The sequence below is a fragment of the Daucus carota genome, chromosome 2 (genome assembly GCF_001625215.2).
Source record: "Daucus carota subsp. sativus chromosome 2, DH1 v3.0, whole genome shotgun sequence".
NCBI lineage: Eukaryota > Viridiplantae > Streptophyta > Magnoliopsida > Apiales > Apiaceae > Daucus > Daucus carota.
In genome coordinates this window covers 28917436-28989126 of record NC_030382.2, presented here as the reverse complement: position 1 = coordinate 28989126, position 71691 = coordinate 28917436, and the positions used below count along the sequence as shown (strand labels likewise).

The window sequence follows — 71691 nt, the reverse complement described above, 5'->3', positions numbered from 1 at the left end:
TATTACTTTGCTGGAATGTAAACCCGAATTTATTTCATGGTAGTGTGAAATAGAACATAAACCTTAATACACTAGTCATACTTAACATGTCATTGTATCGCATATCTATTAAGAATTATAATGTCTGTGAAGCATTATAATTAATTAATTATGAATGAAACATGCCAAGCTTTCACGTATGCAATTTAAATAAGTATTTTGGGCTTACTAGTAGCTGCCCAAGTCAAGCTAATATTCTTCCAACTAGCATTTCACAGTGTTGATTGTTGCTTTAGTTATGTTAGTCACTGTGATACTCTGTAGACAGTCACAAACATAACACCTGAGGAACTAGACAGCATTTGGAGCATGTCCACCTTTTTGTGCTGAATATATATGTAAAGAAGCAATAAAACACCATTTAAGTTGTAAAGCGATTTTGGTAGGTAACATAACTTAGACATTCATCAGTATATGCCCTACTTAATTTGTTTATTATAAGTACCAATTTTTTGACATTTTGGATTTCTGCGTAGCCGTTCAATCAGAATTAGTGGATATCGTATGCTTAAAATTTATGTTTATGATGCTAACGAAAAAGAAAATGAAGACTGAAAAAAGAACTGGTTTCATGCTGTCAAAAGATGGAGACAGTAAAATCTTTTCTGTGAATATCCCCTTTTTTTTGTACTTATCCATATTTAAGTTGAATTCCTTCTACAAACTTTTAAAGAGTAGTAGTAAATGCCTGAAGGAAGCACAAGGAAAACCCAGATATTTCCAGTCTGACCATTATGTATTCTGTGGTTATTAGGAAGAACAAGAGCTTGAGAGAATCAGCCCATTTTTTCAACGAAGGCAGAATGGAAGTGGTTGAAAGGCCTTCCTTGGGTGGAATGGAAAAGGCATTTTGTGATAATGTTCTGAGGCGGATTGTTGATTTTTTTGCGGGGCGGTTGATAATCGACTATTTCGGGTAAATATGTTCTGAATTTGCTCTATGTAAATATTATAAATTTTGTCTTGAAGTTTTGGAGTTCCTGGTTTGGGGCATCAAAGCCTTACGTAGTAACAATCAAAAGTGTGGCTAAATCTCTAGTCCCAAAAAGTGCATGTATACAGCAAATTAAAGAATAAGCACCCCTTGGAAGGGGGGAGAAAAAAGTCTTGGCTAAATCTCAAGTGAATAAAGTCATTTGGTTGTGCTAAAATAGATGGAGTTTGCTATAATTTAGCATGAAAAAGTGATTTTCCAATGGTTGGTTTCAAATCTTGTTTCACATTTAAACAACTTCCAAATACATCCCACTTTTGAATATAAATATGACAAACTTTCAAAGACCCCGCACTTTCAAGTACCTTCTTATACATTTCTTCATCATTTTATACTTCAGCAATTATAGCTCCATCTATCTTTTGTTCTAAATATTGAACAAACTATAGCATTGTTCTATTTTAGAACAAGATATTGCACACCAATGGACTTTCCCTAAGAGATTCTACTAAAAACATGGAATATACCTCACTCATTTTTTATAGAAAAATTTGTCTACTAAAATTATAATCTAAATGTTCCCTACTTTCTCTTGAAGTATGCATTACGTATATACTTGTGCCCTCCTAAACTAGACTGCTATCGTAAAAGTATCATATGCCAGTTGGACCTTGATTCTAAATTTTCCAACTGGCCTCCCAGTTCCTTTATCAAGTTCCTGGGAAGTTGTGGTGTAGGAATTTTCAGTGCTGGGGTGTGATATAAGCAAGTTTCTGGGGAGCGTTGAAGTTCTCATTTCGGAAAGATGTTGAGTATGCACACTCTTAATCCAGTTCTGATTAAAATTTTAGATTTTAGTGGCCTTAACATAAACTATGCACTGATTTTCGTTTTAATATGTGCACCTTCAGTGAATTAGCTTCCAGTAAGCTTTATTATCTTCTAATGTCTAGCTGCAGAACTTCTTACTGTGCCGGCAAAAGGAACAATCCTACTCTAGTTTCTCCTCTCTCTGTTAAATCAAGTTCTTTTAAATCTTGCAAAGGATGAATCTGTCCTTAAGCAACATCTGTAAAAGTAATGCATTCTGTTTTCAACAAAAAATACTGAGTCTTTCTAGATAAAATTCATTTGAATGGGCATGCTCAATCTAGCTTTGTGGTGAGTTCTTCGTTTCCCTATTTGTTAACAGGAATGCTCCACGAACAGTCAAAGAAGGAAGAAAACGGAAAAGGACTTGCAGGAGATCGGGTGACACAGTTTGGGGAGCATGGGGCATTCTTCCTAATGAACTTCTGGTGTCAATTTTAGTAAAGTTGAGTATTGTGGACTACCTGTCATTTAGCGGTGTTTGTAAATCTTGGAGGTCTGCATCTATTGCTTTCCGCAAATACTGTATGGAGCGCCAGCAACCCCTAGTTGTTGTTCGGCCAAAGTATTCGAAAAAGTCTTGTGTATTGTACAATATGTTCGATATGAAAAGTTACAAAACAATGCTGCCAGATTTGCCTTGCAAGAAATTATTGGGTTTGTCATGTGGGTACCTGATTACAACCGACGGAAACTTAGGCTTTTGGCTCGTAAATTTAATTACAAAACATGAGCTGCGTTTTCCCGTCCTTCCTGGACATATGGGTGGCATAAACTGCATTGAATTTTCTGCTCTCCTATTTCAGTCCACTCGGCTTTCAGAAACTTTCATGGTTCTTTTCTCTCTGACAGAAAATTATATATTGTTGTCCAAAAGTGGCGGCAGCAGTTGGCAGAGATATGCTGTATCCGACACAGAAGCCAGGATTGCAGATGTGAAGATTTTTGATGGCAAAATCTTTGTTTTGACTTCAGATTTACGTTTTGGAGAATTTAATCCGAAGGCAGGTTCTGTTCCAAAGCTCTCCAAAATCAGCATCCCTTTCCAGGTTTCATCTGATATGTATTTGAAGTTGGTGGCATCAGACAATAAGCTATACATGACTGTATTCAATTGTTGTCCTTATCCTGCAGTGGACCGACATCTGGCATTATTCGAAATTGACCATGAGACAATGGATAGAGCAAAACAGATTCATGACTTGGGTGCAAAATCTTTATTTTTTAGTTGGTTCAGTTCTGCTGTCGTCGATACAACTGGTTGGGGAGCAGGTAACTGTGTCTGTGTTCTTCACTTAGGAGTTTTCAACACATGTTCTTTCTTTAACCTGAATGGAAATCAGCTAGGAACAACTCCGGTTGTTTGGGATGGTCATTCGTCACTTTGTTTTTGGTATTTTCCTAGTGAAATTTGGTCCATCAGTTGTGTCAGTGATGAGTTTGGCGCATGATCACTTCTAAATCTGATATCAGTTTTTCTCATTAAGTCTCTAGTTTGTATCTTCATCTTTCATAATGCAACTTTGTACTAGTTCTATTATGAAAACTTTTATACATTGATGCTGTAATGTTTGCATTAGAGGCACCAGATTTCAAAAGTCATTTTCTTTATTTCTTATTGACACCAAGTTTGTTCATGTATAAGACAAATTCTTAGGTAAAAAATTCCCAATTTGAAGCTGAAGTTTCTGCAGTTTAATATAGTTATATATTTTTGTTAATCAAAGTTTAATTTATAGATGATTACTTCGTTTCTGAATTATTGTGGTGACGAATAGATAAGTTAATTTTCAAGAAGCTGATCTTTCTCATTTGAAAAAATTTTTTTTGTAATTTCTGAATGAAGGGCCTCTAAGTCTGTCCTTTCAAACAAACTCCTCTTGCTCAAATGAGTTCTTTCTGGCCAAACTAATATTGTTCAACTTTACAACCATATCCAGACTTTCTAATGCAGATTGTATCTCTTCACAAGTGCTCTAGATTCACATGCATAGTCTACTATACAGTCTAATTGATTGATTTTCGGGATAATTAATTCAAATGTCCCTGAACTATAGGCTGTTTATTGTCTAGGTCCATATCCTATTTTTCTCAATATTGCGATCCTTAAACTTTCAAACTTTTCTGATTCGCATCCTTCCGTTAAAAATCAACTAACAGACGTTAGTCAATGCTTACGTGGCAGATCAAAAAATAAAATTAAAAAATTAAAATCTGAGCTGTCATCTTTTAAAACCAATTTAAGTTAAGTCAATTTAAGTCCAAAAATAAAACATCCACGCACCTAACATTCGCTAAGCAACGTACTAACACACGAAAATTAGGGTTCTAGAGCGATTGGGGATTTTCTTTATTCACTAAACTAGGGTTCGATTGACAGCGATCCTTCTATCTTATGAGGTATGTACAGACATACAAGATCATATATATACATGTATATACTTTTCTCTTATTGATTGTGTGTATATGTGCAGGGATGGGGATTTACTATGTCAATATTCGAATTTATCATGGGGGAGTGTTTACTTACAAAAATCGCATACGGCTCTATGAAGAAGGTAAAGTAGAACTAGTTTACTGCCAGAGCATAGATACAATTTGTCTTGATTCATGTAAAGATTTGGTAGAGAAGAGGCTTGGGTATAAAAACTATAAGATATATTGGCACAAGGAGGGTGAGTCACTTGATAATTGTCAATTATTGTGGAGTGAAGATATTGTTAATGACATGTGTACTTATGCTACTAAAACTGGTACTTGATAATTTTTTAATTTTATTTTTTTATCTGCCACATAAGCATTGACTAACGTCTGTTAGTTGATTTTTAACGGAAGGATGCGAATCAGAAAAGTTTGAAAGTTTAAGGATCGCAATATTGAGAAAAATAGGATAGGGACCTAGACAATAAACAGACTATAGTTCAGGGACGTTTGAATTAATTATCCCTTGATTTTCTTAATAAGGCGGACAAAAAGATTGGGACGGCTTAAAAGCCCATCATTTAGACTTATAAGTCAGAAGTAACTCATTCGTATTGTTTGTGTATGAACTTCTGACTTAAAAGGCAGAATATGAGAAGCTAAAAAATCTTAACTTTTTCAGTGACTTATTTTTATTTTTGAAATTTCATTTTACAAAGAAGTAAAGGACCACTTTAAAAGATAATTTGTTATTATATTATAAAATTTTATACCCTATAAATATAAAAAAAATCAAAACACATAAATTAAAAGTTAATTTTCATTTATAAATAAATTTTTACTTATAATCAATAAACACATCTTTTAAAGCCTCATTACTTTTAAAGACTCATTATTCTCGTACCTTTATCAGATCACTTCCATGCTTCTGCAGTTTCCACACTACAAAAAAACGCGAATTCCCCAACGGAATTTTCCATTGGGTAAACACAAATTCCCGTTGGCAAAACGAAGTGTCAACGGAATAAACTGTTAGTAATATCATGGTTGGTAAACTGTTACCAACGGAAATATACATTCCTTTGGTAATTTTGCAACGGAAACTTGGTGTGTTGACTTCAGTGAGATGTCCAATATGCCAACAGATTTTCGGTTGGTAATTTGCCAACAGAATTTCCGTTGGTAAATTTGGTTAAGAGATTCGCGTTTTCTTGTAGTAATACATGCAAGTCCCCCCACAATTTATTTTTTACAGAGATTTCTTCTACTTTTTTCTCTTTCTCTGCAAGCTTCTAAGCTCTTGTTTATCTTGTATACTTATTTTAAATGGGCAATGAGCATTGCTTCTCCACTTCTATAACCAAATGTAAATTTACAGCTTCTAAGAATCATCCCAATATTCCAACACCATTGAGGTTGGTCGGGAGTGCTACATGTCTGGAGAAATAACATAAAATAATTTGTATTTCTAGTAATATATGACATAGAGTCTAAGTACTTCAAGCAAATCTCATTTCAAATCTAGAATGCAAGTCGCAGGTATGGTTGTAAATGCTAGATCACACAGTTGGTGATTCTTATTTCACAGAGATCTGGTCCAAAAAAAAAAATCTAGGGATTCCAAGGTAAGCAAAAAATGGTGTACGTGTAGTGAGATGTATGATTACAAGCAACACCTTACCTGGACAAAATGCATGTAAGCCATATCCCTAGTTCTCCTTAACAACCGCAAACCCCATACATTCTCGTCGTTCAGACGAGTTCAAAAAATTACTTGGCCTGTATTGTATAATCACCACTATGTCGTATACAAATTTATCGTTTCAACAACCAAAAATTTAATAAAATGCATAGAGAGCAACTAAGCACCGAGATAGAGAGATTGCCTCTCAAGAGTATGGATATAAACATAGAACAATACAAAGAACACCATTGGACCCTAAGGAATTCTACTATAAACATGGAATATACTTCACTCATTGTCTACTAAAACTTTAATCTAAATGTTCCCTACTTTCTCTTGAAGTATGCATTACGTATATAGTTGTGCCTTTGTAAACTAGACTGCTATATCGTAAAAGTATCATATGCCAGTTGGACCTTGATTCTAAATTCTCCAACTGGCCTCCTAGTTCCTTTATCAAGTTCCTGGGAAGTTAAAAAACATGTTTGGTTGTGGTGTAGGAATTTGCAGTACCAGTGTGTGACATAAGCAAGTTTCTACATTATGTGGAAATTCCAATTTCCTAGGAGGTTCCACTTTCCATATAGCGGTCAACAAAAAAATCTTACAATTTGCTAGGAACTTTAAATTCCTGGAGATTTACATGTTAACCAAACTACCTCTTATAAATCTAGTTATGGTTCATTAGGATGATTGCATTCTTACTGGGGGACGTTGAAGTTCTCATATCGGAAAGATGTTAAGTTTGCACACTCTTAATCCAGTTCTGATTAAACTATGCACTGATTTTCATTTTAATATGTGAACCTTTAGTGAATTAGCTTCCAGTAAGCTTTATTATCTTCTAATGTCTAGCTGCAGAACTTTTTACTGTACTGGCAAAAGGAACAATCCAACTCTAGTTTCTCCTCTATGTGTTAAATCAAGTTCTTTTAAATCTTGCAAAGGATGAATCTGTCCTTAAGAAACATCTGTAAAAGTAATGCATTCTGTTTTCAACAAACCACTGACTCTTTCTAAATAAAATTCATTTGACTGTGCATGATCAATCTAGCTTTGTGGTGAGTTCTTCGTTTCCCTCTTTGTTAACAGGAATGCTCCACGACCAGTAAAACAAGGAAGAGAACGGAAAAGGATATGCAGGAGATCGGGTGACAGTTTGAGGAGCATGGGGCATTCTTCCTGTTGAACTTCTGGTGTCAATTTTGGTAAAATTAAGTATCGTGGACTACCTGTCATTTAGCGGTGTTTGTAAATCTTGGAGGTCTGCGTCTATTGATTTCCGCAAATATTGTATGGAGCACCAGCAACCCCTCTCTTGAAATCTTTATCTGATGCAGAAGTATTAATTTTTGAGGTGGTGCACATAAGCAATCAATTGGGAATATGAGATGTTTCCTAGCAGAAACAGATATTGCCTCTGAGTTGTTAATCTATGTGGTGAGCCAAAGAGAAAGGCGTCTGGATATTTCATAATTTAAATGATATTTCATTTCCCCTCTATATATAATCGCAGAGAAAGGGAACTGCAACCAAGTCAACATAAACTAATTAGCCGAACCATCAAAATTTTCATCCACCTCTACTTTCATTCTATAATCATTCCTGTCGATTTGTTATTACACCATGAAAACCGTATGACTGTTATTTCTCATGTTAAGAAAAGTATCCATCAGTCTTCTGTGTTCAGATATCTTGCTAGTTCAACAGTGCTTGTTATTCCAAAAGGCTTATGGCAATTTATGTTGAGGCTTATTACAGTTATTGCATACCATGACCCTACCTTTGTCATTCCTCTGGCACTGGTGACACATAGTTGATATCGGATTTCCCTGTTAGCATAAACACCCAAATAAATTTGTAAAACTTATAAGCAATACACATAAAGTATTAACGCAGAAACATGGATTATTCTGTAACCTAACAAATCCCTGTCCCTCCATACGCACTCCTGTATTAGGTACTCAAAAGTCTTAGTCTCAACCAATTTTTTTTCTTTTTTTGAGATTTGTGTAACAAAAATTAACGGTTTGACGTAAATTCTTATGTCTTAGATCCGTATATAATGTATCTGATTCAGTTTGCATGCTTTAGTTAGTTTTGTTATTGGCTGCCTAATTTCTGCACACCCTTTCTCATGCTTCTCAGGTATTAATAGAAACATAATGCCAAGCATATAATAATGAGTTATATAACAGAACAGGGAGGCCGAGCATATAACCCAAAGGGCACTAGGAGACTAGACATATTACATTACGGGCACCGGATCTCGGTTTGCCTTGTTAGCAGCAATTAATGAGATGAAGACATCTGAAACCGGTCACGTGGCAGGCGAACAAATCCCAATGAATTGTAATGCAGCTGTTAATGAGTTATATAACAGAACAGGGAGGCAAACATACATTCTCATCTGTCATTACGCCACCCTTTTGCTTAGAACCAGCAGACTTACAAACTCGACTTGTCTGGCCATCTTTACCTTTTTCATTATTGTTCCAACCCCTACTCCCTATCTTCTGAATCTTTTCATCATCTTTTCCCATTGCACCATTCTTGCGTCTCTTTGCTGAAGACAGAGCTTCTTCCGGAGGATATCCGTCGTGCTCTTCACATTGGGGGGCCGTAGCCTCCTTCTCCACATCATGTTCATCTCTAATCTTCTGATCATCATCCTCAGCAACATCATCATCATCATCATCACTACTAATAACAATCTCATTGTCCTTATTTTTATTTTTATGATTCTGATCATCATTATCATCATCTTTACCACTACCACCAACAATGATCTCCTTGTCCTTGATTTTATTTGCATGATTCCGATGTTCATCATCATCACTGCTACTGACAGAACAAATTTTTTGACCATCTTTGCGAAATTCACGGGTTCTGCTGATATAATCTCTAACAATGGCATCCAAATCAAGAACAGTCCTTTGATCCACACTGTCTCTCACAATCTCCTCACTTTTTTTACCCAAATCATCAATTCTTTTCATCTTATTTTTGGGTCTCCCTGCTTTTCTTTTGCTTCCTCTTTTGTTCCCGTTAGAACCCATCAGCTTTTCTCTTGATTCTTCACCTTTTATGCTTGTCAAATTTCTTACTGTTCTTCACTTATTCAATATGAGAATAAGGGGTTAAAGAGAACGGATTTTGTAGGCAAATTTGTTTTGTTAAACCTAGGACTCTAGGAGGGACTTGATGGCTTCTACGAGTGTGCTGTATTAAATATTCGGGTTTTATATCAAATTGCTCACCGAATTAAACAAAATATATCATGTAGCTATTCAATCTTCACGACGACTCATTTAAACCACTAAAATACTATTATATATCATTTCGTTAATTATTTTAAAATTTTTGGACAACAATGTTGATGTGATAACGAAATTACTGATGTGGTAACGAAATTCTGTTAACATAATAATGCAATCAAAGAAAACACTTATATTCCAACTCAAGCTTCTCTTACTATCTCAAATGTAACTTCAACTAGGATGAAAAATATAAAGATAAAGCTAGCTACTTGTTCAAGTAAAACTATCGCGGTGGTTTTTTTCTAAACTGCATAGGCAGCTTAGTGAAAAATTCGAACTGCAACCGCTCCGCCCTAGGTTAAAAACCGTGTAAACCGTGGAAAATTTTACATGATATTTATAATTTCAGAGCTACTATAACTACTAAAATAATACAAATCAAAATATAAATATAATAATAAATATGAGTAGTAATAATACTGCTAAACATTAATATAGATAAAAAAGAGGGGAAGGCAGGAGAGGCAATAATACTGCTAAACATTAATATAGATAAAAAAGAGGGGAAGGCAGGAGAGGCTTAAAAATGAGAAGGCCTAAAAGAGGAAACTGTTGTTGCCAGGAGTCGAACTATGGCTTATTCCACCAAAATCCCATGTTTGAACCATGAGGGCAAGTCCTCAATTTGTGAAATATGTATACTATAAGTTACTAAATACTATGCAGCTCACTGGGGGCAAGTACCCCCACTGCCCCAGTGTGCATACATCCCTGTGTACAAACCAACCATATATTGCTAAATATTGGGTATGGGAAAAAAATCAACAAAATTATATATATTATTGTTGTGGTTTAAATGAGTAGTCGTGGAGATCAAATATCTACGTGATATATTTTGCAGAGTTGAATAAGCAATTTGATATAAAACCCTTAAATATTTTTATATATCCATATAAAAACGATTGGATAAAAGGGTGTCTATGTTGGGCCGTTGATATCGTAACAGGCCCTTCTCCAATTTATATACTATGTTTTAAGTAATACTAATTTTAAACCTGTGTTAACAAACGATTACTATATAATTTTAAATTATTATTTATGATCAAATTAACATCAATTTAATAGTAATGAACTGAAATTTTATTAAATAATATTAACTGGCTGCTTATATTCACCCTTGATTATACGAGAATAAGGGGTTAATTAAAAGGCTTAGAGCATCTCCAACCAGGAGAAGCCTTTACGTAAAAATCTAGGTGGCTTACTATAATTAAAAACTATAGCCAATGTTCACAAAAAAGAGCACTCCAACCATGGTGAGCCCTTGTCTATAATTATAGCCATCCCCCTATGGATGGCTATATTTGTCGAACCACTCCAGATCTGTAGTGAATTCCACGTCATTTCCCGCAATTTATTTTCCTCATTACATATAAATTATTACCATATTAAACTGATATATTCTATTTATAACAATCTAAATATTAATAACATACTATTTTTAAACTATACCCAACCAATATAGCCAATACCATTGAGGCACAATGTCTTACAAGTTCAGCAAATTTTACATAATGTCTTATAGGTTCAATTTAGCCAACGATTGTAGCCAACACCATTGGAGATGCTCTTATGGCAATTTATGTTGAGTTAGAGCATCTCCAACCATTGAAAGCCCTTAGCTGAGTTGGCATACTAAAAATAAAAAAAATTAGCCAACAGCTCGAAAAATACATACTCCAACCATACCCAGCTGTTGTCTATAATTTTAGCCAACCTCCTACGGATGGCTAAATTTGTCGAACCTCTACAGGTCTGTAAGAAATCTATAGAAAGATTGCACATCATTTATTACCATACTGATATATTCTATTTTAACAATCTAAAATATTAATAACATACACTGGCAAAAAAAAATATTAATAACATACTATTTTTAAATTATAGCCATCCAATATAGCCAATACCATTGAAGCAAAATGTCTTACAAGTTCAACAAATTTTACATAATGTCTTACAGGTCCCGTTTAGCCATCGATTATAGCCAACGCGTTGGAGATGCTCTTAGGTTGTGGAAAAATTCGGGTTTAGTCATCCAGAAGGTGGCCTCACATATCCATGCAAAGAAGACACTTTCGTTGATCTGTTGAACAGATTTTGAAAGTTTATATATGTCTACAGATATGTACATAGTTATATGTTGTTAGATAGTGTACAAATTTTGTGAACTAGTCTAGGAATTGTAATTCTGACTGAGACTTTCATGTAAACTTCTACTTATACGCGCATCGCTAATATCTCATAGGCTCAGGAGCAAAAGGAGTATTCACGATAATAAATGACTTATATAGATTAAACTATGCACAGTGGCGGAAACCAGAGGGGGCTAGAGGATGCTAAAGCTACCCATGACCTCGAAATTAAGAACGGTGTACAGTGGCGGAGCCAGACAAAATATTCAAGGGGGACACTTTTAATTTTTCGATTATACTCAAAATATATTACTTAATTAGTTTTACAAATTCGAACAGCAACTACTACAAACTGGAACAAACAGACCTGGCTAAACATCCTACCCTTCAAATCTTATTTAAAAACCAACTTGCTACCACAACTGATTTAGACATACAAATCCTAAAGAAGCATGGTCATGCTTAAACTACTGCTAGAACTGAAATAGACTGAAGCTGAGATGATTTCATAGAGAGATTTAGTAATTTATTCGGGACACAAATGACAAAACATACGAGTATTACTAATATGTGAGGCCCACAAAGGGAAACTTGTGGGGGCACGTGTCCCCCCAGGCCCCAGTGTGGCACCGCCACTGACGGTGTATATATTTTTTAGCTTCTGCTGAATTATAGATGTCAACATAATTTTTTAAAATGTCAGAATAAAGTACACCTAACGTTATCCTTCTATTTCCCTCTCTAGATTCACTCAGTGTTTCCGTGTTTACTCAATACTCTGACTTCTCACTTGTTTTCCAAATTTCAAGGTATGATAAATTGATTAAATTGATTGATTATCCTTTTATTTTTATCACTTTTTTTTTGCCAGAAATTTTTATCACTTTTTGTGATTGAGTTTCTTGATTCTTGGATAAATTGTTAGTCTTTAATATTTTTGTATCTTTCATGATTTTGTATAATGAAATTATTAATTGGGGGATGCCCGAGAACTAGAGTTTAAAAGGTGCTCTAACACATATGTTGTCGTTTGATCCTGAATTGATATGGGAAGTCTTTAAATTAGAATGATAATTTAGACTTTTTTGTTAGTTCTGAATTATTGAATTGTGGTAGTCTAATTTGGTACTCTCGAATTACTTTAAATTACCACGAGAGTCATGATATTGCATTACTTTATATCACCAGGAGAGTCATGAAATTGCGGTTATTAGTTGTTGCTATGGCTAAATGTTCTCATGTAGTAAGTGATTTTTTTGATCATCTCTGTCGTATTGTGAATTGGTTGATGCTTCGTGTAAGAGAAAGGATATGTTTCGACAAAGACATTATGAACTTACACTGAAATGTTTAGAAAGTGGTGAGATATTTTCAGGAAAAAAGGAAGAATCAAGAAACTTGTTTAACTCGACTGGGAGATACACGGTGGGGTTCACATCATATAACAATATTTCATCTCTTTTTGATGTAACCATCAGTAATAAAACTGCTTAGGAATATAATTAAATATTTGAGCCACCCCAAAATTTTAGTTCTGGTTTCGCCACTGACTATGCAACAGATATATTTATAAATTATTTAGAACTGTTTATAAATTTTAATTTTGATTTTTGAGCTAGCAAACTCACCTTGTGTCAGTGCTGATTTTTGAAGACGATTGCAAGATTTAGGTATCAAAGAGTAACTACAGAAACTGTAATTTTGTTGGTGATCGATTTGGTTTAGGCATAAAGTTTATCGGCAAACACTTAGTGATATGCTTTATAGAAAATAACAAGTATCCATGAGCATAAGTGATGGTCAATATGTTCAAAAAGTTTGAGTATCAAATTATGCTTCCCCTACAAAATCTGTATTTTCTACAGTTTACACTCGGAAACTCAATAAATGAGATCGCAGGTGCTATACTATCTAAAAGTATATAAATTGTTCAGGCGCGAAGTGATTTCATTGAATGTGTCCACTGAGCAAGGAATTGTAAGACCTCCTTCCGGATGATTGAATCCAAATTCTTCCTCGGCTTGAATTAACAATTTTTGAAAGGCAGCCTCATTCAGGTATGAAATAGGAACCACAAATCTGCTTCTTTGCCTCTCCCCAATATGAACTGCCAAGCACCCCTTTGGAATCGTTGAAGTAAGATCAGGATTTAATAAGAAAGATGAGCTATTAAGGATTTGTTTGAGACTAGTAATACGAGGCATACGGATACCCATGACACTATAGCTCTTTCAGAGAAGAGTTCAGAAAACTGAAGAAACACTAGGACTTGTATAGTTATACGAAAGACTTTAGACCAGTGAGTTTGTGATGAATGTTAGTATCGCTTAGTTATGTGTTTATACAGAACAATCAGGAAGTTGTGTAGAACATCTCATCAAATTCTACATTGAGCGGTGAGTATAGACACTAGCACATGATTTTCTCTTTCAATAGGTGGGTGGCATGATATGGATTTTATGTTTTGGGTTTGTCTGCACTGATTATGGTGGGGTTGAAATCATAAGTGTTCATGTGACACTGTTTCTTCCAGCTCCAAGTTGATATTTTGACATAATGCAGCTAGACCATGTCAAAGATGTTGGATCCATTTAATCTGATAATCTGTTTTAAACAGACATCAATTCAACAAAAGATGCAGCTGAGATAGGTCAAGAAAACACCGTCACATGAGCACCAAACTTGCCTATCCCACCTAAGACTATTGACCAATAAAAGCATAAGATTTGATTCCTTGCCTGTCGAACTTGACAGTTTCCAGCCATTATATGTATGTCGATGACCTTCGTATGAACTCTTAAATATGTGTGGCCTTTGAAAGAGAATAGCATGTGCTATTGCCTAATGCATCTGTGCCACTCAATCTGCATCTTGATCAACCGCTCATTACTTGTTATTTCTATATAAAAACTGTGATCTCCTCAACCAAATTCATCACAAAATCAAGTGTAATTGAGGGTCTAAGCCTTCAGTCTGCAGAAGTTCTTGTATTTTCCATATCCCCCGAGATTAAAGTTTTAATTTTCTTGAGCATCATGGGTATTCGTGTGCCTCATATCACTAATCTCAAGCAAATTCTCAACAGGCAATTTTCCTTAAAAAATCTTGATCGTAGTACAAATGTCCCTAAGGGATGCGTTGCAGTGTATGTTGGGGAGAACCAAAGAAGAAGATTTGTAGTTCCGATATCTTACTTAAACGAGCCTACATTCCAAGACCTGTTAAGTCAAGCTGAGGAAGAATTTGGGTTTAGTCATCCAGAAGGTGGCCTCACAATACCATGCAAAGAAGACACCTTCATTAATCTTTTGAACAGATTATGAGAGTTTATATATATGTTGTTAGATAGTGTACAAATTTTGTAAACTAGTCCAGAAATTTTATATATGACTCTCATATAAATCTTGTAGGTAGAAATTTTATATTTGAGACATTAATTTCTACATGGATTTGATCTCTGCAATCAGTATGTAGTCATTATATGTCTTTATAAGTACTTATTATTTGAAATATATATAAGTAGCTTTATACATTCCATGTCTTTATAGTCTGAAGTGGCTTTTCCATGTAGAGAAAACATTCATTAACCTCACTTCAGATTATCTGGTACTAACAATTTTGGAAGGTTCTAGTTTGTAATGTAATAGACAATCCCCCTTCTTCTTTAACCCGTCTTCTTTCTTGATAAGTCTTCTTCTTCTTTGCTTCTCCAAGATATATACTGCCAAGCACCCCTTTGGAACTGTTAAGGTATAATCAGGACTTATCAAGAAAGAAGACGGGTTAAAGATTTTCTTGAGATTAGTAACACGAGGCATATGAATACCCATAATACTCCTAGATTGTTTAGAGAATATGGAGAAAGAAAAGAACTTGTATGGTGAAGACTTTAGATGATTGAGTTTGTGATGAATTTATTAATGCCCTGTTATGTATTTATATACAAAAATAGAAAATATTGAACAGTTCATCAATTTGTACTTCAAGTGGTGAAGAGGCATTAGACAATAGCACATGATTTTCTCTTTCAATAGCTACATGTATTTATGAGTGATAGAATGACTTCTCTGTCTGTTGCAAGACAGCATGCCCCTACTTATCAAATCTCTACCCAAATCATCCACAATAGATTACAGAAAGTGACATTATCTTGAAATGGTATACATAAACACGTGATGTCCTACAATTTGCATATTATGTCATCAATAATTTTATGGCGGGTTTCACATATTAGGTCTTCATGTGACAATGTTTTTTCTACCTAAGAGATAAAACATGAAGAAATAGAAACCACCAGAAATAAATTGACTGTCAGAAAAGGTTTAATGAACATATCCTTCTACAGAACAGTCCAAAAGAAAATTAGTATATTGTTTTTACCTTTTTAAAGTGTTTTCGGCATGCCCTCTAAAGAAACAAATATATAGGGAAAGACATTCAAGTTCTTCATGAAACCATATATAGGGAAAAGATCAATTCCCTCTAAAGAAACAAATGTCAGAGAGAAACCATATATAGGGAAAAGACATTCAAGTTCTTCATGAAACCATACTTCTTACACACAATTAGATGCAACTGTTGATTTAATTGCTGAATTATGTGGAAATGATGTAAATGAGGAAGGCAATCAAGCTAAATAATCCGGTCAAAGGATATAATAGGAGATATAGATTGTTTATAAATTGACCGCTTTTTATGCAATGATCTTCGCGATGGAAATACAGGAGAATTGTATGTTTATGCAGGTCGATGCTTGATCAATTTAGTATTCACAGTAAATATGATCACAGAGCAACTGTAGATAGGTTCTGACTAATTCTTTCTGAAATATAGGAATATAAGATAAGAGGCTTCTTTCTCCCATATCGATTTTCAATAAATTTATCTGTTAACACAATCTTATATGCCAATTTCGATCAATTTGAGAATAACGTGGAACTGATTACAGATAGGAAGTTATTTGCAAACAACATAGTTAGATCATAAAATTATAATGGGAAGTATATAGTTTAATATTTTACAAAATTTTAAGTAATGATCTTCCTCATTGAAAATGATTCCATGAGATACCAGAAGAAAGTATTTGCATAATTATGCCTTTGGTCCAACCTATTCTAACTTATCTCCTACTAGCTTACAAAAAATTTCTAAACTACTTTTTTGATTATGTTCTTCTCTATGATTTTCTTCTCAAGCTTGAGGCGAGATCTGTAAATACATCTTCTCTGCAGGGAATTGTAAGACCCCCCTCTGGATGATCAAAACCGAATTCTTCCTCAGCTTGACATAGCAAGTCCTGGAAGGCAGGCTCAGCCAAGTATGAAATTGGAACAACAAATCTTTTTCTTTGGCTCTCCCCAACATAAACTGCCAAGCAGCCCTTTGGGATGTCTGAAACTGCTGTAGTTGCCAAAGAAGACCCCTGAAAGATTTTCTTGACATGAGGAATACGAGGCATGCGGATACCCATGTTTCTAAGTTGGTATTTTTAAAGTGGATGTCGAGAAGGAAAGGATGAGACGATGCTTGATAAAAGAAATGAAGGTTTGCTTGTATGCTTGTGTTGATTTATGTCAAAGTCCCTATGTTTATATAGAAGGTTTCTTGAACAATGAAAACGAAATAATAAGTCAGTAGCACATGGTGATGTCCTACAAATAGAGAATGTATAGCAAGGTTGGAGGAGTTTGGGATATATTCTCTGCTTACCAAGACACAACTTGCCCTACAAATACCAAGGATAATCAAATTTCTTAGTTGTCTGATAGCTCTGCCTTTAATAGTTAGGTGTCCAGTTATTTGAATTTTTAACATAATCAAACATAAAATCAACATTCTAATCCTTGTCTGAAGCATGTATTTAGTGGTACAAGAAGCAGTAGGGTAACATAAATACAGACCCATGTGCTAGTCTCTCTTGAAATCTTTATCTGATCATGTAGAAGGTGGTCTTACTATTCCATGTAGAGTAGACATGTTCCTTTAACTCACTTCTTGCTTGAGCATTGTATGAGAAATGAATTGCAGTACTAAAAAAAATTTGAGTGTTAATTCTTGAAATTATTCTTTCTTGAAGGTGTTCTGTATCACTGGTTATAAACTCATACATACTATATGTATATACTCAATTAAACAGCAAAGTCCATCTGTGAATATGATAAAAACATAAATATTTATTTGCTTTGAAACTTAAATTATCCTCGACGTAGAATATCAAATTGTTGGGGTATTTTTTTGCATAATTATCTTAAATTTTTATGTAAGTTATTTTTCTTTTAATTATTTCCAATTCAAGGGTTTTTATCGAAATTATAAAATTTTAACTTGATTTGATGTAAAGCAATATTCTTGAAAATAAGTGTGAGAGCTGTCCCAGTGGAAACGGGGCCTTGCTTTGATCCAAAGGGTCATGGGTTCGAACCTCACCAGCTCCCTGACGTTCACCCGAGTTGAAGAGACAGAAGAAAGGGGATCGGGTTCCTATCCGTGCGTATCGCAAGGAAGTTCCCACCCACCGGGTCTTATCGCTCGGTTAGTCCGAGACTCCGAATTACCTACCTGTGTTGGCTATGGAGCCAGTGGGCAGGTTCCTAGCCTTTTGAAGAATATTCATGAAAATAAATGACCTATAAATTAAATTATACAAGGAAATATATTGATTAATTAGTTAGAAACTAACCTATAATCCGTTCTCCGCATAAGCAAGTATATAAGTTAATTTCTACTATTGAAATTTTAATTATTATAGACTTGATGGATATTCATGAAATGTTTTTGTTAAGGGTAAAAAGGAGAAAAATGTGCAATTTTTAGTTTGTTTTTAAAGTCGAATTACAGAAAGTAGATGTGCGAGATAAAGGTTTTTCGATCAACTTAGTTTCTCGATATAATCCAAAAGAACTTAAGAGAAATAGAGTCTGGGTTTCTGCATAATTCAGAGATTTACTGCAGATTTTAGCATAGTTTGCAGAATATGAGGATTTTCTGTTTTGTGATATGTCTACATAATATTCTGAATGCTAAAGTTTTTCCCATTAGTCCGCAACTTTTTTTTATGCGCTTTTTTTCCAGATTTGTATTGCATCTGCTGTCAAGATTTTGTCAATTTTAGGAGTCAATCTCATATTCTATATTCTCTGAATGAAGTATGCTATGTTAAACATTCCGATAAATATAGCAGCAAACAATAATACAGTTCTCTTTTATGTCCAGTAGCAGCAGCACAGTTCTGACAACCAAGGTCTCATTTAACATCACGAACCACGAGCCTCATAAAATTTTAGATATGTGCATATGTGATTGCACAAGCTGTAAAAATCTGAGACTAAAGGAGATGTACTGCCATTTTTAAGAAAGCAGTTCAGTTAAATTTAGGCACCCTTTTTTTTCTATATTATTTTAGGCTGTTTTAGGTTCTGATTACAGACTAACTTTTGTAATTTGAACTTGCAGACTAATTATCATTATTTTATTGCCATTCAACTTTATGGCGGAACGATATGATTCTGCTTCTTAAGTTGCTAATCATCAACAGTTGAAATAGTCTTGCAAGGTTCCATCACATAAACCTTAAGGTTGAGGCAAAGGAATAAAAACATGCATGCTTATAACGCGGGACTTCAAAGCGAAGTGGAGTGTGGATATGAACCACAGACCTTGTCATTAGGAAAGGTCGGGGATCAACTTTACTAGTAGCCTATTCCTGGATTCTGAATATTTTCTTAAAAGTTCTTTTGTTGTCCATCTTCCGTTTATTGTGAAGGTTTTAATATCTCCTATAAGTTTGTCCTTTCTTTAAATTTCTTTTTTTACAAGGACATGTCATGTATTATCCACAATCTAGCCCGCCAAATACTAACTTTTGTTTTAACTAGCAATCTCACATCAAAGGATTAAGGATGTATCAATGTCTATGAAGGCAGTTGAATGATATTCTGATATTAGGGTTATTTTTAATTTTTTGTTTGAGGAACATTTTGTCTATTCTACAGCAAATTAGTTGTGTAAGTCTTCATAGAACACTTATTGATTTATAAAATTTCTGCGGCAAAGTTTAGTAGGCAATCTGTATTATGGACTCCGATGCTCTTATAATCTACGGAATTTAGTTTGTGATTCTGCTGACTTCTTATTTTATGCATACATTTGCCTAATTTTGTGTATAATTTGGTAAATTTTAAGCAAATTCTTATGATTAAATTTATGCTGCTGCAGAATTTGGAGATTTACTGGAGAACTTTTTTCAGCAGTTCTGTTCAGGTTTGCTTGTGTTATTGTTCATCAAATTAAAGGATCTAAAGTACCCTCAAATTCCAAAGAATAGGGGGTGGCTGCATTGATAATTAATAATATAATATGAACAATTGTCTGTACAGATAATTAACCAAACAACATAGATCACAAGAAGGTTTGGTGTAGATCAACTCGAAAAAGAATCAAAGAGAAATCAAATCAAACCACTATGTATTCTCAACATTTCTTTGTATTTTGCTCAATCTTTCTTCCTGTGTCGACTTCCATTCCTTGCTAGTTTCATACTCCATATTTCTATGATATTTTTTTAGGAAAAATATCAAGTTGGTCACTCGTTTCATCCAAATATATCAAGTAGATCATTCCTTTCCAGTTTGACTCAAATTGATCATTCCTTTCCAGTTTGACTCAAATTAATCATTCATTTTGTTATTTTGTACAAGCAGTATGAATCTGATCTCTTTTTAGGTCAATTACAAAATTAAATGTTAACATTTTCGTCAGTTATCAACATGGTGCAGCGTGGAAGTGACTAGAATAGCTTAACATGTAAACGAAGAGTCGAAGACTATAAGAGTTTATGTCATAACCTGACTAGGGGAGCATATAAATATTTAAAATTCATTTACATGTCAGATATATCAACAAAATTACTGGTCAAGATTTGTTCAAGATTAGCAATACAGACATACAAATAACCGTGATGCTCTATATTAATCAATCTGTCAAAGGATGTTTTAAAAACAGAGTTTTTTATTGCTCTACGTAAATATGTAATAAGCATTTATAAAATAATCCGATTCTACAATTTACAATCTGAAGCTCATCAAATGAGATCGAAGGTGCTATGCTCTCTAGATGTATATGTATAAAATAATCCGATTCTACAATTTCATTGAATGTGTCCACTAAGCAAGGAATCGTAAGACCTCCTTCCGGATGATTGAATCCAAATTCTTCCTCGGCTTGACTTAACAATTCTTGGAAGGCAGGAAAATTCAGGTATGAAACCGCAACCACAAATCTGCTTCTTTGCCTCTCCCCAATATAAACTGCCAAGCACCCCTTTGGAATTGTTGAAGTAAGATCAGGATTTATCAGGAAAGATGACCGGTTGAGGATTTTTTTGAGATTAGCAATGCGAGGCACACGAATACCCATGATGCAACAGATCTTTTAGTGAAAAGTTGGGGGGAAACAACAGAAACACAAGGAAATGTAAGTTTAAAGCTTGAAGCAATTGAGTTTGTGATGAATTCTACGAATGCTTAAATATATGTATATATAGAACATAGAACTACTCAAAGAATTTATTAGAAATATTATCCGAGTGGTGAAGAAGCAGTAGACACTAGCACATGATATTATGTTCTGATAGCTACAAGTATATATGACCAAGAAGATTAGATTTATGTGTGTTGCGAGACATCAAGCCCTACTACGTCTGCTTGATTAATCCCCAGCAGCTACTGTTTTCTACTAAATGATTCATCAATTCAACAAAATAAACAGCTAGGATGGGTAAATGAAAACACAATCACATGAGCACCTAACTTGTCTGTCACAACTAAAACTCAAGAGTTTCCAGCCAAATTATTTGTATACTCTCTTATCCACACTACAAGACTCAAACATTTTTGTATACTCTCTTATCCACACTACAAGACTCAAACATTTAAGTCCTACCATTAGTCTTAAACATATGTGGCCATTGAGAGAGAATAGCATGTGCTAATGCCTAATTCATCTGTGCCACTCAATCAAATGTTCAATACTACTTCCTATGTGCTCTATAAAATAGCTATTATAAACTCAACCAAATTTATCACATAATCCATTGTATTCAAGTTCTAAGCCTTCCATCTGCAAAAGTCCTTGTATTTTAATATCAGCAGAGTTTATCCTGAATACTACAAATTTTTGATTTTAGCATCATGGGTATTCATGTTCCTCGTATCACTAGTCTTAAGCAAATTCTCAACCGCCAATTCACCTCAACAAATCTTGATCGTAGTACAAATGTCCCTAAGGGATGCATGGCAGTTTATGTTGGGGAGAACCAAAGAAGAAGATTTGTAGTTCCGATCTCTTACTTAAATGAGCCTTCATTTCAAGACCTTTTAAGTCAAGCAGAGGAAGAATTTGGGTTTAGTCATCCAGAAGGTGGCCTCACAATTCCATTCAAGGAAGACACCTTCATTGATCTCTTGAACATATTATGAGAGCTTATATATATCTGTACAGATACATACTTACTGAAATGTTGTTAGATAGTTTACAAATTTTGTGAACTAGTCCAGACATTTTATATTTGACTGAGACTTTCCATGAAAATCTTTTAGGCATCAAGAATACATGAAATTATTCGTTCTTGTAGATTTTTTGTAATCGGTTCTTATCTCAAATACGTTTAGTTAGCAAATTCTATTTGTCCGTAAAAATACCAGTCTCAGTCTGTTAACGAAAAACACCTTAAAACTTGACTTCCCTGATCTCTGAGGTAGAATGTGAAATTTTTAGGGTAGTTTCTGTTAACTTCTTATAAAATTTGTATATAAGGTATCTATTTTAATTTTTATTAGATTGGAAGGCTTTTCAGGGAAATTACAAAATTTTAGCTTAATTCAGGTGAATGTATGAATATATCTCTTTAAATGAATATATAAAAACTGTGATATCCTCTGCCAAATTCATCACAAAATCAAGTGTAATTAAGGGTCTAAGCCTTCCACCTGCAGAAGTTTCCATATCCCCAGAGATTTAAAGAGTAAGATGAGCGGATAAGGATTTGTTTGAGATTGGTAATAGGAGGCATACGGATACCCATGACACCAAAGATCTTTCAGAGAAGAGTTCAGGAAACTGGATAAACACTAGGACTTGTATAGTTTTATGGAAAAGACTTTAGACCAGTGAGCTTAATTATGTGTTTATATAGAACAATCAGAAAGTTGTGTAGTAAGTCTGATAATCTGTTTCTTACATAAATCTGCCCTTTCTTTCATGGATATAACAACTTGTATCAGGTGTTTCCTACTACACAAAATAAACAGCTAGGATAGGTGAATGAAAACACTATCACATGAGTACCTAACTTGTCTGTCCCACCCAGAAATACTGACCACAAAAACTAAGAACTTAAAATTTGCTACCTTGCTTGCCAGGCAAAGTGAGGACTTTCCACCCAAATTTTTTGTACCTTGTTCATATCCGTATATATTGTGTTATATTCTGTCTTAACTCCACTATACGCATAAAACCTAAATTTAAATGACAAAATATAAGGTCCAGATTTGTAGGACATGATGTCTCTCAACAGACATTCAAGTCCTAGCATTACTCTTAAATATGTGTGGCCTTTGAAAGAGAATAGCATGTGCTATTGCCTAATGCATCTGTTCCACTCAATCTGCATTTTGATCAACCGCTCATTACTTGCTATTTCCATATAAAAACTGTGATATCCTCAACCAAATTCATCACAAAATCAAGTCTAATTGAGGGTCTAAGCCTACCATCTGCAGAAGTTCTTGTATTCTCCATAATCCCCGAAGATTATCCTTTGAAGTTTCAATTTTTCTTGAGCATCATGGGTGTTCGTGTGCCTCATATCACTAATCTCAAGCAAATTCTCAACAGACAATTTTCCTTAAAGAATCTTGATCGTAGTACAAATGTCCCTAAAGGATGTATTGCAGTTTATGTTGGGGAGAACAAAAGAAGAAGATTTGTAGTTCCGATCTCTTACTTAAACGAGCCCACATTCCAAGACCTGTTAAGTCAAGCTGAGGAAGAATTTGGGTTTAGTCATCCTGAAGGAGGCCTGACAATTCCATGCAAAGAAGACACCTTCATTGATCTGTTGAACAGATTATGAGAGTTTATATATATGTTGTTAGATAGTGTACAAATTTTGTAAACTAGTCCAGAAATTTTATATATGACTCCCATATAAATCTTTTAGGTAGAGCAATAGCTGATACTTTAATTGTAATTTGATCACATTAATTTCTACATGGATTTGATCTCTGCAATCTTTAATCTTTTAGGTATTATATATCTTTGTAAGTACTTTTTTATTTGAAATAGCTATTATCTGGTACTAACAATTTTGCAAGGTTCCAGTTTGTAATGTATACTAGTCAATCCACTTCCATCTGGTAACCTAGGGAAGATCAAAGTAACCATCTCATTACACAGAAATATGTTTTTTTAGAAATCATCAGTGAAGAATTTCTTTTGCTTAGTTAATAAGTATCTATTCATTCATACATATTGCTATCCTGGAATTACCGAGAACTCTTTGGATGGATGCAAATAACATGTTTATTCAATTTCACTCTAATAGCTGACAGACTCACCCTCCAATTTCAGTTGTGCAGGTTTTTTTGTAGTCTTCATGTAAGCCAGACGTTTCATTCCCTTTTTTTTCATTTTAGTACCTACAAGATAATATGTAAACCTGTCTTCGTTCCTCAATCATTGCATCTGAAATTTGCTGTTTTTATCAAGAACATCATTTAATTGTTCTGGGTAGATAAGTTTAACTTTTCAACTCTGACCAGACTTGACATCACAGTTTAAATCATATATAATTACATGCAGCAGGTAGCCAAGACACAAGAAAATCTGCTGTCTCATTGTAATCAGAAAATCTTCTAGATGCCTAAAATCGAAGGAACAGCCTGCAGTCTTGGATACTTAAGATTCCTAAAGGAAACCTTTGTGGCGTGTAATAATTTCTCTCGATCAATTTAATAGTTGCATGGTCTCTTTTCAAACATGTATGCTAAAACTCAACTTCTAACACCATATGAAAATTATATTTCATATTACTGAATTTTAAAGTCACCAACTAGAACCAGTGTATTCTCAGCCCATAGATATGCTGCTGTCAATATGAATCAAGTCCAGAACGAGCAACCAGTCAAACACCTGTTTTTACCAAAATTTGCGGGGTTAAAAGCCAAGCCTATTTAATTTCTATAACAATGGAGTAAGTGTTTAATGTATGAATGTTTAGTAGATCAAATAGATGAATATCGAATAGAGAGCAAAAGACAAGAACACAAACAATTTTGGTGACGCGGAAAACCCCTTGTAAAAGGTTAAAAACCGCGGGTGGGAATGTCCCAGCCAAATATCCACTATAATGATGTAACATCAGCTTACAAGTATGATAAAAGCAAGATACAAGTACAAAAATACGCAGACGTCGGCTTCAGAAGTAGTTCATGTCCGACAGCAGCATGCACCCGTCCAACAGCAGTGTGCACCCGTCGACACCTCTATGTACCCGTCGGCAGAATGATTTGAGGGAGATGAAGATGTGTAACTCAGCTGATATAAGTTGAAGAAGAGAAATCCTTGTATGTTAATATATGTATATATGTGTGTGTATCAATTTGTATATCTTGGGCTTGGTTTGGGGTTTATGCGTAAGAAAAATAATGGTATTAGGTAGAAGAAGAAGTTGTAGGCGTGTAGAAGTCTCTTGATGATAATCTCTTAGAGTTGCACTACAATGTAATGAGTAGAAGATAACTCAGAGTCTATTATGCAGCATGTAGAGATAACCTAGAAGTAGTGTAATGTGCCCTCCGTATATATACTTGTCTTCCAAGAGTCCTATCCCATATGCAACTCCTATTTTCTCTCCACTTAACTCCCACGTGCATGTAACTTCCTCCTATATTCCTGGCACCTCTCTAACTTCCATTTGAATTCTCCCCCTAAAAAGGTGGGTTTGTTAAGACCCAGTCTTCATGCTTATCCATCTGCCACTACATGTCTTGTCGCCAGTACTTCCCGTCGTGTCAGTGCAGTTCACGTCGTGTCCTGACGCCTGTAAAATCTGGGTACAAACATACACCAAATCCACTTCCCTTCTATGCAAATCATAAGGAGACTTCAAAATCCCTTCCTATGTAGAATTTGCTTTAGGAGTGCATATATTACATGAAAAAGTTACTAATTTGGGAATCAAGTTTTTTTTTTCTTTATATTAATCCAGATTTATAAGAAGTAACTATGATCGATAAATTCTGGTGATGTTAAATTCAACAAAATGGTGAGTATCAAATTATCCGTTGCCAACAAAAATCTGATCAAAATCCCTATTCTACTATATACATTTCAGTGTTGTACTATCTACCTGTACATAAATGTTTTCTCACTATAATCTATCCAGGCGTGAAGTAAGGTGAATGAATGTTTCCACTGAGCAGGGAATAGTGAATGAATGGTGAATGAATGAATTCTTCCTCAGCTTGATTTAACAAGTCTTGGAAGGCAGGATCATTCAGGTATGAAATGGAAACCACAAATCTTTTTCTTTGCTTCTCCCCAATATATACTGCCAAGTAACCCTTTGGAACTGTTGAAGTTGTTGGGCCTTGGCCCAGAGTGAGAGGCAGCCCAAAGAAGAATAAGCCCAAACAGCAAGCATGAGGAAGTCACGTGCCAGAGTGCTATATAAACAGAGCAGCTAACACAGGGTTGGAATCTGAGAATAGAATAGATACATACACTCTGTAATAAACATACATACACTGTTCCAGCATTTGGCGCTAGAAGGAGAGGGCAGATCAGCATTTGGCGCTAGAAGGAGGGGGCAGATCTACCATGGCAGATGAAGCGAGGGAGACGATACAAGTTCTGGAAACACGAGAGGTGATAGTAACTAAGGAGATAGACACTAAAACACAAAAAGCTGTTCGAAACTAGAGCAGGTGAATCTCGCGGTGGTCCGGCTTATTCGGATCCTACCGGAGGTGGTAGTAGGCGACGTCGCCGTACACGCACACTGGCAGTGACGCCGCAAGGTAAAAAGGCACATTCTGGTGATGCGAGATTGCATTTAGAGAAGCTTAAGGCCAAAAGATTGGCTGTTGAAGATAAGGAGCAGTTGAACCGTGAAGCGATCAAGAGCGAACTTGACACCCTTGACCGCGAGCGGAGATGGATAGAGTTTCAGATGAAGCAGAGGCGTGAGGCTGAGAAATGGGAAGAGGAATTTGCGAAAAAGAAGGATGAGCATGTTGCTTCATCCGAGTATCCAACAGAGGATTACGAATCCTCCTTTCGAGGTTCAGCGTATAGTGAACGCTCTAGAAGGGAGGATTCGGTTGGCTCGTATAGCTCGTTTCGACGCAAGAAGAAAGCATCTGCAGATGATTGGTCGGAGCATGAGGAATTGAAGGAGGATTGCTCAAGTAAAGGTCATTCATCAGAAGTGGTGAAGTTGTGAGCCAAAATGACGGCTCTCAAGGAATTAGTGAAGACGCGGTCTGGAGTCCCATTTTTGGGTTAAAGAGGGAATCACGGGCGCCCATCTTTGGGGTAATTAATGCCTACGTGGACATTTGAGACCTCCGCCAAATCAGAGCCCTGATGGCTGATACCATGTTGAAAAACAATCCATCTGAAACCTTAAAGTGTTAGAGGAAGGCCTAGAATGGACCTTATGCTATATTTCAACAATCTGTTTTGGGTGTTGGTCCCCAGTATATGATTGTTGGGGAGAGTTTAAACAACATACGGTTTCTGGACCGTTGGATATAGCGAGGGACGGCTGAGATCAGAAGAAAAAATGTTCTCGTCTAGCGTTTTAAAACCGCTGGATGTGTACACTGAATGGTACACATCCAGCGGTTTTTAAGCACTGGACGAGAGGATATTTTTTTGTGTCCGGCGCTTAAAACGCACTGGAAGCACAGGCAACCAGAGAAGATATAAATTAATGTTGATGCAGCAATACAAGGCATGATGGAGGGATGCTTATACAACATCTGAAATTCCGCATTCCATGTGCAGCTCTGGAGCCTATTATCAAGTTCTCAAAAGGTTAATAGCCTCATTTATCTTAAAAATAGCTCTCATTCTTCTGCAGCAGAAGCAGATGTGGTGATATATTTTTTCATGGCTTCTAGTGGATCTTCAAAGTATATTTCCAGTTGGTGGCAGTTCTCTTCCTAATTTATACTGGAATTGGGCAACTGTCACAACTTGCTGGGAAGAAATTTGATAAAAGAGCTATCTAATTTATCTGTCAGAAATCTTCTTTAGCATTTTCTGTCTTTCAGCTATGAATTTTGCAAATCGAGAACCCTTCACATCTTTGGAATTATCTCCTAATAAAATTCTGGTGAATCAGGGGCCTGGCTTGGGAGTTACCGGAGGCACCAAGGCCCAGACAGAAGATATATATTCATTTGGCTTGTCAAGATCTTCTAGAAAAAATGATAACAAGAATGAGAGCTATTTTCAATGAACAAGGCTAATAAACCTTTTGAGAACTTGATAACAGGCTCCAGAGCCGCACATGAAATTTGCCTGTGCTTCCAGCGCTTCTTAGGCGCTGGACACAAAAAAAATAAAAAAATTCTACGTGTACCGTTCAGCGGTTTTTAAGCGCTGGACGAGAACATTTTTTTTTTTATCTCAGCCGTCCCTCATCTGATCCAACAGTTCAGGAGCTGTATGTTGTTTAAACCCTCCCCAGCAACCATATGCTGGGGACCAGCACCCGTCTATTTTTATTTACTTTTTGTTTTGTGAATATAAACATATAAAAACTTATAATCCTAACACACAAAATCCTAACAGTCATCTATTTCTTACATAAATTTGCCCTTTCTTTCATGGATATAACAACTTGTATCAGGTGTTTCCTACTACACAAAATAAACAGCTAGGCTAGGTGAATGAAAACACTATCACATGAGTACCTAACTTGTCTGTCCCACCCACAACTACTGACCACAAAAACTAACAACATAAAATTTGCTACCTTGGTTTCCAGGCAAAGTGAGGACTTTCCAGCCAAATTATCTGTATCTTGTTCATATCCGTATATTTTATGTTATATTCTGTCTTATCTACACTATCAGTAGGACATGAGAATATATCAGGTCCAGATTTGTTGAACAGAAGCAGTAGGAATTGACGTCTCTCAACAGACATTACTCTTAAATATGTGTGGCCTTTGAAAGAGAATAGCATGTGCTATTGCCTAATGCATCTGTGCCACTCAATCTGCATTTAAATCAACCACTCATTACTTGTCATTTCTATATAAAAACTGTGATATCCTCAACCAATTTCATCACAAAATCAAGTGTAATTAAGGGTCTAAGCCTTCCATCTTCAGAAGTTCTTGTATTTTCGATATCCCCAGAGATTATCCGTTGAAGTTTCAATTTTTCTTGAGCATCATGGGTATTCGTGTGCCTCATATCACTAATCTCAAGCAAATTCTCAACAGACAATTTTCCTTAAAAAATTTTGATCGTAGTACAAATGTCCCTAAGGGATGCATTGCAGTTTATGTTGGGGAGAACCAAAGAAGAAGATTTGTAGTTCCGATTTCTTACTTAAACGAGCCTACGTTCCAAGAACTGTTAAGTCAAGCAGAGGAAGAATTTGGGTTTAGTCAGCCAGAAGGTGGCCTCACAATTCCATGCAAAGAAGACACCTTCATTGATCTCTTGAACAGATTATGAGAGTTTATATATATGTTGTTAGACAGTGTACAAATTTTGTAAGCTAGTCTAGAAATTTTATATATGGCTCTCATATAAATCTTGTAGGTAGAACATTAGCTGATACTTTGTAATTTGATTTCATTAATTTCTACATGGATTTGATCTCTGCAATCAGTATGTAGTCATTTTTATTTGAAATATAGATAAGCAGCTTTATACATTATTGGTCCGATCACAAATGTAATTGTTCAAAAGAAGAGCAATTTCTATGTCTTTATTGTTTGAAGTGGCTTTTCCGTGTAGAGAAGACATTGGTTAACCTCAGTTTAGTCTTGCGCAGATATAAGAAACAAGTAGCTATAATCTGGTACTAACAATTTTGTAAGGTTCTGGTTTGTACTGTATACTACTCAATCCGCTTCCATTTGATAACCTAGGGAAGATTAGAGTAACCATCTCATTACACAGAATTATTATTTTTACATATCAGTGAAGAATTTATTTTGCTTAATTGATTAGCATCTATTTATTCATACATATTGCTCTCCTGGGATTACCGAGATCTCTTTGGATTGATGTGAAGAACTTGTTTATTCAAATTCACTCTAGCAGTTGACATACTCAACCTTACAATTTCAGTTGTGCAGGTTTTTTTGTAGTCTTCATGTAAGCCACGAAGCCACTGATAAGCTTGTCGTTTCATTCCATTTTATGTTAGTACCACCTAAAGGATAATATGTAAACCTGTCTGCATTCAACAATCATTGCCTCTGAAATTTGCTGTTTTTATCAAGAACATCATTTATTGGTTCTGGGTAGATAAGTTTAACTTTCTAACTCTGACCAGACTTGACATTCACAGTTCGAATCATATGTCATTACATGCAGCAGGTAGCCAAGACAGAAGAAAATTTGCTGTCTCATTGTAATCAGAAAATCTCCTGGATGCCTAAAATCTAAGGAAGAGCCTGCAGTCTTCAGATCATTTTCTTTTCTATGCGAATGTCATTGGATGCAAATCATAAGGAGATTTCAAAATCCCTAATTTGCTTTACGAGTGCATATATTACAAGAAAAAGTTACTAATTTGGCAATCAAATTTTTTAGTTCTTTATATTAAATAGTAGAATAGAGATTTTTAAGAAGAAACTATGATGGATAAATTTTGGTAAAGTTAAATTCAACAAAATGGTGAGCTTCAAATCATCCGTTGCCAACAAAAATCTGATTAAAATCTCTATTCTACTATTTACATTTCAATGCCATACTATCTACCAGTATATAAATGTTTTTCTCTATGATCTATCCAGGTGTGAAGCAAGGTGAATGAATGTGTCCACTGAGCAGGGAATAGTGAGGCCGCCTTCTGGTTGGCTGAACCCAAATTCTTCCTCAGCTTGATTTAACAAGTCTTGGAAGGCAGGATCATTCAGGTATGAAATGGGAACCACAAATCTTCTTCTTTGCTTCTCCCCAATATATACTGCCAAGCAACCCTTTGGAACTGTTGAAGTATAATCAGGACTTATCAAGAAAGATGACGGGTTAAGGATTTTCTTGAGATTGGTAACACGAGGCAAACGAATACCCATAATACTATTAGATCAATTAGAGAATATGGAGAAAGTAAAGGACTTGTATAGTGAAGACTTTAGACAATTGAGTTTTGTGGTGAAATTTATTAATACCCAGTTATGTATTTATATAGAAAATTGAACAGTTCATCAAAATGTAACTTGAGTGGTGAAGAGGCATTAGACACTAGCACATGAATTTCTCTTTCAATAGCTACATATATTTATGACAGATAGAATGACTTCTCTGTCTGTTGCAAGACAGCATGCCCCTACTTATCAAATCATCCACAACAAATTTACAGAAAGTGACATTATATTGAAATGGTATACATTAACACTTGATGTCCTACAATTTTCCTAGAGACTTAATTGTTTTATGGCGGGGTTCACAAATAAGGTCTTCATGTGACAATGTTTTTTCCACCTACGAGATATCCAGCAACTTCTTTATATCCATAGACGTCGCTGCTAATTGTTTTGCTGTATATGCAGATTTTTTTTCACAAATTTGCTTGACATGAGGAATACGAGGAATGTGAATAGACGTGATTGTAAGTGACTTTATGTGCATGGAATGAATGTTAATGAGGTAGATGACTAACCAATGGCTAGACGAACAAATGAAGGTTAATAGTGTTAAGCTTAAAATGGTTTCCGTTAAAATCCCAATGATGTGCTTATATAGCAGATGAACCAATTCTTGAATAGTAAATTAAGGACTACTAATGCATATACATTGGTGATAATAAGTCACTTCCACATGGTTTTGTCCTACAAATATCAAATGAATAGGAAGACTGTATGACCAAGACACACCCTGCCGTATTACATATGATGATCTTGAATTTATAGGTTGTCTATTTTTTGAGATTTTAAACACCATCACACAGGAATCATACCATCTAACCCTTGTCTGAGCACATATATTATATTTTTGTGGTACGGGAAGTAGTAAGGTAATGCAGGTACAAACTGATGTGCTACTTTCTATTGTAATCTCTTGATTGATGTTTAATAATTGATTACTTCTCTGTTCTTCTATGTATAAGCATTCAACTGGGTCCATGAGATGTTTACCACCAGAAATAGAATCTGTCTCAAAAGTTACTGTTAGAACAAATCCCACATCGGTTGTGGGAGGAGCATAAAGTTAGAATATAAGCAGCCAGAACAACTCCAATAGAACGAGGCCTTTTGAGAGGTGCCCAAAAACAAAGCCATGCGGGCTAGGCCCAAAGCGGACAATATCGTACCAAAGCGGACAATATCGTACTATTGTGGAGTCTTGGCTCAGAGCAAGGTTGGACCGTAATTGGTCCGTAACTGGTCCGTAACTGGCTTGCTTAGCTGGCTCAACAGTGGTATCAGAGCAAGTATGCCTTTCTTAATGACTGGAATTAACACTCGATCTGTCTAAATTTCTTAAACCTTGAATTAGTTGTTTTTATAAATTCTACATTATTGGATTCAAGAACAGAAGCATCAAGCACTTATGAAATTCATAAAATTTCTCTTATTATCCATTTATATGCTAACAAGATTTATGGTTTTTTAATAATCACTACACACTTATATCAGAACTGAATCCTCACATAACATTCGTTATTTGATTTAAAATTTAGCCAAATTCTCTTGGTCCACATCAAGGTCATTAGATAATCAAAGTCTCATGTCATTAGGCCTGTTTTCCCCAAATTTTCGAATTGAACACAGCACATATAAACTCAAGGCTGCAGATTTAGCATAGGACAGGGCATGCAGATGAAACTAAAAGCAATCAACTCAATAAAATCACAGAATTCATAATTAAATTTAAAGATATCACCATTCCATGAACATAAAATCACAGGGCTGCCCTCATATACCAAACTCAGTGATACATAAACATAATCACACATAACTCAACCCAAATTACTAGCATGCAACTCTTATTACAGCTATGTCATTATCAATTCATAATAAGTCAAAAACCAAACCAATTATGCATAAAACTCAAACTAATAATCAACTATAAATCTGAAAAAATAAATCATATCGTCAAAATATCAACTTAAAGTTCCAATTTGAATTTGTAATTTCATATCAAGTCTTGATCAGGTATACATTTGTAGAACACATAATGTAGCGCATTTTTTGTCTAGGGGTGATCAATCTCTAACATAAAATAAATGAAATAATGTATGTGCTGCAGATTTAACTTGAAGCAACTTGAAGCATTATTGTTATACCTTGCCAAGTATCTTCTGCAGGTCGATGCCTGATCAATTTCGGTCTAGTAAATATGATCACAGAGAAACTGTAATAGGTTCTGACTAAATCTTTCTGAAATATAGGAATATAAGATAAGAGGCTGCTTTCTCCCATATCAATTTTCAAGAAATTTATCTGTTAACCCACTATTATATGCCAATTTCGATAAATTTCAGAATAACGTGGAACTGATCACAGATACTTGATTTATGTTATACGTGGACGATGCTTGATGAAAGAAATGAAGGTTTGCTAGTAAGCCTTGTGTTGATTTATGTCAAATTCGCTATGTTTATATAGAAGGTTTCTTGAACACTGAAAATGAAATAATAAGTCACTAGCACATGGTGATGTCCTACAAATACAGAATGTGTAGCAAGGTTGGAGAAGTTTGGGATATATGTCTCTGCTTACCAAGACACAACTTGCCCTACACATACCAAGGATAATCAAATATCTTAGTTGTCTGATAGCTCTGCCTTAAATTTTTAGGAGTCCAATTATTTGAATTTTTAACATAATCAAACGTAAAATCAACCTTCTAATCCTTGTCTGAAGCATGTATTTGGCTTTGTGGTACAAGAAGCAGTAGGGTAACATAAATACAGACCCATGTGCTACTCTCTCTTGAAATCTTTATCTGATGCAGAAGTGTTGATTTTTGAGGTGGTGCACATAAGCAATCAATTGGGAACATGAGATGTTTCCTAGCAGAAATAGATATGGCCTCTGAGTTGTTAATCTATGTGGTGAGCCAAAGAGAAAGGCGTGTGAATTTCTCATATTTTAGATGATATTTCATTTCTCCTTTTTATATCTAATCGCAGAAAAATGGAACTGCAAACAAGTCAACATAAACTAATTAGCCGAACCATCAAAATTTTCATCCACATCTACTTTCATTATATAATCATTCCTGTCAATTTTTTCATTACACCATGAAAACCGTATGACTGTTATTTCTCATGTTAAGAAAAGTATCAATCAGTCTTCTCTGTTTTGTTGAGATATCTTGCTAGTTCAACAGTGCTTCTTCTTCCAAAAGGCTTATGGCAGTTTATGTTGGGGAGGCCAGAGAAGTAGCTTATACAATCCCGATAGCATATTTAAGTGAACCTCCCTATCAAAATTTATTGACTCAAGCCGAAAAAGAATTCATAGTTGATCATGTAGAAGGTGGTCTTACTATTCCATGTAGAGTAGACATATTCTTTAAACTCACTTCTTGCTTGAGCATTGTATGAGAAATGAATTGCTAAGGAATAAAAACATGCATGCTTATAACACGGAACTTCATAGCGAAGTGGAGTGTGGATATGAACCACTGACCTTGTCATTAGGGAAAGGTCAAGGACCAACCTTTACTAGTAGCCTATTCCTGGATTCTGGATATATTTTTTAAAAGTTCTTTCGTTGTCCATCTTCCCTTTATTGTGAAGGTTTAAATATCTACCATAAGTTTCTCCTTTCTTTAAATTTCTTTTTTTGCAAGGACAGTTGATGTAATTTTGTTCAGGTTTGGTTATGTTTTTGTTCATCAAATTAAAGGATCTAAAAAATAGTGTCACATTCCTAAAGAAAAGGGGGTGGCTCCATTGATAATTAATAATAATAATATGAACAATTGCTTGTTCACATAATTAACCATTCAACATAGATCACAAGAAGGTTTGGTAGATCAACTTGAAAAATAATCAAAGAGAAATCGAATGAACCCTCTATGTATTGTCAGAATTTCTTTTTATTTTGCTTAATCTTTCTTGTTCGGTCGATCTCTACTCCTTGCCAGTTTCATACCCCCGATGATATTTTTCTTTTGGGAAAAATATCAAGTTAGTCACTCGTTTCATCCAAATATATCAAGTAAATCATTACTTTCCAGTTTGACTCAAGTTAACCATTCACTCTGTTATTCCGTACAAGCAGTATGAATCTAATCTCTTTTTCAATCAATTACAACAATTACTGTTAATATTTTCGTTAGTTATCGAGTGCAGCATGGAAGTGACTAGGATAGTCTGACATGTAAATGAAGATCACAAGAATTTATGTCATGACCTAACCAGTAGAGCTTATAAATTTTTGAAGTTCATTTACATGTGAGGTTATCCTATTTACTTTCACGCTGTTCCGGGTCGATAATTAACATAAATATTAACATTTGATATTATAAATGACTAAAAAGCAGAGTTGAGCCTAACGACATGTACAAATTAACAGAAAGAATAGATTAACTTGAGTCAAACTAGAAAGTAATGATCTACTTGATATATTTGAATGAAACGAGTGATCAACTTGATAATTTTCCCTTTTTCTTTCGCGGGAGTTCTTAATGCTCCGGAGCTGACAAACACATAAAACCACTATGTAAAGCCACACGTCTAATAATAACGACTCCAGATACATTTAAGTTTACATGTTTGGAGATGCTTTACTATTTAACAATTTAATTTTTTTCAAAGTGAGGTTAATGAAGGTGTCGAGAATTATGAAGGCACCTTTTGAATGATTCAACACATGTTCTTCTTGGGCTTAACTTGACAAGTCTTGGAAGGCAGCCTCATTCAGGTATGATAATTGGAATTTTTTACTGCTCAACGTAAACTTGTTATAAGAAATGGTAGAAATATCAACAAAAATGGGGGATCAAATTAGACGTTGCCTACATAATAGTTATAAACTAATCCTATTCTACAATTTACACTCAGAAGCTCATCAAATGAGATCGGAATACTATCTACATGTATATGAATTGGTTTCCGTTATAATCTGTTCAGGCGCGAAGTGATTTCATTGAATGTGTCCACTGAGCATGGAATTGTAAGACCTCCTTCCGGATGATTGAATCCAAATTCTTCCTCAGCTTGACTTAACAATTCTTGAAAGGCAGGCTCATTCAGGTATGAAACAGGAACCACAAATCGGCTTCTTTGCCTCTCCCCAATATAAACTGCCAAGCACCCCTTTGGAATCGTTGAAGTAAGATCAGGATTTATCAGGAAAGATGACCGGTTGAGGATTTGTTTGAGATTAGCAATGCGAGGCACGCGAATACCCATTCTGCTATAGATATTTTAGTGAAGAGTTGGGCGATACACCAGAAACGCAAGGAAATGTAAGTTTAAGGCTTGAAGCAATTGAGTTTGTGATGAATTCTACTAATGCTTAAATATATGTATATATAGAACATAGATGATAGAACTTCTCAAACAATTTATCCAAAATATTATCCGTGGGGCGAAGAAGCAATAGACACTTGCACATGATATTCTGTTCTAATAGCTACAAGTATATATGACCAAGAAGATTTGATTTATGTGTGTTGCGAGACATCAAGCCCTACGGAGTCTGCTTGATTAAGCCCCAGCAGCTACTGTTTTCTACTAAATGATTCATCAATGCAACAAAATAACAGCTAGGATGGGTGAATGAAAACACTATCACATGAGCACCTAACTAAAACTCAAGAGTTTCAAGCCAAATTATTTGTATGGCGTTCACATAACACATATTTAGATGAGAAGATATCAGGTTCAGATTTGTAGAACAAAAGTAGTAGGACATGATGTTTCTTAACAGACATTTAAGTCCTACCATAAATCTTAAACATATGTGGCCATTGAGAGAGAATAGCATGTGCTAATGCCTAATTCATCTGCGCCACTCAATCAAATGTTCAATCGTTCGATACTACTTCCTATGTGCTCTATAAAATAGCTATTATAAACTCAACCAAATTCATCACATAATCAATTGTATTCAAGTGTCTAAGCCTTCCATCTGCACAAGTCCTTGTATTTCAATATCAGCAGAGTTTATCCTGAATACTACAAATTTTTGATTTTAGCATCATGGGTATTCATGTTCCTCGTATCACTAGTCTCAAGCAAATTCTCAACCGCCAATTCTCCTCAACAAATCTTGATCGTAGTACAAATGTCCCGAAGGGATGCATGGCAGTTTATGTCGGGGAGGACCAAAGAAGAAGATTTGTAGTTCCGATCTCTTACTTAAACGAGCCTACTTTCCAAGACCTGTTAAGTCAAGCAGAGGAAGAATTTGGGTTTAGTCATCCAGAAGGCGGCCTCACAATTCCATGCAACGAAGACACCTTCATTGATATGTTGAACAGATTATGAGAGTTTATATATATGTTGTTAGATAGTGTACAAATTTTGTAGACTAGTCCAGATATTTTATATATGACTCTCATATAAATATTTTTGGTAGAGCATTAGCTGATACTTTGTACTTTGATCACATTAATTTCTACATGGATATGATCTTTGCAATCACTATGTAGTCATTATATATATTTATAAGTACTTTTTATTTGAAATATAGTTATATAGATAAGCAGCATTATACATTATTGGTTCCAATCACAAATTTAATTGTTCAAGAGAAGAGCAATTTCCATGTCATTATAGTCTGAAGTGGCGTTTCCATGTAGAGAAGACATTCGTTAACCTCACTTTAGTCTTGCGCAGATATAAGAAACAAATAGCTATTATCTGGTACTAACAATTTTGCAAGGTTCTAGTTTGTAAAGTATACTAGTTAATCCCCCTCCATTCGATAACCTAGGGAAAATTAGAGTAACCATCTAATTACGCAGACATATGTTTTTTCGAAATCATCAGTGAAAAATCTCTTTTGCTTAGTTAATTAGTATCTATTTATTCATACATATTGCTATCCTGGATTTACCAAGATCTTTTTGTATGGATGTGAAGAACATGTTTAGTCAATTTCACTCTAACACTTAACAGACTCAACCCTCCAATTTCAGTTGTGCAGGTTTTTTTGTAGTCTTCATGTAAGCAACTGATAAGCTTGATGTTTCATTCCATTTTCTTTCATTTTAGTACCTTTCTGCATTCAACAATCATTGCATCTGAAATATAGGTTCTGGGTAGATAAGTTTAACTTTCCAACTCTGACCAGACTTGACATTCACAGTTTAAATCTTTGATAAGGAGATTAATTTCTAAATAGAATTTGCTTTACATTACATGCAAAAGTTACTGATTTGACTATCAAAGTTACTGATAAGTATCTTCTGCAGGTCGATGCTTGATCAATTTCGGTCTAACAGTAAATATGACTACAGGGCAACTGTAGATAGGTTCTGACTAATTCTTTTTGAAACATAGGAATATAAGATAAGAGGCTGCTTTCTCCCATATCAATTTTCAAGAAATTTATCTGTTAACAAAATATTATATGCCAATTTCGATTGATTTCAGAATAATGTGTAACTGGTAACAGATGGGAAGTTATTTGCAAACAACATAATTAGATCATAAAAATATTATCGGGATGTATATAGTTTAATAATTTACAAAATTTTAAGTAATGATCTTCCTCATTGAAAATGATTCCATGAGATACCAGAAGAAAGTATTTGCATAATTATGTCTTTGGTCCAACCTATTCTAAGTTATCTCCTACTACCTTACAAAAAATTTCTAAACTACTTATACTGATCATGTTCTTCTCTATGATTTTCTTCTCAAGCTTGAGGCGAGATCTGTAAATACATCTTCTCTGCAGGGAATTGTAAGACCCCCCTCTGGATGATCAAAACCGAATTCTTCCTCAGCTTGACATAGCAAGTCCTGGAAGGCAGGCTCAGCCAAGAATGAAATTGGAACAACAAATCTTTTTCTTTGGCTCTCCCCAACATAAACTGCCAAACAGCCCTTTGGGACGTCTGAAACTGCTGTAGTTGCGAAAGAAGACCCCTGAAAGATTTTCTTGACATGAGGAATACGAGGCATGCGGATACCCATGTTTCTAAGTTGGTATTCTTAGTATGGATGTCAAGAGGGAAAGGACTAGACGATGCTTGATGAAAGAAATGAAGGTTTGATAGTAAGCCTTGTGTTGATTTATGTCAAATTCCCTATGTTTATATAGAAGGTTTCTTGAACACTGAAAATGAAATAATAAGTCACTAGCACATGGTGATGTCCTACAAATACAGAATGAATAACAAGGTTGGAGGAGTTTGGGATATATGTCTCTGCTTACCAAGACACAACTTGCCCTACAAATACCAAGGATAATCAAATTTCTTAGTTGTCTGATAGCTCTTCCTTCAATATTTAGGTGTCCAGTTATTTGAATTTTAACATAATCAAACATAAAATCAACCTTCTAATCCTTGTCTGATGCATGTATTTGGATTTTTTGGTACAAGAAGCAGTAGGGTAACATAAATACTGACCCATGTGATACTCTCTCTTGAAATCTTTATCTGATGCACAAGTATTGATTTTTCAGGTGGTGCACATAAGCAATCAATTGGGAACATGAGATGTTTCCTAGCAGAAATAGATATGGCCTCTGAGTTGTTAATCTATGTGGTGAGCCAAAGAGAAAGGCATGTAGATTTTTCATATTTTAGATGATTTTTCATTTCTCCTTTTTATATCTAATCGCAGAAAAAGGGAACTGCAAACAAATTAACGTAAACTAATTAGCCGAACCATCAGAATTCTCATCTACATATACTTTCATTCTATAATCATTCCTGTCAATTTTGTTATTACACCATCAAAGTGTATGACTGTTATTTCTCCTGTTAAGTATCCATCAGTCTTCTGTGTTGAGATATTTTGGTAGTTCAACAGTGCTTGTTGTTCCAAAAGGCTTATGGCAGTTTATGTTGGGGAGGCCAGAGAAGTAGATTATACAATTCCCATTGCATAAATAAGTGAACCTCCCTTCAAAAATTTATTAAGTCAAGCCAAAAAAGAATCCAGGTTTGATCATGTAGAAGGTGGTCCTACTATCCCATGTAGAGTAGACATTCTTTAAACTCACTTCTTGCTTAAACATTGTATGAGAAAGAAATTGCAGTACTAGATAATTTTTAGTGTAGTCAGTGGTTGGTATATAAATGTGAGACTCTCTTTTTCCATTTAGTAGCCTGACAAAGTGTTGAAATTATGCTTTAGCTGCTGCAAAATATCATGTTGGATTGTTCCTTAGTTGTTATCTGGGTATTAATTGATAATAAATAAAGTAGTTGTAGCCATCTGGTAGTTATAGTTGGTTTCTAGGAAGTTACAGACAGTTACAACTGCCTTGTACATAGATTAGCAGTTACTATATGTGATGTATATAAACTCAGTTTATCAATCTAATAATATTAAGTCTTTTCCCATAAAACCATCCTATTCAGTTCTGTATTCTTATTCTTAGTTTCTTAATATTTAATCAAAAACTCCAACACAAAGATATACTGACCAGAGCAACTGTTGATAGGTTCCGACTAATCCTTTCTGAAATATAGGAATATAAGTAGAGTTAAAATCCCAATGATGTGCATATATAGCAGATGAACCAATTCTTGAATAGTAAACCAAGGACTACTAATGCATATACATTGGTGATAATAAGTCACTTGCACATGGTTTTGTCCTACAATTATCAGCTGAATAGCAAGACTGTATGAGTGTGGAATATACGTCTCTGACTACCAAGACACACCATGCCGATATATGATAATCTTGAATTATAGGTTGTCTATTTTTTGAGGTTTTAAACATCATCACACAGGAATTATAACATCTAATCCTTGTCTGAGCACATATATTATATTTTTGTGGTACCAGAAGTAGTAAGGTAATGCAGGTACAAACTGATGTTCTTCTTTCTATTGTAATCTCTTGATTGATGTTTAACAATTGATGACTTCCGTGTATAAGAATTCAACATGAGATGTTTACCACCAGAAATAGATACCGTCTCAATAGACAATAGTTCTTCTCCATTATCTCTCCCCAACATAAACTGTTTTATATAATTAGGACTTACCAAGAAAGATGAATGGCTAAGGAATTAGTTGAGATAGACTGATCAGTAACACAGAAAGGTAGGGGAAAATATCAACTTAAAGTTCCCATTTGAATTTGTATTTCACATTAAGTCTTGGTCAGGTATACATTTGTGGAACACATAATGTAGCACATTTTTTGTATAGATGATCAATCTATAGCATAAAATAAATGAAATAATGTATGTGCTGCAGATTTAAATTGAAGCAAACAGAATCATAACTTGAAACATTGTTATACCTTGCCAAGTATCTTCTGCAGGTTGATGCTTATCAATTTCGGTCTCACAGTAAATATGATCACAGAGCAACTGTAGATAGGTTCTGACTAAATCTTTCTGAGATATAGGAATTTAAGATAAGAGGATGCTTTCTCCCATATCAATTTTCAAGAAATGTATCTTTTAACACACTATTATGTGCCAATTTCGATCAATTTCAGAATAACGTGGAACTGATTACAGATAGGAGTTATTTGCAAACAACATAATCAGATCATAAAAATATAATTGGGATGTAAATAGTTTAATATTTTACAAAATTCTGAGTGACGATCTTCCTCATTGAAAATGATTCCTTGAGATACAGGAAGAAAGTATTTGCATAATTATGCCTATGGTCCAACCTAATCTAATTTATCTCCTACAAGCTTACAAAAAATTTCTAAACTACTAATTTTGGTCAGGTTCTTCTCTATGATTTTCTTCTCAAGCTTGAGGCGAGATCTCTAAACACATCTTCTCTGCAGGGAATTGTAAGACCCCCCTCTGGATGATCAAAACCAAATTCCTCCTCAGCTTGACATAGCAAGTCCTGGAAGGCAGGCTCAGCCAAGTATGAAATTGGAACAACAAATCTTTTTCTTTGGCTCTCCCCAACATAAACTGCCAAGCAGCCCTTTGGGACGTCTGAAACTGCTGTAGTTGCAAAAGAAGACCCCTGAAAGATTTTCTTGACATGAGGAATACGAGGCATGCGGATACCCATAATTCTTAGTTGGTGTTCTTAGAATGGTGTCGAGAGGGAAAGGACTAGAGGATGCTTGATGAAAGAAATGAAGGTTTGGTAGTAAGCTTGTGTTGATTTATGTCGAATTCCCTATGTTTATATAGAAGGTTTCTTGTACACTGAAAATGAAATAATAAGTCACTAGCACATGGTGATGTCCTACAAATACAGAATGATTAGCAAGGTTGGCGGAGTTTGGGATATATGTCTCTGCTTACCAAGACACAACTTGCCCTACAATTACCAAGGATAATCAAATTTCTTAGTTGTCTGATAGCTCTGCCTTAAATATTTAGGTGTCTAGTTATTTGAATTTTTAACATAATCAAACACAAAATCAACCTTCTAATCCTTGTCTGAAGCATGTATTTGGATTATGTGGTACAAGAGGCAGTAGGGTAACATAAATACAGACCCATGTGCTACTCTCTCTTGAAATCTTTATCTGATGCTTGATCATTCAGGTGTTGCATATAAGCAATCAATTGGGAACATGAGATGTTTCCTAGCAGAAATAGATATGGCCTCTGAGTTGTTAATATATGTGGTGAGCCAAAGAGAAAGGCTTGTGTCATATTTAGATGATATTTTATTTCTCCTTTATATATCTAATCGCAGAAAAAAGGAACTGCAAACAAATTAACATAAATTAATTAGCCGAACCATCAAAATTTTATCTACTTCTACTTTCATTCTATAGTCATTCATGTCAATTTTTTTATTACACCATGAAAACCATATGACTGTTATTTCTCATGCTAAGAAAAGTATCCACCATATGAATTACAGTTTGAACTGACAAATATTATAGATATGATTCTGTCAGTTTGTTACAGCAAGGCCTACACCTCAGAGAGGTCGAAGCATTACCTGTACTCCATGCTGTGGACGAGTAGTCAAGATTTGTACTGGTGAGTGTATATAGGTAGGAGACAGAGTAAAGGTGTAGCGCTGCAATATCATCACAAGTGCAATTTTTGTTTCATTTGTGGCAAAGTTCAAACCTACACAACTTCGTGGCCCTAGGCCAAAGGGGATATACACTGCTGGATTATTTTTTGTAGCGTTTGCAACCCCTTGGGAAAATCTGTCGGGCTTGAATTGATGTGCGTCCTCTCCCCATATATTTGTGTCATGATGTAGTGCCAGCGTTGAAAGAACAACATGGATATTGGCTGGAAGTATATAATTTCCCAACTTCGTTCCCTCTTTGACTTGTCGTGTAAATTCAATGACAGGAGGGTAGAGCCTGAGTGTTTCATTGATGACCATGTTCACCTACACCGAAGAAAAACAAGAATGTCAAACTGAAATGTGTTAGAAATTTCCAGTCCACTTCAAAGAGATAAAAAGAATATACTATTTTAAGCCTTGCAATGCCATCCGAATGTGGATGCTCCTTGCCAAACAAGTTGAAAACTTCTTGTCTTGCTTTTTCTTGCCAATCTGTATGACTACCAAGAAGAAACACAGCCCAGGAAAGCAAGGTTGATGTCGTTTCTTGTCCTGCAACGTAAAAGGTCTTGCATTCATCAACTACATCCTGTATAGTGATTCTTTTGTCCTGGTCGGAATCAATCATTGCCTTCATAAGTGAGCCAAGAAGGTCAGTCCCGAAACTCCCTACTTCTCCATGCATACCACATTCTTTCTTTCTTTTATCCATAATCCTCACTATAGAATCATATATATCCTGCTCAAGTTTTTCTGATCTAATATCGTCCTTACTTTTAGAAAACCAACTGCAAATGTTTAGCAGGTAAATTGCTCAGTTTAATCAATGCGAGAAAATCAATAAAGAAACTCATGAAAAATGGTTCATTTACCTAAGACCAGGGAGCCTAACTCTGTAACTATTTCTGGTGATTATGATGGCCATCTCTGATAACATGTCGAAAATATCCCTTCCTTCCACAAAACTGCTCCCAAAAGCAGTCCTAGAAATAATTTCAGATGACAAGAACTTAAACTCTTCAAAAACTTCAATCTCTCTTCCTTCATGTTGTCTCCATCTATCTAGCATCATCTCAACACTTGCAATCATGTCTGGAATCATTCTCTAACAAAGTAACATCACTAATATTACTGTCGTGTATACGAATAATGATTATCAGTAAGTAGATAGTGCAGTACCTTCAAGCTGTCAGCATGAAAGACCTGATTAGCAAGCTTCCTCTGCTTCGCCCACTTTTTCCCCTTTGCTGTCACAAGTCCATCTCCTAATAAAACCTTTACAAACCCTGTACTCATTTCTATCTTCGGATAATCTTGTACTTTGTTCATGATTTCTTTGATATACTCTACTTCAGTAACAAACAGCTCCGGTCTAGGACCATACCAGGTCAGAAAGTTCTTCCCTGACAGATTCCGATATGACATATTAAAACTGTAAGTCTCATGTGTTAAACTTTAGGAATCTACAAGGAATGATAGTCATATTACCGTAAATTTTAAGCCAGGAGTAAAAGTGAGGCTGAAGTTTTGGAAATAAATTGTGTGACAAGCAATCCATAGGTATAGCCATAGATTGTCTTCTCATAGACAGAATATCCTTGGTATTGCCATGAAGAAACTTGTAAGAATTACCCTTGATTCCTTGCTGTCTAAGGAACCTCTGCTTACGAATCGGAGTTAACCATAACTTATTCAGAAGCCAAATAGAAACAGAAAGAGAGCTGACAACAAAGACAGCTGATGCAAATTTCAGAACATCCATCTTGTTTAAACCCCTGTATCAAAAATTTGTTTTTTAAGGTTTTGATGAGGGTATGATCACTATGTATATAATGTTATTGTCATTGTCATTCACATTAAATTTAAGCAGACTTGCCGAGGTTAATCATCTAAGCCAACAAGTCACTTTATCCTGTCATTAGAAAACAAAAAACTAGTGTCCAAAATGAAATGTAATGAATCTTGCAGGCTATTACTAAAAATTTTATAACTAGAGGGTCACACTCGGCGATGATTCATAAGTTGAGTATTTTATTTTGGTTATAGACCTTATTGTTATAAACAATGCAAACTGGATTTCGAATTAATATTAAAAATAATAGAATCATTACTATTTGTTAAAATATCAATTTTAAAATTTATATCATTCTTGCATGTAATAAATTTAAAGGCAAGTCAAAGACGGTTTAATGTTTATTTTGTACTCGCTCCGTCCCCGTACTTGGGGGACGCGGCACGCACTTTGATGCTTCTCTGAAGTATATTTTTATAAGTTATTTATAAAAAAATTCAGAAAAAATTAAAAATAAACTATAAAATTATATTTTATAGAAGTATTAAAGTTCGTGTCGAGCAATGAAAAAAACATAATAAATTAAATAGGACCGAGGGAGTATAAAAGCTCGTTCAGTTGGCGCTAGAGAAATGAGAAAAGACTCTGAGTGTTATGTTATTGACACATAATGCCCCAGTTGTCACTATTTAATAAGAAGGCCAAAATTGTCACTCTAAAACACCACTTAAACTTGCGTTTTCTCAATTCATTCAGAACGTCATACGAAGTCACGTTTTAAGGTTTTTATTTTTTTGAAAAAAGGTAAAACATAACACGAAGTTACGTTTACAATATTTAGTTGGGATAATTAATTTATACGTCCTTGAACTTTGGTCCATTTTTGATTCGCATCCTTGAACTAAGTTTGTCAATTTATGCATCCTCAAACTTTGTAAATTTCCAATTCAGGTCCCTCCGTCAGTTTTTGACCAACGGAAGTTAGTAATTAGGGTTTTGAATTTGGGGGTTTTCGACTCGTTAATGGATTGTTAAAATTGATGGTATGGGAAGTTTCGGGAGGTCAAACCGAAGAGATTCATGTAGGTTTCAATGGCGGAGGATTGCCGGAATGATGACCGGAATCAATGGCCATTTTCCGGCCGGCGGAGACATTGCCACCATTCCGGCAATCCTCCATCATTGAAACCTACATTAATCTGTTCGGTTTGATCTCCCGAAACTTCCCATACCATCAATTTCATCAATCCATGAACGAATCGAAAACCCTCAAATTAAAAACCCTAATTGACTAACTTCCGTTAGTCAAAAACTGACGGAAGGACCTTAATTGGAAATTTACAAAGTTTGAGGATGCATAAATTGACAAACTTAGTTCAAGGATGCGAATCAAAAATGGACCAAAGTTCAAGGACGTATAAATTAATTATCCCTATTTAGTTTCTTAATACTTATAGATTTAACATGAAGTTACGTTTTCATCCTTATAAACGTAACACGAAGTTGCGTTTTGCTTATTTACATATAAAAAAAATTAAACACAAAACGAACGTTATACACACATTATAGTCACGGCTTCAACAGAGAGCAAATAAGAAATAGAGGCGATTAGTGATTGAGGAGTTGTAGCACGATTCAATTAGAGCCACTGCATTATGAATTTCGAGATACTATATTTAAGTTGTGTTTTGTGTATATTGTCTATATATGCTAGGGTTTTAAGGTTTATATTGTTTTTAGTTTGTATCTTGATTGTGTGTATCCTTGATTGTTTTATATTGATTATATGTAATGTTGATGGTTAATTATATATAATTAATTATGGGCATCGGAGCATTCAGATTCATGTATATTGAGTAATTGAACATTTATAGGTAATATACCTAATTTAGTTGTTGTGTGTCATGTATCTTGAAATGTAGTTGTTGTATGCATTGATTTGATTGTTAAATAATTATACTTATGATCTGAAGTGTCAAGCTCATTATAATATGAGTTGTTGAAATGGGTATGCAGGATTTTAATTGTGGTAGTTGTTGTAGTGTAGGGTTTCGAATATGCATTATAGTGATTATTAAAAATAATGTTGATAATTATAGTGCGTATACATTTTTGATACTTTTAAACAGTTTTGGTGTAATTATATAGATAATTATAGTTATTATAATGATTATAATCTGATAATTATAGTTCATTGATATTTATGGTTGATATTAGTGATTTTACCTGGACCGATTTATTAATGCTTGATTATTGATTATAGTGATTTTGCCTAAACACTAAAATATTGGTTGTTGAGTTATAATAACCTTGTATTGATGTCTAATTGTAAGATATCAATCTTGGACTTATTGATGGTAGTCTTCTTCATCTACAACGTGAGCATAGAGGTCTAGAGAGATTTGGAGGTTGGGTGGTGGTGATTCTTTGAGATGTAAACGCAGAAATCCTAATCAGGATGATTTTATTTTGGACCAGTGGATGATCCCATATTCCCATTGCTACAGTCTACCGATTTTTATGGTGTTTCTAGGGTTTCTAGGTTACAACTTGATAAGAGTCTATCATCAGTATTGGTTGAGAGGTGGAGGACGGAGACTCATACATTACATTTACCCATGGGAGAGGTGGCACTTACACCCCAGGATGTTGATATTCTTCTAGGCCTTCCTATAGATGGTCATGCACTTATATCCGATTGCACTCTCGGGCCTGGCATGTCTTGGATTGGTTTGGTTGCATCCATATTTGGACATGCTCTTGCACCTACTCGCTTTAATGGCTATAGGCTTCAGTTGAGATTCTTCTCATCTATTACTCCAGGGAGGTTATCAGATGTTGCCTCAGCGGAGGAAGTCCTTTTGCACACCAGATGTTATTTGGTACATATTATTGGTGGTGTGTTATTTACAGATCATTTTGGAGGTTCTATTCATCCTATGTACTTGTTGTTTCTTCGTGATCTGGATATGTATGGTGATTATGCTTGGGGTGCAGCCGTACTTGCATTCTTATATAGGGAGCCGTGCAAGGGTTGCAACACAGACAAAGAAGAGGTTGTTGGGTGTTTGTTATTACTTCAGTTATGGGCATGGGAGAGATTGCCTACTCTTGCTCCCATTCGTCTGAATGTGCCTTTACATGATTCTCGTTTGTGGGATGGGCAGCTTGCTAGTCCATATGGAGCCTGGTAAAAAGGTTAAATTAACAGTTTCTGGTTAATAGTAGTTAATATTTAAGGGTTTATATATGGAGTTTAGAATGATTCATTTATACTTGAAATTAAATTGGCCGAACGTTCGGGTTTAAGGCCCTAAACCCTAATTAATTCTAGGATTTAGGGCCGTAAGGCCCCTAAAGCCTAGGAACCGGATTAAAAATATTAATTTTGAAAACATTTATTAATAGTAGTTAAAATTTAAGGGTTCATATATGGGGTTTAGAATGATTCATTTATACTTGAAATTTTGAATTGGGTGGCTGGTTGGTCATTCTTTTCTGGAGATGACTGGTCGTACATTGTTTGTTATGCGTACTATTCTAGATGTTCTTTTAGCTTCTCATTTTATCTGGGAGCCGTACTCTACTGACATCCTTGATGGATTGCATGCTTATTGTTTGGCTGGTCGTCATATATGGCGTTATCGTGGGCCTATAATGTGTTTTTTCATCGTGGAGAATCATGTGCCTGATAGAGTTGCTAGGCATTTTGGTATGGTGTAATCTATTCCAGCTGATGTAGAGTACTCTAGTGATCTTCATAAGATGTCTTTAAAAGGAAATCAGCTTATTAGGTGGACTCAGAAGCATCAGCCATTCATTGCTATCTGGGACACTCGAATGGGCCATATATTCTAGGCTGACTTGATTGTTGGTGATAGTACTATTGTTGGCTATTATGATTGGTATCTACAGAGGACTGTAAGATTTATTTCTCGGATGGGTGCATTTCATCATCATATTATAAGTAATGTTTTTCCTTCATTTAGTTAACATCATAGTTTCCCTCTTTGTTAGCCTGTAGACATTTAGTTAATTGTGTCTATTCTTCTTGTAACACATGTTTATATTGTTCATTGTTTTTTAGGGAGATTTGTTGCGTACTATAGCTGATCAGACACAATCAGTTCTTCCTAATGTGTCTCGGTTAGCTACTGATGGTTGTAATCTTGTTTAAGATTTCAACCTACATGGTTTTTAGGCATTGTCATGGCATGAGCGTAGAGTTAGAGAGAGGGAGGCGAGGCAAGATCGTGGGGGTCGTCACAAGCGTGGTGGAGGTCGAGGTCGAGTAGCTGCTGTAGTTGATCCTATTGTTGCACTAGATCCAGATGATGATCTACGCATCTTGGAGATGATCATGATGCTGATAGGCCTGTTCACACTGAGCATGGTGATGTAGCTGAGACATTAACTGATATGCATACTGATGTTGTTCCCGATAGGCCTAGGGATTCTGAGCAGCCTACGCCTACTACACATCCTTCTTCGAGCAGCGTCATGAGAGGGAGCCTAGGGATCCATAGGTTCTTTCATTTGATCTTGGTTTGACTCCTACTCCATATTCTCAAGCTAAGCAGCATCGTACTCCACAAGATCCTTTTGAGCAGTCTGATAGTGAGCAGTCTCCTTCTCTTCTTCGTTCTTACCGGACTACTAAAAGGGCACCGAGGGACCTATTTGTTTTTTCTTTTGATCTCAGTATTACCTCTCCCAATGATATTGATGGTTCTTCTACTGATGCTGATACTTCACAAGATTCGCAAAAGCTGATTCAAGTATACGAGTGTCGACGGTCAAAGAGAGTATGCAAGACAGCAAAATGTGGGACTGATGGCGAAGACAACGCAAAGAAATGACTACTAAGTGTGGCGCATAATTACTCGATAGAGTTATCTATATAGAGTTATTCTTTGCTAGCATAATGTGTTTTTACAAAAGAATGTAAAAATAAATGTGACTGTTGTGAAGTGTAATAAAACAACATTTCTAAATTATTTTAATTTCTAATGTCTTGCAGATTTTGAGACGGCCAAAGAGATATGTTCAAGATGGAAAGATTGCTAGCTTTTTAGTTTATACTTTAAAAGTGCAGTAGTTTGTATAATATCGAAGATTTTTTATTTTTGGTTTGTAGTAATTTGGAATGTATTGGAAAATTTTAGGTTCGTACTCTGTTAACGACTTTGTTTTTTGGTGGTTGTATTAGTTTATAATGAAATCAGGTTATTTTTATGGAATTTAGGTTATTTTTTACTAAATAACTATGTATTTTTATATAAACAGGTTACTTACATAAACATGATTACGTGTTTCCAACAGGTTTATTGTTACAGGTTTATGTGTTACACGTTTTATTGTAATAGGTTTATGTGCTATACAGGTTAACAAGAGTTGAATATTGTAAACACAAGTTCAAGCTGCATTCCAGCTGCTAAAACGTTTATTCTAACTGCATTTAGGGGTAAACGCAAGTTCGTCTCCCGTTTAGCCTATAATTGTAATTAAATAATAGGCTTCAAATGCAAAATGCAAGCAGTTAAACGTTAACCGAAGTGGCATTATAGATTAGAACGTGCAACGAAGATGCGTTTCAGAATATATTTTTTTTGTATATATACCCATGTATGTCTTCAGACGTGGTTTTACAGTTTCAAAAACCCAGCTTAAAGCTAAAACCTAAACACAAATTATATATCATGTTCAAAATCATACATAAACCTAGTTAAGTTTTGAAGAACAGCGTCTGGTTCGGAATCGAAATCAAATGCCGCAATGGCGTAAATCTATATCGATGATCACATTTTACAAATTCAATTAGAGGGTTATATTTATGATAGACCTCTTGCGAAGCAAGTTATTAATTCTAGAATTAATTATAGTAATTTATGGGCCATATGTTGGTGTACTTTTGAGTGCTACAGCAGTAGATGGTTTTAATTATATTCTTCCACTTGCATTTGAAGCCGAGAATTTGTCTAGCTGCGAGTGGTTTATGGAGCGGGTGAGGAGTGTTGTTGGTAGGAGACACAAGATTTGTGTCATTTCTGACAGGCATGTTGGGATCATTGCAGCTAGCTATGGAGCAACCGGGATGGTGTGAACCCAGGCCCGATCCTAAACTTTTCGGAGCCTTAGGCTAAAAAATAAATTGAGGCCCGTCAAATTTTTTTGAAAATATTTAAAATCATCAAATATGTACTAATACATATTATGACTTAATAAATAATTTGACAATTCATATAAAATGATTTCTACAAGTGTTTTAAGGAACAAAATCGTTGATGATAACATTGGAGTCAATATTTTCCAGAAGTCCCTTTTTGATTGATAAAATTGCAAAATCATTCAACCGTTTTCGTGACATTGAGAATCTCAAATAGGTTTTTATCAACTTTAGTTTTGAAAAATTTCTTTTCGCTGATCCAACGGTAACCGAAATTTTGGACCTCTTCTAATTTTTCATTAATGAATTTTACTATTTTCTGTCTTGACAAAAAAAACTATATTATAATTACATAACAAAAAAAATTTGGGTTTTTTTCATAAATACCTAACTCCAAAAGAATTTTTGCAAAAATACTATCATTTTTTAAAACAAATTGCAAAAATACCAATCTTTCAAAAAAATTGCAAAAATCCGGTGGTTGCATATGCAACCTTATCTGCAACTGCTAGCAACCAAATATGCAACCAAAAACGCAATTTTGAATTTTTTTTTTTGAAAATTACATTTTTTTTTTTGACGAACAGTAAGATTTTATTGAACATAAAACATAAGAACACAGTCGGGACAAACCCCCAAACTGACAATTACAACCTAAGTGTGAAACAAAAATCGAGCTAAACAAATAGCCGCTTTGTTTTCAGATTGCTTAACAGATAGAATATAAATATTCTTGATAATAAAAATGATTACAAAAGTTTCTCGAGCAATCCAGTCGACACCAACATCACTGAAAATAGTAGAATCACAATTGACCTGCGCACATAAAAAACGGGTGATAGACCAATGTTCATATCACATTTAGTTGCATGATAAGTTGTAACTAGTTGCAAATGGTTAAAAATGTATGCCCCTGCGGGGCCGATAGCAATAACACACAAACAACCACAAAATCAACTACAAAATCAACCATACTCAAACTTAAACACTTGCTACTCACCACCATCATCAACCCATAGTCTTTTAATCTGCTTCGATCTACTCAAACCCAACACAATCAACCACACTCCAACACCCATCACACCCATCGGGAGAGGATGGAGGGGGAGAGGGTTTCGATGAGGCGGGAGATGACGGCGTCGCGAGTGCGTTCAGAAGGGGGCAGATGGAGAAGGAGATGCTTGGCTTGTCGGACTTTGAGATCTCGGTGTTCGGAGCTTGTTCTCTGAAATCTGAAATCCAATTCATCGGAGCGATTGAGAGAGATTGAAGGAGAGAGGCAGAGAAAAAGAGAGCGTAATTTAATTCAGATCGAGAGAGATTTGGGGAAGGAGCGGGGAAAGAGAGACGAGAGAGGCGTAAAGAATGGAACTGTGGAAAGGAGGGGACCGTATATTTGCATAATAGAAGTAGGTAGTAACGTAAATCTGTAAGATTTTTAATGTGATAGTATTATTGCAATTAATATGCTAAAAAGAGGTATATTTAATAAATTCCCAAAAAATTTTGACCCCTTCTAAGTTTACCTTCTTCCAGGTTGCTTGTCTCTGATTTTGACTTCAAAACATTATCCCCTCTTGAGGAAACCTTCATATTAGTTTTTGATCGAGACTCTTTGTTATTTCAAGTATTTACTGGGAAGATTGACCGAAAGGAAGGTAATAGTTATATTGTCCGAATTAATGAGTCTTATGTGTTCATGTGGTAAATGGCAAACTTATCGGATACCATCTTCTCATTTGATTGTTTGTTGTGCATATTTGAACTTGAGTCATGAAATGTTCGTAGGCGATTGCTATAAACTGAAAAATGTGTGGAAGGTGTATAACTATATATTTGAGCCAATACCCAGCATTGGAGATTCTTGTTGGCCATGATTTATTGATTTTTCAAAAGTGATGCATGACAAAAATGTTCCAAAGAAGAAGAGAAGAATAAAGTCCACAAGATATAGGAATGCAATAGATTTTTAAGCGCCTCGTGGAAAGATTTTTAAGCGCCTCGTGTAAATACGCAATACTACAATTTACTAATTGGTATATCATGACCCAAGTAAATTTTATAAAATTGTGAAAACCGAGTATGACAACAATTTTAACTAGCAAATACCAAGTATAAAAGCAATGTCCAACTACACACCCGCAAAATATATCCATCCGATATTATATAGAAAATGTTCTTGGCAGAGGAGAAAGACGTACTGGCCAGAAGGCAAAACTGATCACTCAGCGCAGTAAAACGGCTTAATATATATATATATATGGGAGGCACTGTAAAGAAAAATTTCACTATGATTATCAGTATATTTATACATGTTACATGACTTCTTATGCTACCAAAAATTTGAATGGATGATCATATATCTTGGTCCTAACTAATGTAGAAAAAAAAAAGATCAAACCAGACAAGATAACTTGTATATGTGAAGCCTTGCCGAGATATCTGTATCACGAATTCATAATTATTGGACCTATACATGAGCGAAATATACTGCTTAGAACGGTTTGAACTTCTCCTGAGCTATGCTCGCTCCGAACAAGGTCCACCAGCAGTGGAAATATTATGGAAACATATCTTTTAAACGAATCCCTCTCCATGCCATTCAAAATTCGCAAAGCTGACAGAAGCAATGAAGTTCTAGCAGCCAGTTCTTCCCTTCTTGCTGAGCCAAGTGGAAGGATCCAATGAATGATTGGACTTTTAACTCGCTTCTCTGAGGCAGACTCTGAACTAGCACAACTCAGATACAGCTGAACAACTGTTTCACATACGGATACCAATAGTTGTTCAATGTTCATTTCTTTGGATAAAGATGGATTACTCATGAGCAAATCATGCACAAAGTTGAGATAATTCTCGTAAGACTCATTTTCAAAGTGAACTATTGGTGGGTCTGAAATTTCTAGAATAGAGCACGCTCTCTGTAGCTTCAGCTGTAAAGTCGTCTCACAGTTTAAGTGGTGAGCATGAGAAGCGATAGATGAAAAAGTATCAAGTAGAATCTTCACATTGCTGGAAGACAAATATTGCTGGTGTGATTTGTATATATCAGTGATGACCTGCAAGAGAATAAGGGTAAAAAAACATTGCATAGTTGACACTAAAGACAGAATATAGAATTCTACGACGCACCAATACACATCATCTTTTTGACAAATGGCGAACATGCATGTAACTCACAATCATCAATTTCATCCCAATCAAACTAATACAAAAGTAGAGACTGGAAAGAATAGTCACTATAAATGTGATTATGTTAGGGACAAGATTCTCTCACAATAATTTGTAGTACATTTTAGGGAAAATTAAATTATAGGTCCCTTAACTATTGACGTTTATTGTCTAGGTACCGAAATTAAAGATTCCGTTTTTTGGTTCACTTAACTTTTCCGTTTTCTGATCTAAGTCCTTCCGTCAAAAAGATTTTAACGGTGTTGTAATCATAAAACTATGTTTTTTGTTTTTCATACGGATCAAAGCAATTTTGAAGGTGTTGGTGATATCCAAACTTAAAGTTGAAGTAGTGAAATTGAAGCTGGAATCACTAGCGACACTCATATGACACCAATTTTCAGAACCTAAGTTTAATTCGAAAAACCCTAATTTGAACCATAAATTTGGGGGTTTTGATTGAATTTGGGGACCTAAATTTATGAATTTTTGAATTGGACCTAGTTTGTGAAAACTGATGTCATATGAGTGTCGCTAGTGATTCAAGCTTCAATTTGACTACTTTAAGTTTGGATATCACTAACACCTTCAAAATTGCTTTAATCCATATTGACGAAAAGACAGAGATCAAATAATGAAAAAGTTAAGTGACCCGAAAAACGGAATCTTTAGCTCAGGGACCTAGACAATAAAACGTCAAATAGTTCAGGGACCTATAATTTAATTTTCCCTACATTTTATAAGTACTTGCTCTGCTTCTTTTATTTGCTTTCAATTCTATTGTGTTACGATGCTGCTAGCTTTTCTTCCAGGGTGTAATCGCTTGCAACTTCTATCATGGCTATCCCCTGATTGCCCTTTTCGGCTATAAAACAATTACTTATCAAAAAAAAAAAAAAAAAAAAAGATTCTCTCACAATAGTTGGATATTCGGAAATATATGCAGCTGATCTATCTAGACAATTTCATACATCTACTATCAATATATAAAGAACGACTAAAGGGTACTCGGAAATCCACCTTTTACACTAAACTAATATATGCAGCAAGTTTTTTAGAGAGAATGCAGATCATAGACCATAAGGAAAGCTATAATGATTTCAATGCCATATTGACTAGTGACTATAAAGTGAGAACCTGCATAATGAGAAGTAGGGCAGCTACATGGCTCTTTATCCTTGAAATAATATATCCTGCAGTCTGCAAATTATCATCCTCTGCGTCATCATTGTCAAATCCATTATTAGATGACAAATTTGAATTGTTGAGATAGACTTGAGCATCATCAGGCATCTCCGAATTATCTAAGGTTCTTATAAGCCTCATCATTCCAGGAAAAGTAGAAACTGCGGTCTTATTCAAAGCAAGGAATATATCTTTCCATTCATCTTCTAATAGCCTACTCCCCAGATCTTTTACCAATCGCATCAGTGCCCCTACACCAGTACTTGCATAACCCTTGCCAGTACTTGTTATAAAAACTGCAAGTATGGAAACCAACCCAACTAATTGAGATCTAACCACCGTATAAAAACTGACAAAGATATCTACTAGACATTGAGCTGCCACAGCAATAGTTTCAGAGTCCCAGGGCTGGCTTTGAGGAAGTGGAGATCCAGAAGCTATAAGTGACTGATCTTGTACATGAGATTCCTTGTTATTACTTGCAGATTCAAATACAGGATATATTACAGTACTAAAAATACTGATCCAAAATTGTTGAGAGAAAAGATGACCATGATCCTTTAAAATGTTAAAAAGCACTTCCAGAGCACTTTTTCGGATAGCTGACCTAGGGTCTGACGTCAATCTCGATAACCCTGTTAACAAACAATACAATGATGATGCTAACCAATGTGGCTATATACAATAGCTATGATAATGTCAGAGGCTGCTACAAGCAACCACAGATACAAAAAAAAAAATCATGATCACATGGCTATAGGGCTGCTAAAACTAACCATAGATACAAAAAATTCATGATGAAATGGCATGAAGATAATGCATGGGCATTTGGTTTAGTGGTATGATTCTTGTTTTGGTTGTGAGAGGTCCTGATATTGATTCTCAGAGTGCCTCTCTTTCGGATCACACCTCTTAAAAGAAAGACACGGAACTCCCACTTTGTCAAAGAGCTTAATTTGAATATCAATGTAAGAGTGTTGATGTTCCACGGTTCATGAACACTACATAAGATAGGCTTAGCATAGCCAATTTCAACTTGTTTAACAGCTTATACATTATTTCAATTCTTGCTAGAGTTTAGAAATTATACAGTTACCTCTTACCTGTAAGTAAAGGAATCCAATAGGATTCTTTAGAGGTCACAATTCGCCCATCTGTACCCTCACCATCCACTACTTTGACAGATGAATCATCATCATTATCTTCGACAATCAAAGTAAGTCCCCCATCCGCAAGTTTGACAGCAAAAAATCGGAGAAAAGCAATAGCATTGAGGCTAACATCACTATTGAATCTGCTGCTTGTGAATGTAATTAGGCATTTAACACAGTCTGTAAAAGTCACAGCCTCAACCTCAGTTATGTGCGGAAAATATTCTCGTACTATTTTTTCCATTGTTTGAAAGGCCAGCAAAACAATGTTCTTTCTTTCATCAGCTGCAGCAGCAGTAAAAACCTATAAAACGAAAAAAAAAAACACAGATGGGAAAGCACATTTGCAGGGGACAGTTAAGTTCATATTGAAGCTTCAAACAAGGGCTGATATATTAATATGATGGACAACTTTTTGTGTACCAGTGCTTCTACTTCAATATAACACCATGAAAGCATTTCTAGTAGCAAAAAATTTTGGATGCAGGACACACTGACACACACCATGGCCAAATCTTTACACCTAAACCCAAATTAAAATTTTTATCCTCAAACCATATTTAGTTTATATACAATAAACCACACCGTAGTCGGTGGAGTGGTAGAGTATTTAAAACCTCTTCAATATTAACATAGGTTTTAAATTTTATGATTTTAAAACAGAAAATGGTTTTATGGCTAGTCTCCAGATTTTGATGCAGAAAGAACAGGCTCTAAAAAAATGTAAATACATACTTACCATAAAAACACTCTTCCAGCCAGATTTTACATTATTGACGCGAGTTAGGACCATCTGTGAGATGCAACGAACTATTAGCTCTCTAATTTCAGCAGAGCTGCTTTTTTGCATGATGATAACAAATGGCATCAGAAACTCATTCTGAAAATTGTAGTTCCCCAGCTCCTCGCGCTCTAGAAACTTCATAGCAAGTTGTCTCAGAGAATCCATGACAAAGATTGCGACTGAAAGATTCTCAGACAAACCAACAGACACAAAGAAATTTGAAAGAACACTCCATATTCGAGACCATACTAGCCTAATCCGATTCATATTGTAATGCCTGAAAAAGAGAAATCACTGTGTGAACGAATATAACAAGTTGAAATTTTCTTTCATGTGAAAAGGGTACTCAATAACTGACAGATCAATCAAAATTATCATACATTGTGAAAGATTTCATAAAGATTGTCATTTATATAATCATCCGTCTCAAATTCAATGCAATGTGGCAATACATTTAAGTACCCATTATGATCGAGTAAGTAATAACAATAGGCTAACTGACCATTTTCCTAAAAATATAGCCCTGGATAGACAGTAGTTCATAAAATTAAAATCTATGTTAGATTCCAAATTTAAAAAACAGGCAAAAAGAACCGTGAGGGGCATAACTAAGGTCTGCTTGACTGGTGCTTCTGAAGTTTGAAGAAAAAACTACAAATTATATTCAAAACTGGCAAGGAAACTAAAAGAAGGAAAAATAAGTTACCAGCACTATTTACTCTGCTAGTTTGTCAAATTTACGGTCAAATTGTAGGCGTATTTAAAAATTAAAACTTCAAGAATTGATATCTATTAAAGAACAAAGTTGGGTTAAAAATTCATTTAGCCTTATCATTCCAAATGAAGAGAAGAATTAGTGTAAACTGTATTTGAACTTGATCTTACGCGACTTCAACTATCTTTGTGAGACTGAATACACGAGGATCTGTGGGAGACTGCAACTCTGACATGGATACTTTACACAGAGCTTTCACAAAAGCCACTATAGCCTCGCTCTTTAACCTTTGGCTATGTGCAAAAATGTGGTTCAATTCAAAACTGCCAACCTGATCAAGCAGATTTAGGTTTGAAATGAAGTTACTAATCTGCTCTGGGGTTACCAGTCCAGACGTATTGCTTTTACGACTTGTACTATCATATGAACCTCCTCTAACAACAGCCATCACAGCTGGATCCTGAAGAGTTCCTTTCTTCCTCAAGGAGGACGACTTCGGCGATTTTTCATCAGGTTCACCATTTTGCGTAGTGAAAAATGATGCATCAGAAGGTGCACCCTCTCCTAATAGTTGCAAATGCTCAAACCGCGATAAACATGTTAATATATGCTCCCAAGCCTCTTGTAGATAATTTCCATCTTCAATGGCAATTGAAATAATGGCCTGCCAAGATTGAAATGCGCAAAACACTGGTTATACACATTTGCATAAACACTCGTTTGACATATGAAGTAGTGCTGTTTACAAAGGCAACTCACTAAAGGTGCCCCATTACCGTCAAGACAGAAAACATATAATAATATAATAGTAACAGGTTCACAATATCCGTAAAGACAAGCTGAAGTGAGAGGAAAAATTAAGTACAAATTTTCAGTACAGATTTTGGTTATCACTCATATTTATTTACATATTATTACAGGTGCAAATATAATATATCCAAATCCGCTACAAGCTTAATATTCAAATATATTAATATATTAATCAAGTTAAAAAGTGAAAGTACTTCATTACTATACTCAGTAATATTTTCTAAAATTCAATATTATCTAAGACATATTTAGCAAACATAGTATATTCTGATTTAAAATTTTTTCTTATTAATGACAAAAAAATTACTGCAAGTTCAGTATAATTATATATCTATTTCTCCATATATTTCAAACCCAAATATATCACTTCATTGATATTTCATTATATAAAAGATACTTATACATAATATTTACAATTTATTTTGTCATATATTTCATACTTGAGGTGAAAATTATTATTAATGGATTACAAATCAGTTGGATATATAACATATATATTTCCATAACAAACATCTAAATGGTAGTTGCTTTCTTCAGCAACACTGTTTATAATATTTTTAGACTTATGTAGCTTATTATGTGATTAATTCTATAATCACAATATTTGAGGATGTTTCTGTGGGAAAGCACGGCAAAGAACTAAATCGGGATATGTAGACACACATGCATCTTTTGAGACCCTCCTCCAACCTCTTCTTACCATCCAATGAACAAGAGAATAGGGGTATTCATTGGGCTATAAACTAGGGGATAGTAATGACGTTTTGAACTTACTATACATTATATTAGTAATTCGTTACCTACAAATTATATATATGTATATGTATATGTATATGTATATATGTTTATATGTATATGCGTGTACACACACACACACACGCAAGCGCATGCGCGCGCGCGCGCACACACACACATATGTATGTATGTAAACTATGACATATTTGATACATATAATTCACTTGATATATTTTGATACATATAACTATAACTGCATGTCCATGTTGAAAAACTGCCAGAACCACATGCACTATAACTGCATGTCCATGTTGAAAAAGGCTGCTGCACATCTATATATATTTTACATATACACTAGTGCCACGGACATAATTACTTGCATATTAGAACTTCTATATAGTCTAGAATTAGGATAATAAAGTATTTGACTGTACAGTACAGCTTATTTTGCAACATCAGACACTAATAGTGCAGGTAAGTTGCATAACCAAAACAACAAGATGTTTCAATCCTCTCTACAAACATATGCTATGTGTTCATCTCTCTACATATATATGCTATGTGTCTACCTTCTACTTGGCTTCTCTCGCATACCCTAAATCTGTCATCACTATTTATGTTGCACGTCACTTAATCTATATAGTGATTCACTAAATTTCTCTAAATTATCCGCAATTAGTTCAAAAATGACACCAATATAGGACAAACAGTTGTCAGGACGCTTTTTGGTTGTCTTGTATCTTCACCAAATTTTCACTAAAAACTTTACGAGGCTTACAAGTCATGACATCCTCAAAACTCATGTCCAAAAAGATATATTTTTCAAAGTTAGCACCAAATAAAAAAGGATATATCATTTAGGCACATCATGAAAAGTGTCTGGAGACTGATTACCTTGACAGCATCGACATTTTTCTGTTTTATATCTGCAGCACAATGTAAGTAAGTAAATTTGGCAACTGTGGTAACAAACGCATCTCTTTGGGTCTGCATGCCCATTACAGCGGTAACATGAACAGCATGCCGGATGCCTTGTAAGCTCTGAGAAGTTGCAGCCTTGTCATCACTCTGATCTAATGTCACACTAAAAGCAGCAAGCATTGGACCCCAGCAAACCTCAACCATAAACCTCAATATAGCTGGATCAGTCACACAATAATAAATAGACCTGCAATGGCATGTACAGCAAACAAATGATGACCAGATAAAACTTCTGATTTTATAGATGATATGAAACACTACCAGTACAATAAAATAAGAAGAAAAATTGACATAGCAATTCAAGAAAGATTTGGGGACAGTAAAATTGTTATGATTTTAAAAATCCATCATGTGGTTTGATGGTTGTGACTGAATTTAGTGACAACATGTATATTCCCACCAAAAAGACACCAACCAGTTGAACAGCACTAATAAAATATAAATTTGTTATAAATTAATGTATCTTACTCGGACTTCCCAGAATTTGCCTTGAACTGCTCCTGAATGTGCCTTATAAGAACTCCATTTGCACCCAAGGGTTTTTCTTCAGTCTGCTTCCAAACAAAATTAAGTATACCATCTAAGCCCAATAGTCTATTCAAATTATTTGACTGTTTGCTCTGAGGTACAGACATATCTGCTTTCATCTTAATCTCATTCCTCACAATTTGATCATAAAGATCCCCCAGATATTCTTCTGCTAAGTCCTTTCCGTCATCAATTCCACGATTGTTTCGTATAAAATCAGCCTTGGTCATCTTCATAATCAACCCCAATGAAAACATATTCAGAACAGAACCCATTATTAATTTTGCAGTTACTAGAAATACCAAAGGCCGCAAGTAACAACTTTGCAATATGGTGTTGAATTAAAGTATGGGCCTATATGACAGACAACTATTACATCAGGACTCACTCAAATCAAATAATATTTATATTCTCATAGTGGTTTACACTTCTAATTTCATCTTAATACCTACACATATCTAAAGTCAGATAGTGGTAAACCAATTAAATGTAACAAAAGGAACTAAAGATGACACGGATATTATATTAACATATCAAATCATGCTCAAATTTTGAAAAAATTTCTTTTCTTGGCAGCTCAGGTGGGACGCTAACAAACAAACATTAAAGAGACCGAAAAATATGATAAAAGTGCAAGGTGCATAACAAAAGAAAGTCAACAAGCTCACCTTATCTTTGACCATGGTATTATGGGCATCTGTATTGAGCATTATCACAGAGTAAGCAAGAACATAAGCAGTATCTGCACTAGTGAATGAAGTAGGGTTGCATTTACAGTAGCGCTCCGCAAACTTTTCCATGATTCTGTCAATCTTCTGTGCTTCTCCAGGCAACCTGAAGCCCCTTAAGAAAAATCTAATTGCCTCTCCGAAGTCCATTCCTCCGAAGTTGAAGGAATCAACATAAGCATGCATGACTTTAAGAGAAAATTCCTCTCTTTCACCCAAATAGTCCCCGATCATTGCCTCGTTTAAGCCAGATGTATTTTTCAAGAAATCTACAACTGCTTCCGGAGAACCACTTATTCTTTTGTTTCTTATCAAAAAATCAATACCCTTGGAAGGCTTTTTATTAAACAGAGAGACGCCTTTCTGCATGTATGTCGAGTTGTCAGTATTTATAAAACACATCATTTGTCAATAGATACGGGAAAGAAAGCAACTAAAAGGTCCGGAAAATAAATCAAATTACAAATGAAAGATAGTGATTGTAAAAAATATACATATTAAGTGATGATTACTCTACCTGAACCTCTAATTTATAAGCTCGCCGTTGCTCAAGAGTAGCCGCATCTGAGTATTCAGAAGCTGCTTCAGATTGCAAGTCATAATCTGAAAGATTGCTTTCATCACCTCCACGACTTTCATCATCAGAGGAGCTTGGCGGGAAAAAATCGCCTATTTTCAACTGTTGGTCCATCCAAAGTCCCATGGACTTGATGATACTAACTAAACACTTAACAGACTCAAGCCGAAATGTAAGGTCATGAGCAGGAGACAGCGTGGTTGCTGAACCAGGAGGTGGACCTAGAGCAGTTTTCAGAAGGCCGTTAACAGTCCTGCAAATATCTGATTAAATTAAACAGCTTCCTACACGACTTACGTGACCACATAAGCAAAAGGGGTAAGACTTAAGACATGATTTTCGGTATTTACGAAGATTCCTTCCCCGTAGTTAGCCCTCCGATGTGGGAGAAAAGTAATATTAACGCATGGAAATGATAGGTTGCTAAGAGATGATGTATGTCCCCAAAGCAAGACAACAATTAGCACAAAGATAAAGAGGAGGCCAACTATAACACCCTGGCCCAAGACCACATCCCTAACATGTACCGCTTTGTTCAACAACCCACCAAAGGCTGATCAAAGAGCTAGCAACTTTGGTGCTGTTAGGGTGTTGAGAATATATAAAAACTTGACCCGACCAGGTTTGATTTGTGGCTTGACAAAGACTTCAACCTTGGCGGGGCACTTATGACATTCCACATCATTGGTAAAGTTTATAAGTCTTTTATAACCACAAGTTGACAAATAAAGTGGACCAAAGTTGTAGCCCTTCCTGGCCTATGGTACATGTTAGTCATGTTGACTTGGCCTGAGGTGTTACGGTAACAATAATAGCAATTAACAAACATATAAACAACCAACATTCAAGGAACCTGACAAAAAAAAAAAAAAAAAAAAACCAACATTCAAGGATCTTGTGGTGTCTTGACTGGCATTATTTTTCAGGTTCACAAAAAAAAAATGATATATATATATATAGAGAGAGAGAGAGAGAGAGAGAGAGCCTTATTCAACTACAACCCCCCCCCCCCCCCCCCCCAAATCTACAAACTAAAAACTAAGCTGAAATTTCACTAAATTCTACAACAAATATCACTAATTCTTCATCTCCCTCTCCACCTCCACCTCCATCCCTGCCTTCACCTCCACTTCCACCACCTCCTCCACCACCGCCTCTGCCACCGCCTTCACCTCGATCTCAGCCACCTCCGCCTCCACCGCGCGCGCCATCTCAACCCCACCTTAACCACCATCTTTGCCATACCTCCACCATCTTAACACCACTTCTGTCATACCTCCACCTCCTTAATTAACTACAACTACAGATACAGCCTGGACGAGATGATTCCGGCGATGGCGCCGGAGCTCCGATCATGTGCAGCTCGAGCAACACCAGTTATGAGATCTGGGTTTGTGACACCCATTAATAGATCAAAATTGTTCCTTCATTAACTTCTTCCATGTTCACCATCTCCATCTCCACCTCTGCTATCTCCACCACCGCCACCCACCACCATCAGAATCGAGTATAAGAACAGAACCCCAGATTTTCACAAGTTTCTGAAAGTTTTCACCAATTTTTACAGCACAAATCACTAAATCCTAAGGAGAATACCACTAAATTGTATTGAGAATATCATTAAAGTATATTGGTTTTTAGTTTTTATTTAAGGGCTGGTTTGTATTTGATCACTGGCCTATATATATATATATGGGTGAGTTCTGGTACAAACTTACAAACTTTATGCGTTCAACACATATATAATTTGAGTTCAACATTTTTTTAAGATATTTTGTTGAACATCGATTAAAATTGTGTTGGATAAGTACATAAACTAATTTTTCAATGTAAAAACTAAGTTAAATGTATTATATAACTAATATTTATGTTTCTAGACCCTACCCAAACCCCAGAGGTATAGTTTCTTTATAGATATATTCAACACAATGATAATTAGTGTTCTACATCCGATGGGGTTGAACCCCGGTTATAAATGTGTTGGATGCACGATTTATTTATGCGTTATTTTAAAAATTGTGATGTTTTTTGAAGAATTTTCAACATGGATACTTTCTATAACTAAGGATTAACATGATGGGAGAATATATATATATATATATATATAAATCCTACATCGATGTCTGTACAGATTGGAGAATCAAAGCATCAAACATACAATTGAATCTTACATCCACCACATAAGACACCAGCCTAGTACTATTATTAGTGGGAAACACTAGTCTAACAGTGTAAGCCTTCAGGAAACCTCATTTCATGTCCAGAAGGCTTCTTATTCTATTCTAAATGATTCTGTACTGAACGCTTTTAGATGTATTCAGATTGTACTTAAAAAAACTGTGTAAAAGTTTGGTATATTTAAGCTGTAATATATTTAAAACTGAAAAGGCAGAATGACAATAGTGAAGGGAATCACAATACCTTTCAAAGATGTTTGGAGCATCCACATCACAATCATAGTTAACAAAAATATCAATCACAATCTCGGGATCTTGTGATATCTTCTCCAATAGATTAAGGATAGTCATCTTCTGTAGGAAGCTAGGTTGGAGAACATTCTCAAGCACACGCAGAATGAGCATGGGAAAAAAAATTCCTATTTCTGATTTCAAGCCTGATCTGAACTTTGTTAGGAAGTTTTCGAAAATTGAACAAAGAAGCTGAAAAATAGTCATAACAGACAGGGCACTGTTTTTTAACAAAGATAAGCATAGGTACTGCTTGACATTATTTAGAAACCTGCATAAAAATAACGAAAACATATATTAAGAATCTTTACCGAAATTCGACAAGCCCTTACTAGAATCTTATAAGAAAAAACATGTTATTTATATTTACCAGAATAATTGTATTAAGAATGAAGGACAGTACATATATTAAACAAGTCACACTGACTACATATGAAGTTATTGAAGTTAAACTATCCAGGCAAATACATCTTTGAAAAAGGAACTGATCTTTCCCATATTAATATTACCTTATTTGGCACAAACAAATATTACTCTGTCCTTCCGTAATGTAAAAAAAGAATGACCTTAAAATGGGAAGTGGTAAAAGTTGCACTATAATATTATATAATCTCAAAGAAATTTATAAGTCAACATCCAACTCCTCTGCAAAATGATCTCACCAAAAAAATGTCCTAGTTTAATTTCCATAAATTTCAATTAAGCTTCCTAATTTTTTTATCCGAAATAAAAATACAAAATAAGAGTTCCTAAATGTATTTAATCCTTGATTTAACAAAAAGCAACTTTGGGATTACTAAAGCACACAAAAACCAAATAATATTAAATATATATAAAGCAACGGAACCGTCATAGTATTTTTAAACGCCTATGAAAGAAAGGGCGGTAATTTGATCATTTACCGATCTGGATCAAATCAATCCTTTTTTTTTAGAAGGTAAAGGTCAATTGTATTATAGAGCCATGTGCAACGCAGAAAAGATGACAGTTCCGTTTTGGTTTTTCAATTCAATCTTTCTTTTCAATTTTTTCTTTATCTTTCATTTCTACTCGTCATGCATAATAGAGGAAAGCCTATTTTAGTGTAACATCAGGGTAATGATTTATCAACCTGCTATTTCTTTTTGTGAGGCCCAAACCGGAAAATTTTATCCTGGAAGCGAAAGATCTAGATCTAGATCCAGATCTAGAGCTGTTAAAATTGCGTGAAACACTAAGGGTTTATGTACAAAGAACAGAGGTAACTTCAGCAATTCTTACATAAATTTAGCAGTGTTCACCTAATAACATAAGCACGGTTTACAATTATAACAGTAATGTGTTTTGGTGAGTATGTATGACTTTTATGCTACGTATTCAAATGGGTTGTCTATGGAGATTTCTTTTCATAGAATCATGATTTTGTTTCTTGCATTTATCATCTGAGATGGCAACATTTTATTGTGTAAAACAGTTACACAATTCTTTGTATCAAATTAATGTCCATCAAATAAGCAAATGGATAATAATATACTTCAGACTGCTCATAATTATATCGACTTTATCAATCCAAAAAAACCTAATCAACTCTCTTTTGCATGCATATCAGTTTTTATTTTATTTGCACTTAAGTTGGCTTTGTTAAAGACGGTAGACAAAAAAGGGCACTTTCTTCCATTTCCTTCTACATGTTTTTCGCCTATTACAAAACTCGAAACCGAGTTCTCTCCAACAAAAGGAGAATAATTGGAACACAAAAAAAAAAAAAAATATATATATATATATATATATATATAGACACACACACACACTATCTTAATGTTATTGTATTTATCAGGAACATTTTTAATTCAGGCGATTGTGGGGATCAAAAAAATCTATAGATTGCATATAGTAGTCTTAAATTTCGAGCTAGTTATATTTTATTGGATAAAGGGCAAGTGGTGCAGCTTGTTACTTGCTTGCCTTTCATCTCAGTGATCACCTCGGAATTCTGACTCATAAACTTCTTCTTTTTGTCAAGAATTCTAATTCATAATATACTAACAAGAGATTGTATTAATTATGATTACAAAGTATTGTAAATCCTACATATTGAAAATTATGAAGAAATTAATTACTGAATACTGACTATTCAGGTTATGCCGATTGTTAATGGGTTGTGTAGTTTTAATTTTCGCTATTTTTTGGCTAAATTTAACTTTCGCTTTTTTTTAGCTAAATCACTCTCGTTCTATCTTTTTATGCTCTCGTACATCATAATGCCTAAAAGTTGTCTCCTTTCCATCTTATGACATGTAACAAGTAATAACAACCATTACGCTAGAGTTATATCACGGAAATTGCCAATGACTAATGCTGAATTACTAAATTAACATCATAAATGTATAAAACTAGTTCACATGACAGTAAAGGGTATATCATTTAAGATACACATTTTTCCTCTGTAAAAAAGTAAATTTTTTACTACTGAATTGGTAAGAAAATTTGTTCTGTGCAAGCCCTCCTACATTTTACCTTGGATGGAAAAGATCATGTAACCATTTCCCCCCAACTTTTTAGCTTACTAAACTTATCTAATATTAGCTCATTAATTTGTCCTATGATCAGAGAGTTTAGAAAATAAAAGTTAAACAGAAGTCAGTATCAAATTTACAGAGGTGAATTCATCAAGTGAATGAAATTTTCTTGCCTCTCATTTGTTCGCCAGATGGAACCCGCATTGTCCATAATGACCTTAAGCAACTCCAGTGACAATGTCTTTCCCCTCAAAAGAATTTCATCATCGGGTTGCTCTTGAGACGAGAACTTCATAGATAATTTGCACAAGTTCTTGAAAAGCATTAGCCCATCCTCTCGGATCTTAGTATAATCACTCAAACTTCCAGGTGACTCATCCCCTTTCTTATGTTCGGCTACCTCAGCAGGAGGAGTAGAAGCAGCAGACTGCATCGAATCAGCTGAAAACCTCCCTTCATTAAACATCTGAACAGCCTCATTAACAAAATTCTGAGCAAACTGTATCGAACTCCCTTCATTCAAATTCCTATCCGAAAACTCCAAAAGATCCCCCACCACAACACTCTTAAACTGAACCACCATCGAATCAACCTCCACTCTCATAAAAACAATAATCATCATCTGCGCCAACACAGCCTTGGCGCATATCTGATTCGTCCCATTCAACCCCCCTAAATACACATTATAACACGACTTGACAATGTCAACCAAACAATCACCTCTAATCAACACAGCCGGAGACCTAACAGCCGAAAGCAACACTTTCAAAACCGCTAACTCAATCGCCTCATCCCCTAACCCCCCACACTTACACACCGCCTCAAGAATATCGAAAACAACCTTTGATCCACCCGAAACCCGCTCCATCGAAACCTCACAACCTCTAATCAACCCTAACCCGAACAATTTATACACGCAATCGAGCGCAGGCTCCACAACTTTCGGATAAGCAGTCTCCAGAGCTAAAACCAACGGCTGTAACAGCAATTCACCGTCGGATTCATTGAAACCGAAGAGCGGCGCGCCGGAAACAGCCAGATCCTGCGAATTTTCCGCGTCGGACAACGAGTGGAGCTTATCGAGCGCTGATTTACAAGCATTCACGAGATGAGAGTGCTTTCTCCAAGCTACATTCTTGATGATTTTGTCCAGAGATGGCCCCAAAACCCATCCGCAACGAGTGGGCCCGCCGAGGCTCTGCGATCCACCGCCGCTGCTGCCTACCGACATTTCCGATCTACGACTGAGTGAATTCAGTGGTGGATTTAGCGGCGATTGGGTGAATTTTACATGGACATTTTTGAATTCAATTGGATTGGTTTAGCAAAGTGCGAGATTTATTTGTCGATATGGATTTCGGACATTTCAAATCTGGAAACGAGTCGGTCATACTTGTTTTCACATCTTTTGCTCTGGTTGCTTTGCTTCAAATTAAACACACGCTTTTAATAATCGATTTTAGTGACAAAAAGGTTATTTTTCTACTACTCGTTTTTAACAATTCTCTTGTTTATTTCAAATGTTTTAGTAAAAAAAATTTAAAAATTAGGACTATGTAACCTAGAAATTAGAATAACTAAGCACTAGACCGTTTTGAATAAGTACTATACTTTGATGTTTTCATTTATTGACCAAGTTTTGAAGCAAAGCTAATTTCACTTTGAGTACAATTTTATTTTTTGAAAATTTTAGACGTGACTAAAATTGATTGATCATGCGTATAATTGGATTGTCGTGAAATCTTATAAAAAAACCGATATAAGACTGTAATTAGAAATTTAATAATATCTCCAGTAAACAAAACAAAATTTTATAAAATTATATTAAATTTAATTATAAAAAAACACTGAATTTATTAATAATAGAAAATACATTGTTTTATCATAAATTTATATATTGAATTTTAAATATTAACTGTGGTCAAAATAAAAAGTTTAAATTTTCACCGAGACTCGAGTCAAGTTTATTTTTGTCTTCACTTAAAACCATTGATCTAAGAACTTTTATAACCTTTTAGGATTAATAAGGGTTGTGCGGAACTCCACATGTAAGTGTCGTGTTTATGTGTTATGTTATAAAATCAATTTTGGACACACACAACATAAGTATTCAAGACAAAAACATGTATTTTGGTTTTGATCCTGAAAATTTATTCAAGATTTAGGGGTCCACAGCAAAGCGTTAGTGATTCCAAGGTTCTATTTTAGACTTTGTTTACCAACAACTCAAATTTCTCCCGAATAGCTCCGACTCGATTCGATTAATAACAAACTTGAGTTTGAATAATAAAATGTATTTGATAAAATTAAAAGTATATAAATAGAGCATTATAGTTCCACTTAAAAGTAGCAACACATAATTATATTGTGCACACACTTCACATACACTCTCCCAAAGCTTAGCAAGAAAGATTGATATATTAGTTAAGCGTATTTGTGATTGTGTAACGTTGTCTTATAGCCGACTTGATTGTTAGATTCATAGCACCCTCAAGATTAATATCAAAACGATAATTCCTCTGAACTTGTTGGATTATTTAAATTTGATTAAGGACAAACTAAACGAACATTCCACAAACCCATTTAAAACTAACGAATTTAGTATTGACGTATTCAACCCACCCTTCTATGTCAATTTGGGACTGACAATTGGTATCAGAATTTGCTGATTGACATTTAGATCTGAGATACGTACAATCTAAAAAGCTACTTTGACACTTAATCAAAATTCATGAGTATTAAAAAGTTAGGAATCAAGGTACTTCTATTTGATAAAGATGATTACAACAACAGAAAGAAGAAAATGCTTCTATTATTCGAGCTGCAAACTCCATGCATATTGGACTTTTAGAAAATGGTCCACAAATATCAATGAAAATTATTTCTGAATCCGTAGAAAACGGAGTTTGAGTTCCTCAAAGGTCTACTCCAAAGAAACCGAGCGAGTTCACTGACATTGATAAGGAATATCTCCAACTCGACCGTAATCTGCAACTCATTATTATGGAAGCAACCGATAAACAATGTCCTACCTGATACTGAGCCTGAAAACTGTAAAAAAATGTGAAACGTTGTTGAGTTGTTAATGAAATGCACAGAAGAAGTGAAGAAGAACCAATACGATCTCTTGATCTCCAGATATAAAGTGTTCAAATTCTTATTTGGTGAAACCATTTCACTGATCTGCGAAAAGTTCATGTTTGAATGAAATGACTCTCCATGAAAGGAAGTATTCACAAAGGAAGATTAACTTAAAATTTGCATTGGTGATGTTACGATATGAAAAATCGTTATCACAAATAACGGAACAAATGCCCAGAATAATGATTTTTTAAAATAAGGGCCTAAATAACAGTTAAAGACGTAACTGAAGTAGCGTCTTCTCTTGCAGCCGAACATGACATCGTTTTACGTTTTGTGTTATATATAAAGATAAAACGCGAGCCCAAGTAACGTTTTAACCCTTGTTATATATACCTACAGTTGTGTTGCTAACCACTGGGACTGCCCATAAACAGTGAGTATTACATAAACGAGAGTCATAGTGATTAATTAACAGTCCTTAATTTATATTTTAAATTAATCGTCATTAATATTTAGGGTTTATGTTTGGGTTTTAGAATAATTAATTTATACTTTAAATTAAATTGGTTGACGGTTAGGGTTTCAGATTGAGGGTTTAAGACCTTTTGGCCATAAACCGTCGAACCTAAACCCTAATTAATTCGAGGTTTTAGGGCCGTGAGGCCCTAATGTCGAGAAACTAGTTTAAAAGAGTAAATTAACAGTCGTTAACATTTAAGATTTGTGTTTGTGTTTTAGAATGATTAGTTTATACTTTAAGTTAAATTGACTGACGGTTATGGTTTGGGATCAGGTGTTTAGGGTCTTTAGGCCTCAAACCGTCGAGTCTAAACTCTAATTAATTCGAAGCTTTAGGGCCGTGAGGCCCTAAAGCTGAGGCGCACAAGTTTGAAAAAGTAAATAAATCGTCGTTAACATTTAGGGTTTATGTTTGGGTTTTAGAATGATTAGTTTATAATTTAAATTAAATTGGCTGACGGTTAAGATTTAAGATGGAGGGTTTAGGGCCTAACCCTAATTAATTTGAGGCTTTGGGGCCGAAGGCCCTAATGCCGAGAAACCAGTTAAAAAAAGTAAATTATCAGTCGTTAAGACTTAGGGTTTATGTTTGGGTTTTATAATGATTAAATTATACTTAAAAATTACAAATATGTTTGTATAGCATTTTTTATTAATAAACTAAAAATAAAATAAATAAAATAAAATAAAAAATGATGCTTTGTAAAATACATTTAATATATTCCTAAATTCTATTAAAAAATTATTTATTATTTACAAAAAAACGTCATTTTAACAATCGTTTTGCATGTAAAACGTATAATAGAATTGCGTTTATGTTAAAATAAATTAATTAAAAAAGAGTGAAACGCCAGCGTTTAAGTTGATATTACATGAGCCAAAACGCTAAGCGAAGTAGCGTTTTGGTTAAAAACCAAAACGCTACATGGTGAGGTGTCACTAAATGATAATTGGGCCGTATATCTGGTATGTTGATATTTGAGGCATTAATCCTTCAAATTTGGATATTCAGGATTAACACCCTTA

The 71691-nt window shown here is 35.0% G+C and overlaps 10 protein-coding genes and 1 long non-coding RNA gene across 11 annotated transcripts; 5 read left to right on the top strand and 6 right to left on the bottom strand.

Annotated features, from left to right (window-relative positions):
• The first annotated feature begins 14193 nt into the window (after positions 1–14193).
• Positions 14194–14833, top strand: LOC108209161 (auxin-responsive protein SAUR21-like). The gene has a single exon (XM_064087085.1). The coding sequence runs from the start codon at positions 14436–14438 to the stop codon at positions 14721–14723; it is 288 nt and encodes a 95-aa protein (XP_063943155.1). The 5' UTR covers positions 14194–14435; the 3' UTR covers positions 14724–14833.
• A 1514-nt stretch (positions 14834–16347) lies between these two features.
• On the bottom strand, positions 16348–17093 carry LOC108209158 (auxin-responsive protein SAUR20-like). Its single transcript, XM_017379937.2, has one exon. It carries the CDS (start codon positions 16868–16870, stop codon positions 16577–16579), a length of 294 nt encoding a protein of 97 aa, XP_017235426.1. The 5' UTR covers positions 16871–17093; the 3' UTR covers positions 16348–16576.
• Positions 17094–21309: 4216 nt separating this feature from the next.
• LOC108206928 (auxin-responsive protein SAUR21-like) lies at positions 21310–22228 on the top strand. Its single transcript, XM_017377366.2, has one exon. The coding sequence runs from the start codon at positions 21588–21590 to the stop codon at positions 21873–21875; it is 288 nt and encodes a 95-aa protein (XP_017232855.1). The 5' UTR covers positions 21310–21587; the 3' UTR covers positions 21876–22228.
• Positions 22229–22927: 699 nt separating this feature from the next.
• LOC108206927 (auxin-responsive protein SAUR21-like) lies at positions 22928–23713 on the top strand. Its single transcript, XM_017377365.2, has one exon. It carries the CDS (start codon positions 23243–23245, stop codon positions 23528–23530), a length of 288 nt encoding a protein of 95 aa, XP_017232854.1. The 5' UTR covers positions 22928–23242; the 3' UTR covers positions 23531–23713.
• A 12884-nt stretch (positions 23714–36597) lies between these two features.
• On the top strand, positions 36598–37460 carry LOC108206365 (auxin-responsive protein SAUR21-like). Its single transcript, XM_017376638.2, has one exon. It carries the CDS (start codon positions 36817–36819, stop codon positions 37102–37104), a length of 288 nt encoding a protein of 95 aa, XP_017232127.1. The 5' UTR covers positions 36598–36816; the 3' UTR covers positions 37105–37460.
• Positions 37461–38263: 803 nt separating this feature from the next.
• On the bottom strand, positions 38264–39140 carry LOC108206488 (auxin-responsive protein SAUR20-like). Its single transcript, XM_017376806.2, has one exon. The coding sequence runs from the start codon at positions 38758–38760 to the stop codon at positions 38467–38469; it is 294 nt and encodes a 97-aa protein (XP_017232295.1). The 5' UTR covers positions 38761–39140; the 3' UTR covers positions 38264–38466.
• Positions 39141–41306: 2166 nt separating this feature from the next.
• On the bottom strand, positions 41307–42170 carry LOC108206487 (auxin-responsive protein SAUR20-like). Its single transcript, XM_017376805.2, has one exon. It carries the CDS (start codon positions 41796–41798, stop codon positions 41505–41507), a length of 294 nt encoding a protein of 97 aa, XP_017232294.1. The 5' UTR covers positions 41799–42170; the 3' UTR covers positions 41307–41504.
• A 405-nt stretch (positions 42171–42575) lies between these two features.
• Positions 42576–44581, bottom strand: LOC108207305 (cytochrome P450 CYP749A22). The gene is made up of 5 exons (XM_064087082.1): positions 44262–44581; positions 43953–44176; positions 43646–43878; positions 43180–43561; positions 42576–43097 (listed from the first exon to the last, which is right to left on the bottom strand). The coding sequence occupies exons 1-5, from the start codon at positions 44533–44535 to the stop codon at positions 42669–42671; spliced, it is 1542 nt and encodes a 513-aa protein (XP_063943152.1). The 5' UTR covers positions 44536–44581; the 3' UTR covers positions 42576–42668.
• Positions 44582–47183: 2602 nt separating this feature from the next.
• Positions 47184–47759, top strand: LOC108207304 (protein MAIN-LIKE 2-like). The gene has a single exon (XM_017377762.1). The coding sequence runs from the start codon at positions 47184–47186 to the stop codon at positions 47757–47759; it is 576 nt and encodes a 191-aa protein (XP_017233251.1).
• Positions 47760–51298: 3539 nt separating this feature from the next.
• On the bottom strand, positions 51299–52513 carry LOC108206943 (uncharacterized). Its single transcript, XR_001804192.2, has 2 exons — positions 51732–52513; positions 51299–51547 (listed from the first exon to the last, which is right to left on the bottom strand). It is a non-coding gene; the product is annotated as an uncharacterized LOC108206943 (long non-coding RNA).
• A 489-nt stretch (positions 52514–53002) lies between these two features.
• LOC108209033 (brefeldin A-inhibited guanine nucleotide-exchange protein 1) lies at positions 53003–68494 on the bottom strand. Its single transcript, XM_017379727.2, has 11 exons — positions 67236–68494; positions 64518–64835; positions 62037–62349; positions 61460–61882; positions 60732–61021; positions 60177–60450; positions 57908–58401; positions 56978–57299; positions 56191–56542; positions 55040–55722; positions 53003–53790 (listed from the first exon to the last, which is right to left on the bottom strand). Exons 1-11 carry the CDS (start codon positions 68291–68293, stop codon positions 53179–53181), a joined length of 5139 nt encoding a protein of 1712 aa, XP_017235216.1. The 5' UTR covers positions 68294–68494; the 3' UTR covers positions 53003–53178.
• Positions 68495–71691: the final 3197 nt, after the last annotated feature.

Bases quoted from the DNA above. Each gene is read 5' to 3' on its own strand.
- LOC108209161 (XM_064087085.1), top strand. From the start codon at position 14,436: ATGGGTATTCGTGTGCCTCATATCACTAATCTCAAGCAAATTCTCAAC.
- LOC108209158 (XM_017379937.2), bottom strand. From the start codon at position 16,870: ATGGGTATCCGCATGCCTCGTATTCCTCATGTCAAGAAAATCTTTCAG.
- LOC108206928 (XM_017377366.2), top strand. From the start codon at position 21,588: ATGGGTATTCATGTTCCTCGTATCACTAGTCTTAAGCAAATTCTCAAC.
- LOC108206927 (XM_017377365.2), top strand. From the start codon at position 23,243: ATGGGTGTTCGTGTGCCTCATATCACTAATCTCAAGCAAATTCTCAAC.
- LOC108206365 (XM_017376638.2), top strand. From the start codon at position 36,817: ATGGGTATTCATGTTCCTCGTATCACTAGTCTCAAGCAAATTCTCAAC.
- LOC108206488 (XM_017376806.2), bottom strand. From the start codon at position 38,760: ATGGGTATCCGCATGCCTCGTATTCCTCATGTCAAGAAAATCTTTCAG.
- LOC108206487 (XM_017376805.2), bottom strand. From the start codon at position 41,798: ATGGGTATCCGCATGCCTCGTATTCCTCATGTCAAGAAAATCTTTCAG.
- LOC108207305 (XM_064087082.1), bottom strand. From the start codon at position 44,535: ATGGATGTTCTGAAATTTGCATCAGCTGTCTTTGTTGTCAGCTCTCTT. The intron at 44,177-44,261 runs GTAATATGACTA...GGAATCTGTCAG, and splicing joins CTCCTGGCTTAAAATTTACG to GGAAGAACTTTCTGACCTGG. The intron at 43,098-43,179 runs GTATATTCTTTT...TCTTCGGTGTAG, and splicing joins GCATTGCAAGGCTTAAAATA to GTGAACATGGTCATCAATGA.
- LOC108207304 (XM_017377762.1), top strand. From the start codon at position 47,184: ATGGGAGAGGTGGCACTTACACCCCAGGATGTTGATATTCTTCTAGGC.
- LOC108209033 (XM_017379727.2), bottom strand. From the start codon at position 68,293: ATGTCGGTAGGCAGCAGCGGCGGTGGATCGCAGAGCCTCGGCGGGCCC. The intron at 61,883-62,036 runs GTAGAGTAATCA...ACATACATGCAG, and splicing joins CTTATAAATTAGAGGTTCAG to AAAGGCGTCTCTCTGTTTAA. The intron at 60,451-60,731 runs GTAAGATACATT...ATGCCATTGCAG, and splicing joins GCAAATTCTGGGAAGTCCGA to GTCTATTTATTATTGTGTGA.